Source organism: Sorghum bicolor, chromosome 2 (assembly GCF_000003195.3).
Source record: "Sorghum bicolor cultivar BTx623 chromosome 2, Sorghum_bicolor_NCBIv3, whole genome shotgun sequence".
NCBI lineage: Eukaryota > Viridiplantae > Streptophyta > Magnoliopsida > Poales > Poaceae > Sorghum > Sorghum bicolor.
Window position 1 is genome coordinate 52,160,845 of NC_012871.2, and position 72,089 is coordinate 52,232,933.

Below are 72,089 nucleotides of genomic sequence, written 5' to 3' on the forward strand. Positions count from 1 at the left end.
TATATTGCTCTTTGATATTCTATATACAAGAGAAATTTCTTTGAGAATATTCACCGACAAAATCTTATTTACCATCATGTCTTCTATGATATTTAATACAAAGCTTTGGGAAATTGTATTTGTTTGTAGAGCAGCATATATATCTCATAGGGTGGGACATATTCTAAAATTTTTCACGCATTGAGTCCCACAAGACCTTGGAGATTTATTATGGTCATATACTCATTCTTGAGAGTAGTACTACGAACTATAGTGCCTGAGTCTACTACACTTCGGTGGTAGTAGAATATCCTACTAGGATTTAAAAATGACCATTGTTATATAATTATGTCATTCAAAACAAATCCAGGATATTCCTTTTCATGAATGTATGCATATATATTATTATAATTAGAATCATTATGTGCATATAAGTTTACTGCATGTAAACAAGTAGCAAGGTGCAAAAAGATAGTGGATAGTTATACAAAATATTCTTAGAAGCATCCTATCATTTTTCAGGATTATGGTATAAATATAAATTTTCAGAATTAATATCAACCATTCATTCATCCCAAAATTCATTATGCTAGAAAAATAAATATGAGCCTCTTAAAGGTGATAAGTCTAAGGTGATAAAGAGACCTCATATATCTTATACCATGTTTTTAATGCAATCATTCAAGATTTTGTTCTTGCAATTACATGGTATATAATTCATAGTGTGTGATAATAACGCATCCAAAAGAGCATAAGCATATCAACACATCACATATATATAAGCAAGAAATAGATACTATATAAATTTATATCACAAATAATATTACCGCCAAAATACCCAAATACACTTTTCTCCAAGATTCTTTTTAATTCCCGAGAGTTTCTCTAGTTGCTTAAATTTTCATAATCGATAACCCAAATGTTCTTTAATTAGCCCACCTCCTTCTGTTGGTCTGCTAGTCCATGTCCCTATTCAGCCTGCTTGGCGTAGATTATATGTGACAGGGAGTGCCACTGCTCTTTGTGCAGCACTAGTAATAACAGATCCTAAAAGATCTTACATGCTACATGGATATGACCATGGGTGGAAGCAACAACATGGTTATGAGCCTCAAAATTTGATTCTATCAGCAACTGCAGGCCTCAATGAGCACAATATCAGTGTATGACACTGCTATATTTATCACATCATGCTGCTTTCAAATACGGCGGAAGAGCAACTACAGGTTGTGTTAGGGCTCTGTTGACACCGTTTTTAGGCACGTGTCCAGGATGGCAGGATAAGATGATAGTATGTGGTTTACGGGATGAGTTGCCGATGAGGATGGTTGCCGATAAAGGAGAGGTTGGACGTGACTAAGTTTACAGGTGATGATGTGTCTGTGCCGATGACTATGATGAGGAGGTCTGCCGATGACCGTGGCGAAAGAGTCTGCCGATGATACAGAGGGGGAGTCTGGAAGCTGCTGATCGGGTTGTGGAAGAGTTTCAGTTTGTCACGAGGGATAACTGAGTTATTTCCTTATTTGTTTAAATCGTTTTGTATGCGGATTCCGTGTAATTTAGAATTCGAATTCTGGTCGTGTTTAGTTATAGCTCTTTGAACAGGGTATAAATATGGACCCTAGGGCTTTGTAATGAGCTATCTATCAATCAATCAAACATACGTTTTTACTCATATTCCAGCATCTACTTTTCGACGACTTCGTCATACTTTTTCCTTTTGTTACGAGTTCTTAGGAATTCGTCGACTTAAGCTCGGCGTGTTCTCGAGTTCCGCGTGAGTACCTCTTAGCCGTGACATCCGGGCGCATCGCTGTTGTCAGGACTAAAGTATTTGAGTTATCACCTTTGCCGATAGTAAGGTCAAATCGGCTGGCACGCCTTAACGTTTGAATCGGGTATTAGCCCTTTGTGTTTGCAGATCAGCTTTGCATCAACACATCTTTTGGCACGCCTAGTGGGACCAAATTCAAGATCAAGATCAACATGTCGATCTCTGACCTCGATCAGGAGAACGTCATCCCCGTGACGGAGGCCAATCTCAAGGACGAGCAGAAGCAGAATATTGCCCAAGCCATGGAAGAGTTCAAGCTGCAATGCCTGAGGTCTTTCAGCATAAGCAGGAGCGGCGAGGTGATTCAGAAAGATGCACTGCCGGCACCACGGCAGGTCACCTTCGAAGCCAATCCTGGCAAGCTTCAAGATATGGTTGACAGTGCTATCAACCGAGCTTTGATCAACCAAGCCGGCGTACTGTCTAATACGGTTTTCAATGCCGTGGCAAGAACTTTCAAGGAAGGACAAATCCCACCAGATTATGTGGGCCCCTCTCATCATCAGCCAACAGCACCAGAGGTCACGGTTCCATCGGCTGCTTTGACGGCTGCAAGTGCACAATCTGCCGTCCCTCCAAGTACATCGGGAGCTACTGGTGCACTATCTGTGCCGATGACAACCAACCCACAAACTTCAAGTGGGCAGAATAAACTGACAACAGACATGTTGGCATCGGCAATGTCAGGGTTGACTCTTCCTCCTAACTGGTGGGGTTATGGTATGCCTCCAGAATTGACACCGGGAACATCACAAATAGCTGACATGAGGGGCAAGACTCCTATGACATCGGCACCTCCCAATGCGCCGGTGAACCAGAGTCCTCGGTATACCACAACTACTACTGCAAGGCCTCACACTGGAAATCCTCAAGATTCAATGTTCCAAATGCCTAATGCATCGGCAGATTCAATGCTGATGCAACAGAGGTCTATGGCACAGTCGGGGTATGTCAATTCAATGATGGTACCCAATTACCAATCATCGGCAGCACCTATGCCGATGAACGCCAATAATAGACGGCTTGGACAGCAAGTCTCTCCACAGTCACCCCAGCAGAGTTATCAGACTACAGGGTTCCAGCAAGGACAGGTCTATCCCGGGTTCCAAGGTCAGGGGATTCCCAACCAGCCAATGAATTTCGGACAACAACTCGGGGGACAACAACTCGGGGGGCAGCAGTTCGGTGGTCCGCAGATTGGTGGTCAAATAATCAACCCAGTGTTCCGTGCAGATCACGTCCCGAACAGACACGTGGAGGTTCGCCACCAAGTGCCAGATCCGCAGCCGCCTCATCGGCAGGATGCCGACGCGTATTGGGCCGATAAGATTGCTGAAGTAATGAGGGAACAATTTGGGATAAAACCCAAAGTCAACACGTACTCTTATCGGACACCGTATCCTCCCGCATATGATTTGATCCCGCTTCCACATCGGTATAAGGTACCGGATTTTACCAAGTTTTTCGGGCAGGATGATACGTCAACCATGGAGCATGTCAACAGGTTCATCATTCAATGTGGAGAGGCTGGTAACAGGGACGAATTGAGGGTTCGTCTATTTTCATCATCATTGTCTGGATCGGCCTTTACTTGGTTTGTATCATTACCTCCCAACTCAGTGATTACTTGAGCCGATCTGGAGAAACAATTCCACAAATACTTCTTCTCCGGGGTTCATGAGAAGAAGATCACCGACTTGGTCAAGTTGAGACAGCGCAATGATGAATCAGTTGAAGGTTTCGTGCAGAGGATACGGGAAGTTAAGAATAAATGCTACAGTCTGGTTCTAGATGATCGGCAGCTAGCCGATTTGGCTTTCCAGGGTTTATTGCCACACATCAGGGATAAGTATGCTTCTCAGGAGTTTGAAAGCTTAAGTCATTTGGTGCAGAGGATTTCTGATCAAGACATCAAGCCTTTCGAGCCCAAAACAGCATGGAACAAGAAAGTATCGTTTGTTGATGAAGCAACGAGCTCCGATTCTGATGAGGAACCAGTCATCGGCTTGGCAGAGTGGGTCAAAAACAAGAAGCCAATGTCTTGTCCTTTTGGGCAGAAAGAACCAGAAAAGTTCGCTTTCGACACCGCTAAGGCCGATAAGATATTTGATTTTCTACTCCAGGAAGGTCAGATCAAGCTGTCTCCTAATCATGTGATCCCATCAACTGAGGAGTTGAAGAGGATGAGATATTGCAAGTGGCATAATGCAACTTCTCATGACACTAATGAATGCAAAGTGTTCAGACAACAGCTGCAATCGGCAATAGAATCCGGGAGGATCAAGTTTGACAGTTCCAAGACCCAGAAGCCGATGAAGATAGACCAACATCCTTTCCCGACAAACATGTTGGATGCCAAGGGGAAGGCCAAGGTTTAACATCGGAAACAGCCGAGAAAAGTGCATCGGTAGATCCTCAGCATCAAGTTACTACTGCCGATGCAAAAAGTAAGGGCTTAGTCCAGGAAGGAACCAGTTCGGGTAGGCCCCCTCGGTCTGGTATTGTTATAACTCATAGAAGACCTCGAGAGAACTGGCAGCAACGGGAAAATCAGTATCGGCGCCAGCAAGAAGATTATCGCCAGCAAGAAGATTACCGACGGGAAGAAGAAAGACGCCGACAGGAGTGGAATCGACATAGAGATCATTGGAACTGCCCGTTCTTCATCCATTGTTGGGAAGAAAATATTAAGCTTCCCACTGTCAGAGATTGTCCTGAGTGCAATGGTTATGATCGGTACGACAGGACTGATCGGCGTTATCATGATGACAATCGGCGATTTAATGGGCCGATCAGAGGAAGAGCATCAGTTCATGATCGGCTGGGGGGCAGGCTCAGCGTGCACGATAGGCTTGGCAATCGTGTCCAATATTTTCCCAGAAACCAGGAAGAACTCGAGGAGATGGCTAATGCGCGGGTTCCCGATGAGTTCGTATTTTGCAGGGATGCTAACACACATCGTATGGAGTCAAGGGAGAATCGACGCCCGGCAGCAAGGCAAAAGCCACTTCCTCCATGGTGCCCTAAAGGATTAACCAAGACATAGAAAAGGAGATTGCAACGTGAAAGGCAAGAGGAGCTAAGCAATAGAGAGAACTCTGGAAGTCAGCAGCCATCCGACCCTAAGAGGGAAGGTCCATCGGCAGGAGTCAACATGGTCTGTATGTTGCCGATGGAGTTTCTTGCACCATCCAGTGATGATGAGTTAGAGTTTTCTGATCAGATAGCTCAGCTGGCTCTGGATCCCATGACAGCTATCTTTGAGAAACCTGCCGATGATGAAAGACAGCATCTCAAAGCTTTATTCGTCAAAGGCAGAGTTGATGGGCAGCCAATGACCAAAATCCTGGTTGATGGTGGGGCTGCTATTAATATTATGCCGTACGCAGTGTATCGGAAGCTTGGGAAAGGAGATCAGGATTTGACCAAGACCGATATGATGCTCAAGGATTTTTAAGGAAACGTGTCTCCAGTCAAGGGGGCGATATGTGTGGAGTTGACCATCGGCAGCAAAACCTTGCCGACAACATTCTTCGTGATCAGCGGAAAGGGTGCTTACAACTTATTGTTGGGAAGAGATTGGATTCATGCTAATTGTTGCATCCCATCCACAATGCACCAATGCTTGGTTCAGTGGATAGGTGACAAGATTGAGATTGTCCCGGGGGATTCTTCTTATGTCATTGCATCGGCGGAGGCGAATACCTATGAGAGGACCAAGTGCATTTCAGGAGAAGTTTGGGAGAAAGATTTTCTCAAAGTTGCCGATTACGAGATTCCACCGATCCAAGCAGTCGGTTCTGACGACGGTTTTTAATGGATAGATTCGCCGATGATGGAAAATTAGGCCAGGGATTCACATCGGTCGATGATTTGGTAGAAGTAGATATAGGTAGTGGTGATAAGCCTAGACCTACTTTTATTAGTGCTAAATTAAATCCTGAGTGTAAGCAACAATTAACCGATTTATTAAAGGAATATAAAGATTGCTTTGCTTGGGATTATACCGAGATGCCTGGTTTAGACCGATCAATTGTTGAACATCGGTTACCCATCAAGTCTGGATTTCGGCCACATCAGCAGCCAGCTCGCCGATGTAATCCTAATATTCTACCTGATATTAAGGCCAAAATTACCAGACTCATTGAAGCTAAGTTTATTCGACAGTGTTGGTATGCCGAATGGATTTCCAATGTTGTTCCGGTTTACAAGAAAAACGGGAAGCTTCGGGTGTGCATTGATTTCAGGAATCTCAATAAAGCTACGCCGATGGATGGATACCCAATGCCTGTTGCCGATCTGTTGGTTGATGCTGCGGCCGGTCATCGGGTCATTAGCTTTATGGACGGCAATGCAGGATACAATCAAATATTCATGGCAGAGGAAGATATTCCAAAAACTGCATTTAGGTGACCTGGTCATGTCGGTTTATTTGAATGGATAGTCATGACCTTTGGGTTGAAGAATGCTGGTGCTACTTATCAAAGGGCCATGAATTTTATATTTCATGAGTTCATCGGCAAGCTGGTGGAGATCTATATTGATGATGTGGTAGTTAAGTCTGGGGATTTCTCAAAGCATCTTGCCGACTTACAAAAGGTATTAGAGTGCACAAGGAAGCATGGGTTGAAGATGAATCCCAATAAGTGTGCATTTGGTGTATCGGCAGGGCAGTTTCTTGGTTTCATGGTACATCAAAGGGGGATTGAAATTAGTCGAAGATCTATTGATGCCATCAATAAAATAGTGGCCCCTACCAACAAGACTGAGCTCCAGTCCTTGATCGGCAAGGTAAATTTTATCAGGAGATTTATATTCAATCTGTCTGGTAAAATTCATGCTTTCAGTCCTCTTCTTAAATTGAAAGCCGATCAAGAATTTGTTTGGGGAAAAGAGCAGCAGTTGGCTTTGGATGAAATCAAGAAATATCTAGTGAATCCTCCAGTTCTAGTTCCACCTCAACAAGGAAAGCCCTTCAGATTGTATTTGTCTACCGATGGGACGGTTATCGGTTCAGCTTTGGTCCAAGAATTTGAAGGGAAGGAGAGGGTAATTTACTACTTGAGTAGGAGGTTGATTGATGCTGAAACCAGGTATTCGGCCATTGAGAAACTATGCCTATGCTTGTATTTTTCGTGTATCAAACTAAGGCATTACCTGCTATCGGCCGAATGCACTGTTGTTTGCAAAGATGATGTGGTCCGGTACATGCTATCTATGCCGATTATGAGTGGCAGGATCGGTAAATGGATTTTAGCGCTGTCAGAGTTCGATCTGCGTTACGAATCGGCCAAGGCAGTCAAAGGACAGATTATGACCGATTTTGTGACTCAGCATTGCGGTGTAGTGGAGGCCTTGGAAATTGTGCCATGGACACTTTTCTTTGATGGATCTACATGTGACCGGGGGGCAGGAATCGGCATTGTATTAGTTTCCCCTAAGGGGAAGAAGTATGAATTTTCCTTGCCGATTGTTGCTACATCGACAAATAATCAGGCTGAGTATCAGGCTCTGATCAAAGGATTGGAGTTGTTGAGAGAAGTTCGTGCTGATGCTGTTGAAATTTTTGGAGATTCTATGTTGGTTATAAATTAATTGGCCGGGAGCTATGAATGCCGAAGTGAAGCTCTCGTAACTCATTTCGAGAAAAGCATGCGACTGTTGAAAGAATTCAAAGATTTCCGATTAGAGCATATTCCTCAATTGCATAATGAAGAGGCCAATCGGTTGGCTCAGCATGCCTCGGGGTATCAGCCTATGATTAATGCAATATCGGCAATCGGTGCCGATGATTGGAGGAAGGAAATTATTGATTATCTAAAGGATCCATCCAAGAAAGATGAAAGACGAGTTCAATTTCAAGCAACCAAATATGTGCTCCTCGAAGATGAACTGTATTATCGAACTATTGATGGAATTCTTCTCCGATGTTTGGGTGATGATGAAGCTAGGAGTTTGATGGGAGAAATCCATGAAGGGGTATGTGGAGGACATCAGTCGGCTTTCAAAATGAAATGGATGATTAGAAGGAATGGATATTTTTGGCCGACTATACTTGAGGATTGCTTTAAGTATTTCAAGGGATGTCAAGGTTGTCAAAAGTTTGGTAACATTCAAAGAGCGCCCGCATCGGCTATGAATCCTATTATCAAGCCTTGGCCGTTTCGGGGTTGGGCTATCGATCTGATCGGCCAGATTTATCCACCATCTAGTAAGGGGCATAAATTTATTTTGGTTGCCACTGATTATTTCACTAAATGGGTTGAAGCTATTCCTTTGAAGAAGGTCACCTCGGCCAATATGATTGATTTTGTGAAGGAACACATTATTTACCGATTTGGGATTCCTCAGACAATTACTACCGATGAGGGCACTATGTTCACATCGGGGGAGTTTGATGAATTCGCAATCGGTATGGGGATTAAAGTATTGAATTCTTCTCCTTATTATGCTCAAGCCAATGGGCAGGCCGAAGCATCTAACAAAGGGATTATCAAGCTTATTAAACGAAAGATTGAAGAAAATCCTAAGCGGTGGCATACATTGTTAAATGAAGCACTGTGGTCTTATCGAATGGCTTGTCATGGATCAACCAAGGTGTCACCCTATCAATTGGTGTATGGACATGATGCAGTGTTGCCCTGGGAGATTAAGGCCGGATCCAGGCGATTATCTTTTCAAGATCGGTTAACCGCCGATAATTATGCTACTTTGATGACCGATGAGTTGGATGATCTAGCAGGGCATCGGTTAAAAGCTTTAATGAGTATAGAAGAAAATAAGAGGAGAGTTGCTAGATGGTATGATAAAAAAGTGAAGGCTAAGGAGTTTGTCGATGGGGATTTGGTATGGAAATTGATTTTGCCAGTCGGGACTAAAAGTGCGAAGTTTGGAAAGTGGTCTCCTAATTGGGAAGGTCCTTATCGGATAAGTCGATCGGCTCCTGGTAATGCCTATATTCTAGAAACTCTCGAAGGAGTTGAATTTCCTAGAGCATTAAATGGCAAATATTTAAAGAAGTACTACCCCAGCATATGGGTCGATGCATAAAAGTTTAAATGCCGATAACACTCCTATCGGCTGGATTCAAATGTTTTGGGGCTTAGTGTTTCAAAAGATGCCGATAACAGTCCTATCGGCTAGACTAAAAGCTGAGGAAGCAGGAAAGCACATATATGATGCCGATGAAAGCTTTATGTGTTAAGCAGTGCCTGGATTGCCGATATAGCGCGCAACCGGATTTGGTTGGCTGCTTCTATCTCCTTAATGTCATCATCGGCAGAACCTTCTATCGGCTTCAGCTTCTTCTTCAGTTGAAGTGCCTTGCGACCATGAACATTTCGCTCGTGCTCAAGAAGCCTGATGGTCTCTGGCAATTGGCTCTCTTCCTGTTGGGCTTGGGATAAGGCGTTCTCCACTTCCTTGAGTTCCGCCAACAGGGATTCTCTTCTTGCCGATAGATCGGATATCTTCTGCTTCAACGCATCTCCTGAAGATCTCAGGATACCGATGTTCTTGTGCTTCTCATCGGTCAGGAGTTTCTCTTTCCTCATTTCATCGTAGAGTTGAGTCTGAGCGGCTCTATCGGCAAGACGCCGAGAAGCTCTCTGGTACTGCAGCTGGCGACTCTCCAGATGAGCGGCTTGGAACAGGATTTCTTCGACGTCGGCTGGGATTTGGCCTCTGAGAGTTCTGAACAGGGTCTTGGTAGGGTCGGAGTCATCGACCAAATGCGCTGTATCCTGGTGAAGGAGAACTGACAATTCTTCCAGCCTGGCCCTGATCTCTGCCGATGTAATGCCAACTATCTGAGAAGAGCTTGCTTCTTCGCCTTCTTCTTCAGAGAGATCGATGGCGAAGGAAAACATGCTATCGGGAGAATTTTGTTCCTGGGAGGGAAAGCAAGGTTAGCTCATATTCGGAGAATCGGCAAATAATGCTGACGGTAAACAGTGACTTACTTGCTTCAAGGCGATCTCTTGCCTTGGACTGGGAGGTGCTGACGGAGCTGCGGGCTGATCGGCCAAAGATGCCGATGGAACTACAGGTTGATCGGCTAAGGTTGCCGATGGGACGATATCGACTGAAAGAAGACAAGAAAGGTTATGAGACTAAATGAGAATAAGTTCATCGGCAACGGTATTGTTAAAGTATGTTACCTGGAGGAGGAACAACGGTTGTCTGAATCGGGAGAACCGCCGATGATATAATTGGACCCACCGGACCAGTTGTTTGTTCACCCACATCAACTGATGTACCTTCTGTTTGGGGCTCTTCCTGCTGGGATTCTTCCATCTGTGGTGCTTCCTGCATTGGTTGGGGAGATGGTGCTTGCTGTGTCTGGACTTCTGGAGAAGAAGGAGAAGACTCCACTGGGATTGGAGATACCGGAGGAAGAGGGGGAGTTGCCACTTTTTGGCGTTTCGTTTTGGCCCTGGTGCTCTTGACACCCTTCCTCTTTGGCTGGCTGGACTGGGTGGCATCGGCACCTTGACGTGTGACCTTTGCCGATGCACTGGTTTGCTGCAATAACGAACAAGGGTTTATAAGTATAAATAAAGCCGATATAAAGATAGTCAGCGTAAAAGATAAAGATTTGACAAATTGCCTTGAAAGCCCGCACCAGAGTGGGAGCAGCTACCGTTGGTGATGTCTGGGTTCTCCTGGTGGTGACTTTCCTGAGGCGCACACCCCGATGCACGATGGAAGCCAGAGTGGGAGCATTGTGGCCGATTGAGGAAATCGGACCTGATGGAAACAAGTCGATCGGCTTGCCACTCCTGCTAACCGATGAGGGGATGTTATCAACCTGCAAAAGGAATACAAGGGTAAGCTACTGATGGAAATAATGTTGAAAAAATGAAACATCGGTTGGAGATACTTACAGTGTCATCGGGAATTTCGTATTCGGAGTCGATCATGCCGCGGTATGAAAGGGCCGATCTGCAGAATAGATGCTCTTTCCATTCTGCCCACCATAACTTGTATGCCTGAGTGATAAAAGCAGCCGGAACCCATTCTGATAGATCTACATCTGTATCGGCGTTTGGTGGTAGTTGGGCTACTCGACTCCACTCAAGGAAGTTATTGATAGTTTCTCTGGGTTTTATCACATCGGCATAAGGAAGTGCGATTGGCAACTGGCCGAAAGCTAACTGGCGAGCTAATGCCGATGGATTGTAAAATTCATAAGTCTGGGGAGAAGTTTTTGTGCTTCCGAAGAAATTCACTGGAATGGCTCTGGGAGTCACAATTGCCATCATCGCCTCATTGTCCCTGTCGAGAGCTTCATCAAATGGATTGAAGGTCAGAGGGAGCATGCTATCTGGGTCATCATAAGCCAACCATGGTCGTTCATCTCTGGCCAAACCCTCATACAGAGTCTGGAAGAATCGGCCGATCTGATCCGGATTACTCCCTGAACCAGGTAGAACTATGACGGCTTCGCCAAAGTTCAAGGGGGCACGCGTTGCCGATTCCTCTTCACCCAACACATGATTTTCGGCTATATCTCTTGGGAAGTGCTGTGAGAACAAGTTGAAATCAAGGCGCTTATGCAGGTGCAGATTGAGCCACATATTAATAAACCACCAGGGGCCTCCCAAGTTGCCGATGGACTGGCCAAGCATGAGTTTCTGGGCTACCTGATGGAGAAGGTGGTAAACAGCGCCAAGCAAGTATCGGCCGAGAGGAAATTGGCCACCGTTAGCCAGTCTCTCTGCTGCCGATAGATAGACGGAAGTCGGTCCTGCCGATCGACCACAGAATACAAACTTGTCCAGCCACATGTTCAGAAAGGTGGTTTGCTCCTTTATGGTGACAGGCCCTCTCCCGCGGTACTTCTGAATGTACCCTGACCAACCGCCGATAGCGCGAGTCTCCACTTTGGCACTGGGGGCGGTATCAAAAAAGTGGGTGCTATCGGCAGAAGATATATCTAGACCAGTGAGCATGGCTACATCGGCAAGGGTAGGAGAAGCAGGGCCGTGGCCAAAAACAAAAGCATTGAGGGTGTCTGACCAAAAGTAGGACGCAGCTATCAGCAGTGACTCGTTCCTGTGCATATCGGCAATGGATAGCCTAATGCATTGGGCTAGCTTCCTTTCGCCCCACTGGACTTCATAAGAATTGCTGACCCTCAAGAACCAGTCTTTCCACCCTACGGTAGGGCTGGGCCAAGAGCGAAAAGTGTCTTTCCACAGATCTAAAGAAAAGTTTTCAGCTCTAAAGGGGATCCTATTGGTTTATGCGTTGATAAGGTCGGTTGGATCTGAATCCCCTAGAGGGCCGAGACATTGAAGGTGTGGTTGATCGGTGGGGATGACAATTTTATTGGACAACTCCTAGTGATTTTGGGGGAATAAAAATACAAAGAAAAAGGAAAAGGAGAATATTCAGTAAGATGAATCGCGGATGAATAGGAATAAAAAAAATACAGAAGATGAGATGGAGATCTGACCTCAGGGACGACGAAGCCAATGGCCATCTTGTCGTGAAGAGGACGTTGGAGGGCACCGGAGTTGATGAAGAGGAGTGCTTGTCGGAGGTCTCGAAGGTTGTGAATGGCGCCGCCGCTGGAAAAGTAAAAGTAGGGATGGTGAAATGATGTGATGGAGAAGGAGTACCCGAGAAGGAACTATTTATAGGATAAAACGGGCAAGGGCAAATCTGACTTATCTCTTTGCCGCATCCGAGAGACCCGGGGATGCTCAGGTAGATATGGTAACTGTTCGCACGGTAATCAAGGGATTGTGCAGGTGATTTGACGGGGAACGGTCATTACTTGGAGATATTTTACTGTACATGATCTTCTGGTCGGTCCATCGGCAGCATACTGTAACGGTCATATTGCCGATGGGCGGATAAAGTAAAAGGTAGCCATTTATACGAACGTCCTGATTAGTCCATCGGTAGATCTTCGTAACGGTAATATTGCCGATGTGCGGGTGAGAAGGAAGTGCCCGTTCAGGAAGTTAAGGATTTCGAGGAACTTGCAGGAGAATAGGATCGGAGTTGTTTGGATTGAGGTTGTCGGTTACGAAATTAGGAGCATTAATTGCGGGAAAAGGCATTATTACTGCAGAAAATTTCGGAGCATTAATAGTTTCGTACTCCGAAATTGGGGGGCATGTGTTGACACCGTTTTTAGTCACGTGTCCAGGATGGCAGGATAAGATGATAGTATGTGGTTTACGGGATGAGTTGCCGATGAGGATGGTTGCGGATAAAGGAGAGGTTGGACGTGACTAAGTTTACAGGTGATGATGTGTCTGTGCCGATGACTATGATGAGGAGGTCTGCCGATGACCGTGGCGAAAGAGTCTGCCGATGATACAGAGGGGGAGTCTGGAAGCTGCTGATCGGGTTGTGGAAGAGTTTCAGTTTGTCACGAGGGATAACTGAGTTATTTCCTTATTTGTTTAAATCGTTTTGTATGCGGATTCCGTGTAATTTGGAATTCGAATTCTGGTCGTGTTTAGTTATAGCTCTTTGAACAGGGTATAAATATGGACCCTAGGGCTTTGTAATGAGCTATCTATCAATCAATCAAACATACGTTTTTACTCATATTCCAGCATCTACTTTTTGACGACTTCGTCATACTTTTTCCTTTTGTTACGAGTTCTTAGGAATTCGTCGACTTAAGCTCGGCGTGTTCTCGAGTTCCGCGTGAGTACCTCTTAGCCGTGACATCCGGGCGCATCGCTGTTGTCAGGACTAAAGTATTCGAGTTATCACCTTTGGCGATAGTAAGGTCAAATCGGCTGGCACGCCTTAACGTTTGAATCGGGTATTAGCCCTTTGTGTTTGCAGATCAGCTTTGCATCAACAGGCTCTCGCTATAAATAGTGGTGATCGATTAAAATCAAAACCAACCGCGTGCAATTATATTGGGCTTGTAAGCATGCAAGCTCATGGTTAAACTTATACATGCATGCGTACTTCGTGTACAGCCGATGAAGGTACCACCTGCTTATACATAGCAATTCACACGTAATATACTTCATGTACATTCCATCCATGCATGAGACTATAAGAATATGACGTTCAGGCCTTAACCACACAATCTGTAAGATTTGACCATCTATTCTTTTTTTAGTTACCCTAGCTGTTACTTAGGCTTCTTGGTAACAGTGTTCTGGCTGTGATAGAACATGCACGAGACAACGGTGCAGGCCGTGGTCGTGTGAATCGGGATGCAACTATGTTCTTGGCATCATTACATGTGTGTAGGTACTGCGTGTACGCTTTTTAGGACAAAAAGAAAATAATTGCCTAAGTCGATGGTCAAGATAAACGCAATCTGCGAGATAAGATTCTTTCATACCTTCTATAGAATACCAATTTGATCTACCTCACATACCGTGTAGGATAGTGGTTAGTAGATATATACCGTGTAGAGCGTTTGGCATTGTCGTAGAACTGTCTGCTTGACGATGACGATGCATGTCGATGTAGTATAGATTTAGTTGCAGGTAGAGGTAGCAGATCCGTTCCGCTAACAACAACGGGATGTTGACGTCGTCGAAGTAGTCCTGTCCGCGACGTCGGCGGCATGAACATCGGCGTCGAAGGTCGGCGGCGGCTTCAACGGCGATGCCGACGTAGAGCTTATCGTGCTAATAATGTGTTATAGAACATGCTGCCAGCGGTGGGGACCTTTCCCTCTTCGTCTCTCATAATCAACATAGTAGATAAAAGTAGAAGAACAAATAAACACAAGATAAGAAGACTATTCTTTATTTCTCTAAATGTTCATAATTACAACATAGAGCTCCCACTTATATATAGTCCTGCCAAAATCTAAGAGTTTTGGTAAAAGCCTATATATAAACAGACTAAGATTAGAATTTCTCCTCCTTTTAGGCAGGTATGAGTGCCTTGACCGAGCTCCTCTCCGTCATTCGCTTCCCCCTCTCCTCGGTCCCTTTTAGGAGAGGCACGACCTCATAGCATCACGCCTCAGCACCAGCTCCTCCTCACTCACCTGCAAAGCCGACCTGAGCACGCCGCGCCACCATGCCGAGCCTAGAGTTCATATCCGCCGCCTCCGTGCACATCTCCTACTCCCTCTCGGCCCGGTCCAAGGGCATAGGTGGATCCACAATCTCCTTCTCCGTCTCCCTGTATTTTTATCTTGATTTTTGGCGCTTGAAATCGTAAATTGGGCGAACTCTGGCGAGCTCCGCCGTCCGGCCATGGCGCTCCACCGTGGAAACGCACCGCCGGCCGTTTCCTTCTCCTTGGTTGAGTCTAGATCATCGGATCGAGATCCAACGGCCAAAGTCATAAGATACCGTTTCGCTTGGATTTTTTGTTAAAGAGCCCCTGCTCTTTCCATGAATCAACTCGAGGTCTATGGCGCCTCTGCGTGATTACGTTTTCCAATTTCAAAAAGTTATTTTTCATTGGTTTACTCAGAATACGCTTTCTAATAATTACAGTTTTGCCACTAATTTTATATTGCTTAGGCCCTGTTTAGATTGTTGATGAAAATTTTTTGGGTGTCACATCGGATGTGTCGGAAGAATGTCGAGAGGGTTTTTAGAAACTAATAAGAAAACAAATTACATAGCTTGTAAGAAAACTGCAAGACAAATCTATTAAGCATAATTAATCTCTTATTAGCACATGTGGGTTACTGTAGCACTTAAGGCTAATCATGAAGTAACTAGGCTTAAAAAATTCATCTCGCGATTTTTAACCAAACTGTGTAATTAGTTTAGTTTATTTTTTTATGTACATTTAATGTTCCATGCATGTGTCCAAAGATTCGATGGGATGGATTAAAAAATTTTGGATGTCAAACTAGCCTTATAAAATACTCGTTTAACGCTGATTTGATCCATTCAAATTGATTTAGATTTATCTTTGCGAGATCTACATGTTAGTATCACTGTTTCTTTAGTTTTTAACTTTTTTTATTTTCGTAGTACTTTTAATTAATTATTCTTTTATAGGAAATCTTAGAAAATCCATAAATTCTCCGTTTTAATTCCGGTTTTTATGATCTTTATGTTTATGTGACCGTAGCGCTGCGTAGAATGTTTTTATAAACTTTTATATTTATTTTATTACTATTAGTGTACTAAGGCTGGGCATTCGGGTTACCCGATTTTTTGGGTCGGATAATTCAAAATTCGGATAATGAAAATTGTTACCCGATATTAGTCTCGAAAAAACACTACCCGCAAGTTCGGGTACTCGATAATTTGGGTTCGGATTCGGGTATTCCCGATTTACCCGAATTTTTAAAAAACAACACAATACGCAAAAAAATTAATAGCAATTTATATATAATTTCAGCAACAATTTGTATATAATTTCAATAGCATTTTGTAGAGAATAATATATTACTAGCACTTGTTCAAATAAAGAGAATTATGTTCTATTAAATTGATAAGTTCTAATATTTAACTAACAACACATGATAAATACAAAGATATAGACAAATATTTGGGTAATTCGAGTAGTTTACGTACCGGGGGATATTACCCGAATTACCCAAACTAATTTCGGGTAATCAAAATAGCTATCCGAATTTAGAATCGGGTACCTCGGGTTCGGATAATTCGGGTACGAGTAACGAGTATCGAGTAATTTGCCTAGGCTTATGGTGTACTGTTCTAATTATAGCTTGTTTACTTCGTGCATGATTGTCTCGAATTGCTTGCATGTTGTTGATTAATGATCGAGTTGACAGTGAGCAGTACCTTGGTGATCAAGGCCAATCTTTTGATGATCAGTACCTTGGTGATCAAGGCCAATCTTTTGACGATCAGCAGGAACCACATGAAAGCTTTGATCAAGGCAGATACACATTTAAAACAATATATCATATGCATGTGTCCACCTTGACAACCCTAGTGAAATCATAGATGATTGTTATCCTGAATTTTCTTGGTACTTATTTGATATGCATTTGGGGAAGTATTTGCTAGTGCTTGATATAATCCATGATCTTGTAAGATAATTAATGACTATGCTTTGAGCATTAAAAGATGACTTATGACTATATCAGATCTTGTCTGTACGTGATCACCCGGGATAACAGTGCAACCATGAGAGCTATAATAGCTCTGGCTTTAACTCAGTATGAAGACCTCTTCTAGCTTGTCAGAGGTTACCCGCAAGGGCGCGAGAGGGCTTGCCGACACGGGTATAGTGTGGGCCTCTGTCCTTATGTGTATAGGCTGTGCGTCATTGTGCCATTTGGAGGGGGAGCTTTATATCTGCTCGCCAATTGAAAACTTTACGGTCCTAACTTGTTAGACGAACTTTTGAAAGGTTTCATAGTGATCTCTGTCTACCTCCCTTAGAAGGGGGTTAAGAGACTTGCAACCTCGGACTAAGGGGTAAATCATGACTCATGGGTAAAGATATACAACCTCTGCAAAGTGTTAAAAACTGGTATACTAGCCGTGCTCACGATCAAGAGCGGCCTTGGGGACATCTACATTAAAGATGATGACGCTTGTTATGTTATTATGATTATTTACTTATCATTTATTAGTATTAATTATACTTATATTTGATTATGTGGTCATGAGATTTACTATGCTACCTTGATATTTGCTAATTAAAGATAAACACACTATATACATTTAAAAGCTAAATGCAGTTAAACCAGTGTCAGCTTATTGAGCCTCACGACCTCCTGGTTATACTTGTTGAGTACGATATGTGCTCACTCTTGCTATAACACAACACCTCAGATTATGCAAATGAAGAGGACTGGAATGATGATTATCGTTATGAGTACTAGGTTTGGAGTCAACCAGTCAACGGTTATCCCTGTGTGGTGCTTCTATCGATGAGTTTCTATAGTAGAACTATCATTATTGTGTAAGACCATTTGTTGATTATTATTCCGTTATGTAATAAACATTGCAATGATACTATTTAAGATTTGTCTACTTGTGTGTGCGACTGTTTCTAAAGTGCATATGAGTCTTTTTATGTGTACTATTTCGTTCTTAAAATTTAGATGTGACAACGTAATTTCTCAAATAATTTTATGATTATTTGCTAAGACATAGACCCTGTTTGGATCCCTCTCTGCCAGTTTTTAAGAACTTGCTTTTGAAAACAGGCCAGGTTCTGCCGCCACTAGAAAGTTATTGATATCTAACTTTTGCTAATTTCTTGAGACCCATAGAATAGTAAATAAAGTCAGATTCTTGAAAACTGGGGGATGCAAACACCCTACTAGTTTTTGTTCGACTTTAGAATTAGAAACAAAAACTGGTTTTTAAGAATCCAAAACTCATCCAAACATGGCCTATGGAGTATAAAAGATCAATATACCATGGCAAAAAATAGAGAGGGAGGTTATAGACTTACAGTGCGTGTTAACTTTTGAACGATATTGCCATTGATCTCTCTCAGTGTGGCACAAAGAAAAAGAATCGCAATAGGAACTCCCGCCACCACCTTCTGTATTTTAATTAGCATCATCATGTGCTCTATCAGTCCATGGTGTGCATTAGGCCTTGTTCAGTTCTCAAATTTTTTTTGTTTTCGGATCCTATAGTACTTTCGTTTGTATTCGGCAAACATTGTCTAATCATGGAGTAACTAAACTTAAAAGATTTATCTTGTGATTTACGGTCAAACTGTGCAATTAATTTTTGTTTTTATCTATATTTAATGTTCTATGCATGTGCCACAAGATTTGATGTGACAGGAAATCTTGAAAATTTTTGAGTAGTTTTTGGAAACTAAACAAGGCCTATAAATCATGCCTTGCTTATTCCACTATTACATTAGGATTTGTAGAGACGACCAGTAAGCATTTTTGAGGTGGGCCGCAACCTCAAGCTTCGTGCGTACCTTCCCTTAGCCACTCTACCGTCAAAGTTACTTGTGACTAAAGAGTAAATACATTCTTTTTGTATTCACTTCACTGAAATTTGAAGTGAATATTTGGTACCCTAAATAAATTTGAATGAAAAGCTTTGAACTAGAAAGTTATACATATGGTTGAGTACTAATATTTTGGTTTTGATCGTTTCTCCATGCGAAGTTGTGTGAAAGATTTGAATTTCAAAATGTGAGAAATTTAAAAGAAATTTTCTTGAAAAAAATAATTTCAAATGAAATAGTCATCAACTATAAAGTTATATAAAGTTATATAGAACTGCAAGATCTATAACTTTTATTTTATCATTTCTCCATTCGGAGATGCTTGAAAATTTTGAATTTCAAAATGTGTCGACTTCAAACTGAATTTTGGGACCAAATTTTTTCAACTGCAATGTTTTAGATCTTTTCGAGATCTGTAACTTAATTTAGTTTTTCTCATTTCTTCACCTGAGGCCATTTAAAAAATACAAAAAGTTGAATTTCAAAATGTCAATCAAGATTTTGACATTTCAACCAAAAATCACCTTATTATTTAATTTAATAATAATTTGATGCTTCATATTGAATGACCCATCAAGATTAGTTTCTCGGTTTTAACACAAGTACTTGCTGCTTTAACCTAGCCTTGGTTTGTTGGTCACCAAGCTTTTGATTGCCCTTCACCTTTGCTCAATACCTCAAATCCATTTCCTTGCTTAACATTTCACTCTATCATGCCATCCTAAAGTCAAGCCTTGCTTCATATCAATAATAAGTCCATATTTTAAATCCATTTCTTCAATTTGAATGTCTCCTTTATCTTAAAGTTCATAATCAAATATTCTTCTAGAGATAGATCTTCACTATGCATGATTAATTAAATAAGACACTATATTTGACCATTATCTTCATACTAATAAATATTTCTTGAGATATATTCAACCAATCCATGAATGAGATCAACTTCAAAAGCATTTACTCATGTTGCTTGATCTCTTTATTTTGGAAGCCATGGTTATTCCCAATATCATATAGACATCCTTTCCAACAAATGAAAGACGATAGACATGCATGTGTTTATGTCTCCTTTGCACTATTGACCTAAGCACGCCATTTGATCATTATATCACATTTTGTAGGACTAATCTTTAGCTAATTCATTTGATCTCAATAACCCATACAAATAAATTTTCAAAGGACTAAACACATGTTCAAACACTTAGTCAGACTCATTAGTTTCTTACTTTGTTAACCTTGTTGTCACTCAAATCACCAAATTCACTTAGAACCTAGATGCACCTTCAGTAATGCATATCAATATTGCATTATATCATCCAACAGGCCATATAATGTTATGTTTACATATGAACTCATGTTCAAAACACAAAATCAACTGAAATCTAGTTATGACATATCTTTATGTAAGATATGATATTTGTGTATTAGTTGAGCTTGCTATTTATACATTACTACTCGTTTTATGATGTACTTCTTTCACTTCAAAAAGATAATCATTAACTTTGTCCTAAATCAAATGCTTTTATCAATGACAAGCAATTCCTAGAAATAAACAAAGTTTAAATTATAAGATCTATGTTTTTAGGTTCACCAAGACAAATACTTTAATTTGATAATATGAAACTTATATATATTGTTAAACTAAATTAATTTCTAGAAATTCATGGTCAAATATAGAATATTCAACTTAGAACAAAACTAAAACACCAATCTTTTTTAAAGGGGGTATAAGAACCATGCCTAAGTGACATGTAACATACTCGGAGGGTGAAGGTCAACACTCAAGTGATAGGCAAGTAGTGGTGCAAGATGCTATGGCCGTTTGGTTGATTGATGAATGTTGCCATGCCATATGTTAGGGTGCCATGGTATCTTAGAAAGCTATTTGGTTCATTGCCACATAATTACCACTAGACATAGTTTTTTTGCCTCATGAAACATGTGTCATTTACATTTTTTGTGCCAAACTTTATCACTATTGCACCTTCAATTTTGCTAGCCATTCTTTCTATGACAACCATAATTTACATAGAGTTTAGTGTAGTAGGGTTAGGTGCCAACCAAATGGCCCTAAGCCTATGAGCAAGACAACCGATGTTTTTTTTTTGAATGAGATGTTTATAAAGTAAATTCCACTTTTCATTCTATCGCAAGTTTTGCAAGAACTCTTGATTGTTGCTATCAATAACATGTATGGATCTCATATATCATGCACACATCTATTAAAGATTCATCGTAAATCTTTTCAATTATTGTTTTGCAAGAGGATATTTTTGGCTGACTTTAGACAATTGGTTCATGTAGCCAATTGTGTGTAAATGATCGATTATACACCATGTTTCTAGGCATTAACATCAATTATATTATCCTTTCGTTACTTGAGACTATGGAACACCTTATTGAAACAATAGTTGCAATAGTCTACGTAACCACCTCAACTATATACGGTGGACTACTTCACCTCATGAATTATAAAATCGGATTTCTACCCCCTAAACTTTCTAAAACTGGTCAAATAACCCCCTCAAGTGGTTTTAGATGGTGGTTTTGCTATAGTGACGGTGGTTTTGTCTTTTTCTTTTTTATTTATTTTTGTTGAATCTTTGAAAAATCATAGTAAATCACAGAAAAATCATAAAATGGAGAATATAATTTTGTTGGACTCCACATTAGTAGATCTACACAGTGAACATATAATATAGTATGTTTTAGGACAAAGTTTTTGTTATAGATGAAAGGATCAAGATGCCCAAGAGGGGGGTGAATTGGGCTTCTCTAAAAATTTAAGCAACCTATAAGCTCCAATTCAACCCTTGTGCTTAATAGTGTTCTAGAGAGCTACCGGATAAAGGTTTTGCAATCTAGTTCCAATCCTATTCTAGCATGACAATTCTAGGAATGTAAAGTACTCAAAGTAGATGCTAGAAAGTAAAGGATGAGAGCAAGAAGAATGCGGTGATATTTTGCCGAGGTATCGGAGAGTCGCCACTCTCCACTAGTCCTCGTTGGAGCACCCGTGCAAGGACCTTGCTCGCCCTTGGTCCGTGCAAGGACCAAGTGCTCTCTATGGGCTGATTCTTCGACACTCTGTCGTGGTGAATCACCCAAAACCGCTCACAAGCTTGACACAAGCCACCCATAAGAACTCCGAGTGGTCTTCGTGCCTCTAATCACCACCGAACCGTCTAGGTGATGACGATCACCAAGACTAACAAGCAAAGAACTCTCACTTGACCCAAAACAAGGCTCTAGAGAGTGGTGGATGCACATTTGAACTCTTGGAACTCACTAGAGAAGGATTCACTCATGAAATCTCTCAATTCTCAATCCTCTCTAGGCTCTTGCTTCTCTCTTGCACCACAAGGTGTTTCTCAGCTAAACAAATGGGTAAGAGATCTCCCATGGACGAGGTGGAGTATAAATACTCCCCATCAAGTCCAAGGGCCGGCCACTCGAATTCCATAGAAAAGGAGTGCACCGGACACGCTCAATGTTGCACTGGACACGCTCCGTAGAGCGTCCGGTGCCCCATTAACGGCTAGTTGTACTTGCAAACCGCCAAGCACCGGACGCACAACTCAGGGTCCGGTGCCCCACTCAGACAGCGTCCGGTGAGAGGGCAAATTGCAGACCTCTCTAGGTAAGGGACCGGATGCACCCCGACAGGTTCGGTGCATGCGTCCGGTACCTAACCCTAGGCACTTTGACGCGCTGACTCAAGTCAGCGTGCACCAGACACGCCAATAGTGGCACTGCTACTTCCGATGCCTGCGTCTGGTGCTCTCTTAGCACCAAAACTTCGTCGAATCACGAACTTTCCAAAATAAAGTTTGGTTCTCTCGATTTAAGGACTTTCTTAGAGCTACCTAGTGCTAGAGTGTGCACCACACCTAAACCTAAAGCCTTACCTAGGTCAATCTACCCGCTCAATGCCCCCCTTAATAGTATGGTCAAAGGAAAAACAAAGTCCTAAACTACTCTAAGTGCCCTTCAACACCATATGGCACCTAGACCTAGTCTAGTCTTGACAATGTCCAACAATCCTTTAAAAACCGAAACGATTTCCACCATTAAGTCACCATGAATGTCCTAGTCCATAGATCATCATTACCATGACCTAACTCAAATAACTTTGCCTCTGCAAAACACAAGTTAGTCATAGTAATCAACATTGTTATTATTCACCGAAACTCATTAGGGGCCTAGATGCTTTCAATCTCCCCCTTTTTGGTCATTGATGACAACAACCTCTATGTTTGAAGTGAGGTTTTCAAATGACTTGGTTTATATAAGCATGTGACAATAAGAACAAAAAGGATTAAACATGCTTATATCAATCAAGCCTAACATCCTGCATCCAAATATGTGAGATGTGTACAACATGATACAAAGATATATGGCTCATAAGATATCGGAGTAAGAATGCGGAAGTAAAACAATATGAGCTAAAACACATGACATAGATAAATTATCATGAAGCACAAACGACATGTCTCACACTCAATAAGCAAAGTATCTCACAAGTGCATAAAGTAAACATGATTCATGAAAGAGTAGCACACAAAAAATCAAAACCCAACTCACTAACTCCCCCTAAGTCTAACATACTCTCCCTCTCCCCCTTTGGCATCAAACATCAAAAACCTAAGAGTTTGTAGGCAGAGGTGGAGCGGAGGAGTCATGTGGTACAGCCTCAAACTAATTTGCATCATCATCTTCGATGAATCAAAAGAAGCTGCCTAACCCTCAAAAAGTGCATGTGCTGGTGAAGCGGTCTAGGTCAGCTCTGTGGGCTTTGTAGCTATTTGTGTCTCGACCTGAGTCTCAACCCTTGTAGAAGTGGCTAGCACAAACTCTGTGGTTGTCGCTGATGTCTCTAGCACTGTAGAAGAAGGAACAAGCTTCTCAGACGAAGCCACAGATGAGGACAGATGCTCGGTGGTGGTGACTGGAAACATGAAGGCTACATGAGCCTACTGAGGTGGTGGTGTTGGCATGCTAGTCAGAGCACTATACAAGAAAGAGAAGTCCTGCCCAGCTAAAGAATCCTGAACCAGATGCAGAGCTGAAGCGGACTGTGGCGTGAAACCAGTGTGTAGAGGTGTGAACTGGGGCGTATGCTCAAAGCCAAAAGAGATAGCACCCTGAGATAACTGGTGTTGTGGAGTAGTGAACGACTGACTCTAAGCAGGAAGCTGGAGCGGCTGCTGAGACTGACTTTGAAGCCGCTGGGCTGTACTGCTGGAGTCGGAGGCCTGACTAGGGAGGTGCCTGGAAGCTACACCTGTGGAAGCATAATCCCTGTCGCGGCCATCAGTGCTACCATCAACGCTGTCTGCTAGGCCTAGAATGCAAGCTGCTGCTCCTAGAAAGCAAGAAGCTGCCTCTGAAGCTCATCCTATCTAGCCTGCATTGCTGCATTGGTGGCAGGCTGCTCCCTGTCATGTCGTGCCTGCTCCTCTACTACCCTCTGTTGATCAGCTCTCATGCCCTCAAGTATGGAAGTAGGGCAGGGTCAGTGGTAGTAGAGCTGCCAGCCTCACGATCATACTGCCTAGGAGGGAGATCTAGGATAGGTAGCTGATAGAGTCAAACTCCCCCTCCACCTCTACATCTACAACTGATCCAATCGCAATGTCCTGCTCCTTCTCAGTCTCAGGTACAACACATGAACTGCATGTAACTCTAGGAGAAGCTGGTGGAGCTCAGTCTCATGGTGCCTGTGGGGGTGCTGGAGCTCGTAGGTCCACGTGTGTCCTCATCATCTGTTTGGGGTCATAGTGAGGAAATACGATCACTGTATCTATCAGCTCACTCTAAAGATGAGGTGGGAGAGGATCTGCACGAGCCCAAGAATCAAGAAAGTCAACCAATATGCATAGGGCAACTAATGCCAGCCCTTGAATCCCTCAGCGATCGTGTCCTCAATCTCTGACACTATGAGATCTAGATATCAAACTCTCTCTAAGCCACTAGGTGAGATATGAGCCACTACTAAATCCTGGTGAATCCCTCATGATAGCCAGGCCTAGGTAGCATGGTCTTTCTCATCACAAAGTCCAAGATCCGTGCAGGATGAGTAAGACCACCCACAGCACGGCTCGAGCCCTCAGAGAAAGGAGGGCAGTAGAAGGGTGAGATAAAGTCAACAGGAGGCAGCTCACCATCGTGATTACGACAAGGGGGCTCTATCCCTGCATAGCACAGCTCGTGAATCTTGATCTCTGAAGCAGTAAGACCCCAAGTCTCTCTGGAATGCTGAGCTGTGACCTTATAGTCTGTGCCTACCAGTGCGTAGTGGATATAGTTGTGGTCTAGCGCAACCCACACTGAGGCAAAGAACTCACGGACCCACTTCTTGACATAGGTGTCTAGCAAAGCAAGTAGGCCAACAAGCCCTAGAAGATAAGTCAGGTAGGGCCAATATCCTGTCCAACAATGTTGGCTAGCACCTCAAGATCCACAACCCTCTGCTCTCTGAAATGAGCTTCACTGTGGACATATGCCATGTACATGTCCCTCTAAACGACAGTGTAGAATCTGGCATGTGCTCTCTGATCTCTGGTGGGAGGGAGCCAGGTGGGAAAGGGTGCGAACCTCAGCTCCTGAACCTCATGAGTAGGCACCCTGGTATGAATATGAGCTGGTGTTGGAGCTAGTGTGGAGCGAGCTGGTGTAGAGGAGCTAGTCAGAGGACATGACTAACACTGTGTAGCAGGCCTAGAGGCAGCCTATGTATGAGCGTGAGTCAACCTCTTGAGGGGCTGCTCCTTAGGTTGTGCCTCTGTCTCCTCCTGTCCCTCTGGCTCCTCCTAAACTGACTCTCTGACATCAATCCAGACCTGACGGCCACCAATCATGACTGTGCCAGGAGGAGATCGATGCTGCTGCTCAACGTGAAGGACTACACATCTCTAGGCAGTCATGAGCTCGGATCCTATCCGAAGTGAGCCCCTACGACCACCCGCCTCTACGGCCTCAGCTGCTGCTACCACTGCTTGGGCTACCTCTACCTCTCGGTCACTAGCTTTCCTCTTCTTGGCTAGCACCTTCTTTCCCTTCTCTACTGTTGTGAATCAACAGGGTCTATCATCTCCCCCGTCACCTCCAGGATTGCCTCCACTCCCACCAGTGGGACCACTAACATTCTTGCAACGTGCCATTGCAAGAATCCTCAATCACAAACTGCAACACTGCTCAAGAAGATGGTGAACTGGCACTCAAGAGGCTTGGCCTCAATCCGTACTCACGGGCTTGGCCCCGAGTTTGACTGACACTGACAAATGGCAAAACTGTGACTCACACGCTGCAAGAGATAGAATAGGTAGGGTATACATAAGCAAACATAATATCTAGAGGAGAGAAACCCTAATGGAAGCAAGCAAAGATAAGAAACTAGATGAAAACGGCTTCCTACCTGAGATGAGACGTGTTGCCGATGAAAAGATGAGATCCGAAGTCCACGGGACGCTAGGATATGCATGACAAGGGCCTACAAGGATGAAACAAACGAAACCGTCGTAAAAAACGGTGTTCCGATCCGTTCGGGCATTGAGTCAAACACCTTGCATGCAAGGGTAAGGACAGCTTACCCCAAACCCTAAATCTTCGTAGGGAGAAGATCCTAGATGTGCAAGCAAGGGAGGAACACTGGGAGAAGATCTCATGCGGTCCTGAAGGAGATTTCTGACGGAATCGATCACGGCGGCATGGTGATGGGGCGAGGGCAGAGTACGGTGGTGCGGTTGTCCTCGGCGACATTGGGATGAAGGTGAAAATGATTGAGAAAGAAACACGCATGGGGCCAAACATTATATCACAATCATGGGAGCACCAGACGCGCTTAAGTTGACACCAGACGCGTCTGGTGCCCATCGGACACATACGCAAAGAGCTCCAGAAAATCCCCCGACCACCGGACGCAGGCCACTGGACGCTCAACTAGCGTTCGATGTTGCGGACTTGCACTGAGGGCACACCGGACGCACCACATTAGACGCGCTCAGGACACTGTGCGCGAGTCTAATGCTTGCTCAACAGCAGAGACAGTACACCGGATGCACAGGAGTGAGTCCGGTGCAGCGTCCGGTGCCCTACAGGACTTGAAAATTCACCGAGTTTTCGTGCGACTTTCACCCAACCAAGTTCTAACTTCAAGAAGACACAAATAAGCACCAATTAGAACTGGTATGAGTGACCTCTCTCAAACCCTTGAAATTTTCACAAATATTTTGCCATAGGCTAAGTAGTTTTTATGAAAATAGTCAAATGAAAGCACCAAGGAGACATCATGTGGCCATTTAGCTAGGGGTCTAAATCACGATGAGCTTTGAATGCTCCCCCTATCAATGGATGAACACAACGGATGCTCAAAGCACAACTGAAAAGAAACGATAAAGCAACACACATGCATATGATATGCAATGCAATGCAATTCTTGAAAGTAAACTAATGCTTGTCAAGTTTGATCCAAGGTTAAGCTTTTTCACACACAAGGGGGTTATCTTAACCATGTTAGACAAGCCCTACACACAATCTTTTTGGATTTTTATTTTCATATGCATGAAATGCAAAGCAAAAACTATTTACAAGAACAACACACAACTTCATTTTTTAGTGAAGTTAGAGAGATCAAGCACATTAAGTTCATTTCTCAACATACAAAACCTAGCTTCATCTAAGGGTTTTGTGAAGATATCCGCCAATTGATTTTCTATTCCCACATTCTCTAGAGATATATCACCTTTGGCAACATGATCTCTAAGGAAGTGATGATGGCTGTCAATGTGCTTAGTGCGGGTGTGTTGAACCGGATTATTAGCAAGTTTTATGACACTTGCATTGTCACACAACAAAGGTACTTTATCTAGAACTACTTCATAGTCTAGCAAAGTTTGTTTCATGTAAAGTATTTGTGCACAACAAGCACCGGCGGCAATGTACTCCGCCTCAGCCATTGACAAAGCGACACTATTTTGTTTCTTTGACATCTAAGAGACAAGTGATCCACCTAGGAAGTGGCACCCTCCGGATGTGCTTTTTCTATCAATGCGGCACCCGGCATAATCTGAATCAGAATAGCCTACAAGTTGGAATCTTGCACCTTTGGGATACCACAAACCTAACTAGGTAGGGTGTGTATTTTAGATACCTAAGAATTCTCTTAACGGCAATCAAGTGAGATTCCATAGGCATAGCTTGATATCTAGCACACATTCACACACTAAACATGATATTGGGCCTAGTTGCAGTGAGGTAAAGTAAACTTCCTATTATGGAGCGATAGAGAGATTTGTCAACCGGGTTACCTCCCTTATCCAAGTTGAGATGCCCATTTGATGTCATGGGAGTCTTGATTGGCTTACAATCCATCTTCTTGAACCTCTTGAGAAGATCTTGAGTGTACTTATCTTGAGAGATGAAGACCCCTTCCTTCAATTGCTTGACTTGAAACCTGAGGAAGAAGGATAACTCGCCAATCATGGACATCTCAAACTTCTTGGACATCAAATCACCAAGTTCCTTGCAAAAATCTACATTAGTGGAGCCAAAAATAATATCATCAACATAAACTTGGCAAATGAAGATTTCCTCATTCATTTTCTTGGCGAAGAGTATTGTGTCAACTTTCCCAATCTTGAAGCCCTTCTCAATGAGGAAGTCCCTTAGCCTCTCATACCAAGCTCTAGGAGCATGTTTGAGACTATAGAGCGCCTTGGACAACCGGTAGACATGATTGGGGTACCTAGGGTCTTCAAAACCGGGGGGTTACTCAACATAGACAAGCTCATTAATGTAGCCATTTAAAAAGGCACTTTTCACATCCATTTGGAACAATTTAATGTCATGGCTAGAAGCATATGCAAGTAGGATATGGATAGCTTCAAGTCTTGCTACCGGTGCAAAGGTTTCACCGAAGTCAAGACCCTCCACTTGTGAAAAGCCTTTTGCCACAAGCCTTGCCTTGTTGCGCACCACCTTGCCTTGATCATCTTTCTTGTTTCGGAAGACCCGCTTTGTTCCAATCACTCTTGCATCTTTGGGTCGCTCTTCAAGTGTCCACACTTGATTGTGAGAGAAGTTGTTCAACTCCTCTTGCATGGTAATGATCCAATCCGTATCCCAAAGAGCTTCCTCTATAGGTTTGGGTTCATCTTCAAGAGACACAAAAGCGTGATGTTCAATAAATAAAGCATATTTAGAATGTGTAGTAACATCACGTGATGGACTCTCGATGATGAGATCTTGAGAGTGATCTTGGAGGAGATGTGATGTTCTTCTTGGCGCCACTTGAGGGGTTGCTTGGGGAGCATCAACATCTTGAGCTTGTGCCATGGCTTGATCATGAGTGACTTGAGTGTCTTCATGAGCATCTCTCACATCCTTATCATCATCTTGTGGCACATGAGAGTAGGATGGTGGATCAATGACTTGCACATCATCATCATCCTCTTGTGGCTTGATGTCTCCCACCGGCATGTTTTTCAAGGCATCCCTTAATGGTTCACCACCTACACCATCAAGATTATCACTTGCTCCTTGGGAGCCATCAGTTTCATCAAATTCAACATCAAGTGTTTCTTCAACCATGTTTGTGGCATGGTTAAAGACTCTATATGCCTTTGACTTTGAGAATAGCCAACCAAGTAGCTAATGTCACATATTCTTTGGAACTTTCCCAAGTGTTGGCGCTTCTTGTAGATGTAGCATTTCCACCCAAACACTCTAAAGAATGAGACATCAGGCTTCTTCCCATTGAGCAACACATATGGTGTCTTCTCTAGGAACTTGTGAGGAAAGAGCCGGTTTGATGCATGGCATGTGGTGTTGATTGCCTCATCCCACATCTTCTCGGAAGTGTCGTACTCATCAAGCATTGTTCTTGCCAAGGTGATCAACATCCGGTTCTTTCTTTCTACTACCCCATTTTGTTGTGGTGTGTATGTTGAGGAGAACTCATGTTTGATCCCAACTTCATCACAATACTCTTCAATGTTGGTGTTGTCAAACTCTTTGCCATTGTCATTCATAATATTCTTTATCTTGACATCAAATTGATTTTGGGCATTATTTGCAAACTTCTTAAATATCGATACAACTTCGGCCTTGTCTTGCAAGAAGAATGTCCAAGTGTACCGGGAGTAGTCATCAACTATGACCAAGCAATATTTGTTGCCACCAAGATTGGCATATGTGGTCGGTCCAAATAGATCCATGTGCAATAGCTCAAGCACTCTTGAAGTAGAGAGATAGGCTTTGGTTGGATGAGTGTTTGCCACTTGCTTGCCGACTTAACATGCACTACACAATTTGTCCTTCTCAAATGTCACATCCTTCAAGCCTCTAATCAATTCTTTCTTCATCAACATCTTGAGTGTGCCCATTCCAACATGTGCTAACCTTCTATGCCATAACCACCCAAGTGATATCTTGGTGAATAAGCATGTCTTGATGTCTACTTCATCAGAGGAGAAATCAACAAGATACAAGTTGTTGTGTTGGAAGCCTTTGAATACCATCTCATTGCCATCCTCCTTGGTCACTATCACTTATTTCTTGTTGAATAGGCATTGGAAGCCAAGATCACAAAGTTGTCCAACCGAAAGCAAGTTGAAGCTTAGTGAAGACATATAGAGCACACTGGTGATGGAGTTGTCATTTGATATTGCAATCTTTCCTAAACCCTTGACCTTGCCTTTTGAATTGTCACCAAATATGATCTTCTCTTGATTGTCCACATCTTCATCAAGTGAGGTGAACATCTGAGGATCTCCAGTCATATGTTGAGTGCAACCACTATCAATTACCCAATGTGATCCACTGGTCTTGTAGTTCACCTACACACAAGAGATCAAGCTTGAGTTTTGGGGACCCACATTTGATTAGGGCCCTTAACCTTCTCAGCTAGTTACTTTGGCACCCAAATCTTCTTTGGCCTTTGCTTGTTGGGTGGTCCCATGAAGCTAACATTGACCTTGCCACTTTTGTCTTGCCTTACAATGTAGTGAGCATTGAAAGAAAATGGTCTTGCATGCTTGGGCAAAGGAGGTGGTAGTGTGGCTTCACACTCATGAGCAAAGTGACCCTCTTGTCCACACTCAAAGCATCTCTTCGGCTTGGGCTTGCTTGGTTGATCATGAATGGCTTATGACTTGATAAGCTTGCTTTGTTGAGCCTTGTAGTCAATTCCACTCTTGTCCATCTTCATGTCAGTGTTCATGAAGAGCTCACTTTGTAGGTCCTTCCCTCTAGTAAACTTAGCTAACCCCTTGGTGAGATGCTCCTTCTCTAGCTTAAGCTTGTTGTTCTCTTGAGTTAGGGTCTTCATGATTGGGTCATTCTTGCTATCTAGCTCTTCCAAGATAAAAGACTCATCTTCTTCTTGCTTGTCATACAACAAACCGAGCTTGCGATATTGATTTTCTTCTTTGAGCTTCTTATTCTCATAAGCAAGGTTCTTGTCATGATCAATTGACTCAATCACCACGATGTTGTGCTTGGCTTGCTCTTGCAACTCTTTCTTGAGCTTCTCATTCTCACACTTGATCTTTGCATTTTCATCCTTAATCTTGATAGTGTCCTCATAGCTCTCGGCCGCTACCACATTCTTGCATTTGCAACCAACACATTTGCTAATGCTCTCCACAAATAAGTCATCACAAGAAGTGGCTACATCAAGCTTAGCAACATAGTTAGTAGCAACATGTGTTTCTTTGATAGCAAGATCATAAGCAAGCTCAAGGTTGTCATTGTTTGCTTTTAGAGTGGTGAATTCTTCCTTTAATGCTCTATGTCTAGTAATGAGCTCATCATGCACACTCTCAAGTTTATCATGTTTATCTTTGAGCTCTTTTAGAGAAAGTTTGAGCTCCTTAAGTTTAGTGGTCATGATCTCATTTTGGTCTCTAAGCTCATCACTAGATTTAAGCTTTGCAAGAAGATATTCATTTTCATTCTCTAGCTTATCATTTTCACCTCTTGTCTTTCTTATGATTTTAGTGTATTTGTTAAGCAAGTGCACAAGTTCATCATAAGAAGGTGATTCAAATTCATTGTCACTCTCACTACTCTCATCCTCACTTTGTACCTTCCGGTCACCCTTGGCCATGAGGCATAGGTGTGTAGAGGATGAAGATGGTGGAGAGGATGGTGGTGATGAAGCATCAATAGTAATGGCGGCGGCCTTCTCATCATCGCTCTCATTGCTGGAGGAGTCACCACTTGAGCTCTCAATGTCGGTGAGCCAATCACCAACAATATAAGCCTTGCCATTCTTCTTCTTATGGTACTCCTTGTTCTTACCACATTTCTTCTTGAATGCTCTCTTGTCATTCTTCTCATCATCACTTGAATCATCTTGGTCTTTATTCTTCTTCTTGAACTTGTCCTTCTTGGGTTTAGGACATTGATGAGCAAGATGACCAAGATCACCACAATTGTAGCAATCCATCGGAGATAGGCTTTCTCTTGCTACTTGTGAAGAACTTCTTCTTAGAGTCGAAGTTGACTCCATTCTTGCTGAGCTTCTTTAGCATCTTTGTTGTTCTTCTCACCATGAGGGCAATGGAAGCATCACCATCACTTGAAATTGATGATTCCACTTCAATCTTTTTTGACTTGCCCTTGTGAGAAGCCTTGAGGGCCAAGTCCTTCTCTTTCTTTGTTGATGAGGAGCTATCTTGGGGGTTGATGTGCATGTACATCTCATGAGCATTGATCTTCCCCAAGATGGATGTCGGTGTGGCGGTTGAGAGATTGCCTTGGTGAAGCACAGTGACTATGTGCCCATATTTCTCAATGGGAAGGACACATAGTATCTTCCTCACCACATCCGCCGGACTCATTTGGTTGAGTCCAAGCCCATTTAGCTCCTCTACAATCACATTCAAGTGAGATTACATTTCATTAGCATTTTCTTTAGGAAGCATCTCAAATGTATTAAGCTTGTTCATGACAAGGTGAAAGCGCTCCTCACTCACTCTGCCAGTGGTTTGGGCTGGAATGGCTTTAATGGTTTGGAATGTGCATCAGATGGCTATGGATTGGGAGCAATAATTTTCAAGTTCGTCATGGGCTGGATAGATTTGGGGCTATAGATCTAATGGACTGGGCTAGTTTGGTTCCATATGGTATTCAATCTATGGATGCACACGAGTTATAGCCCAGTAGCCCACAACCTAACCATTGCCCTCAGCCTACGAGTTACGCTCAGACTCTCCCTCTTCGCAGTTCGCACACGCACGGCCGCCGCCGCCGTTTCTTTGCACACCCCATGCCGTGAGGACGAGGAGGTCGAGGGAGTGGTCGGGAAGGAGGGAGAGTAGTGGGTTGAGCGCTGTCTTCGTACTCCGCGTCCGCATCCACCGCATCAGATCCATCGCCACGTAAGACTCTCAGCTCGCACGTTCCACACCTCCAGAGGCTCAGGCACGAGGATTTCACTGGATTGCTGCTCGAGGAGGTCGAGGAAGGACAGTCTGGGGTGGAGACCGTGCTCAGAGAGCACCTCGACATCCGCAAGCATTTTAAGGTCATCAGCCATTGCTTCAGCAAGTTCATCGTATGTATAACTACTCGTATCTCCTTCCTCCCCTTACTAACAAAGGATTTAATATAGCCTGGATCCGACAAGAGATAGCGTTGCCAATCCAAGATTATTCAAAAGGATGGTATGCGGTGTATTCCTTGTCATCCATAATCATGGATATTAGAGTTGTGCAGCTAATGAATTTTCTAGACATTATTACACATCAGCTAGTCATGTTATGGATAAGGATAAATTTTCTCTAGCGTAGAAACTAACTAGAAACCGAGGCGCGGCGTTGCCGCGCCGTGGCCATGATCCTGGCAGCCTGAGCTGAACCATTTGCGCTTCGTTCTATATGTATTATAGTTGCATCTTTCCATATTCCTTTTGTGTTTAGCAGAAAAAGATTGCTGTCATAGCTTACACTTTGTATTGAGGTGAAGTACAAAAGAAGAGGAAACACGCATGTTGTCTATGACAATTCCTCAAAATTTGTCTTATTAGTGTTATTTGACATTACGATGTATAGTTATGTAATCAAAGCACAAGCACTATGTCGACATTTAGGCTATCACAAGTTTAAAATAGTCTTATGATCTAGAGCTTGCTTTGTTTTTTCTGTGTATGATAAAGATAAAGAGCCTATACAACTTGTTTAACCTGCAAGAGCCTCATACTGATTGTAATATAAATGTTGAAGTCATGAATAAAGTATATAAATTATAAAACCACTCATTCTTATTGTAACCAAGAAAGAAAATAGCTGCAAAGGCTTAGGAAGTACTTACACAATACTTCATGGGCTTTCATGGCCGTGACTGCATACCACGCCGCTGCCATAGCCGCTGCCTGTTGGGCCATCCCTTGCGTACGTTGCCGGCGCCACTGCCTGTTTCGCCGCAGCGGAGCTCTACACCGCGCAGCTCGGCTTCCTGCCTTGCCGTTGCTTTAGTGCTGTCGGGTGTGTGCGTTTGTTGGCCGAGATAAATTTCAGAAGCCCCAACCCATCCGGCTTGTTGTAGATTTGTGTGTTTGTTGTCTGGAGCACCAGTAGTAGTTTGTTTTCCAGAAATTTTGAGTTTGTACCTAGTTTGAGTGCCATTAGATAGCATTTCAACACTGGTCTGCTAGTAAATGTTTTGCCATGTTATACTGCTTCTAGCTTGTGTAAGGGTAATGTTTGGATGAGATTTGACCTAAAATTCAGATTATTGATAAAATATTTTTTTGGATTAATTTACTGATGTGCTAAATATTTGCATTTCGTGTATCACATCCAGCAAATTCAGTGATTGGAGGCCACAGCTTGTCCCTAGTCTAAAAAGTATCAGTGTAATCCAAGTAGCATGTGGTGTATATCATTCTTCAGCTTTGAATGGTAAGTTATTAGAACTGCATAGTCTGATCTTTCACCAACTTTTCTTAGAACCTACATGAACGAATAGAAAGCCACTGCATTTGTAAAGAGGGATGTTTGTTTCAGTCTTATAACTGTCCACTAGCTAATAGCTATATTTTTCTGCCTATGTGCACCTTTTGCTGCTTCTTGACACATTAAATTTATACGTGTTCTAAAGACTAATTTGTAAATTCTCTTGTTGCACATAGCTCTTCTCGGTTCTCCTAAATGCAATGCAGCTTTGCATTTAGCTCATTGATCATGTTCGCCATTCAATGCACCTCATTTGAATTTTGACTGTAGCTGATCTTATGTTAATAATTTTGTGAAGGTGATCTTCTTGAAGCTAAGGTCTGCTAAAACAAACTGTCATCTTAGACACATCAACTATGTCCGCACATACCTCAGAAAGTTCGGGAACTCAGGGTTTATCTCTTGCATCTCATTCACACGTAAACTGAAGGTCAAAGGTATGGCAATACTTCGAGCCAAATCTAGTGGCAGTAGATGATAACTTAAAGGTTGTGTGCAAGTATTGTGGAGTTCACTTAAGTACTAAATCTGGTACAAGTATCCTTAGAACTCATATCTCAGAGTATTGTCCTGCCATAGATGATGCTTCTAGAAAGGAATTCATATCAACCATGAAGAAACAGCCCTCGGAAAACTTTGTCTTTGATCCTCAGTTGTCTCGTGAGCGTATGATTGAGTATGTAGTACATGCTGAAATCCCATTTAACAAATTTGAGTACCCATACTTTGAAAGATGGATAAAAATCGTTAATCCAAATTACGATTGTGCGAAGCGTCAAACTATTCGCAATGATAGTTTTAAGAAGTATGAGAAAATGAAAATGGATCTTCTGATTGAGCTTGTTAGCCTGAACTCTCGTGTGTGCCTCACATCTAACTTATGGACGTCAGTTCAAAACTTAGATTACATGGTTGTAACAGCACACTACATAAATGTTGACTTCAAACTGAAGAAAAAGATTATAAGTTTCAAGGAATTAAAGTACCCACATACGATTGAAGAAGCCCTTGTGAGCTGCCTAACAAAATGGGGAATAAGAGAGAAGGTCTTTACTCTGACAGTGGACAATGCAAGTAACAACAATAGAGCATGTGAGGTTTTTGTAGAATATCAAAAGCGTGAGTTGATGCTAGAGGGTGCACATTTTCATGTCAGATGTTGTGCACACATCTTGAATATCTTGGTTCAAGATGGTATGAGCATAATTCATGATGTATAATAAAGCTTCGTGAGCTCTTGAAACACAGTTTCCTCACCATCAAGAATTCAAGCCTTCAATCAGATTGCAATTGGAGTTGGTCTTCCTACAAAATGTGGGATTGCTCTAGATATTCCAAATTGATGGGATTCGATATTTAAGATGGTTAGAGAAACATTAAAATACAAGGTGGTCCTCAATAGTTATGCACATAAGTATGCTGAAAGTTCTCCAAATGAGCAAGTATTGTCACAAGCTAATGCAATATGTGAGTTCCTAAAAGCTTTTGAAGAGGCTACATATTTGGTGTCGGCTGATAGGACTCCTACTGCACAAATGTTCTTGCCTTTGGTTCTTTCTATCCGCCATTGCTTAAATGATCCAGCTTGGCAAACAAGTGTAGTGCTAAATGATGTAGCTGCTGCCATGAAGATTAAATTTGAGAAGTATTGGGGTGCTGATGTTGATGAGTCTAATCCATTTAGTCTTCGCAAAAAAGACTATGATTTTAACCTTGCAATTGCCATTGCCACATTATTAGATCCAAGAAGGAAAAGTGAATATGTAGAGTTCTTTTATCGCAAGGTCTGTAGGAATGTGGATCAAGCGAACACATGTCTCGCAGCTGCCCTTGAGTGGATGAGGAAATATTTTTCAGTGTATGAGAGGCGTGTGATGCAAGATTGTTCATACTACATGACACATTCACCCGTGGCTAGCAGCAGCCTTGTGGGCTCACCGGTTCTTGGGAAAAGACAAATCGAAGAAGAGTTTGAAAACTTCAGGTCAAGTCGGAGAAGGGCTAGTGCACCAAAATCTAAAATTGACACCTACTTTGAAGAAGAATATGTGGCGGACAACAACAGTTTTGATATTTTGGTATGGTGGAAGACACATGCTAAAAAGTATCCCGTGCTTTCAACTATGGCACGAAATTTTCTTGCAATTCCTCTTAGCACTGTATCCTCTGAATCCGCCTTTAGTCTTGGAGGTAGGATACTTGGAGAGACAAGGAGTCACTAACCCCTCAAATGTTGGAAGCTCTTGTTTGCGGAAAAGATTGGTTGTTCCTAGAAAAAGATGTGGGTATGGATAATCAAGTACAATATTGGTCTTTCTTTGTATTTATTTGTAGCATATAGGTCTGTTCTATTTTTATTAGAAGCCTCTTGAATAGGTGGAACCAGCTGAGCCGACGGGGCCTTAACCTCGAAGGTGTTGGCACAAATCTATAGCCAAGAATGGTAAAATGTTCTCTTCTGAAATTTTATACATGCCTCTTTGTTTCCGGCATGGAGAGTTTTTGTTTCTAGAACACTTGGCTACAACCCTATTTACTGCAGCTTATGTACTATTATCTATTTATTCATGTCTCTGCAGCTTATGTCTGACCTATGTACTGCAGCTTAGTTGGAGTAGCCTAACAAGAATCACGAGCCTTGTCTGTTTTATTCATGTCTCTCTGTTTTTTTCGTTGTTGTAGTTGTGGACAACTAGCTGTGGTTCCATTGCCACCTTGGAAGTAGAAGTTTTTGAATGATAGTCTTATCCTTAGGTCTGTAGTATTTGACATATGACTTATCAGTCCTTGACAGATTTTAGCTCCATCCGAATTGTTGGATTGCATTTCATATCATGGTGGTCAGTTCAAAAATTCAGTTGTTCCAATAATCTGATCTCTAGTTTAGATAATTCAATTGTACACTCTTGATTAGTTGTCACTACTGTACAGATCTTGGAGCTGAGTACCATGATATCTGACATCTATTTTGTTGTTATTCATTATGCAGAAAGTCTACGGTTCATGATGCCAACTCTCACAATGCATTCAAGCTAGGTGTTTGGTAGATGATGCTAGATTCTACAAAGTTCATGCTCCCTAGAGATGCTTCTAGAACAAAATTTGAGCTAGATGACAAAACATGTTTGTGATATTAAATTTATAGTAAATTATTGTCGAACAACAGAGTTTATGTTGATTTTGATGCCACACTTGGATGTTAAAAATTATATATTAAATTTGTTGCTTTTGATCCCACGGATGGCTTTTGATCCCACATCAAACCATGCATGTATTGGTTCACATGTGTTTTAAAAACACAGGTAGTCAAATGCGGCTCTCAGTGGATTGAAACCATGGTTTGGTCACTGTTTTGTACAGTACAGACACTATTGCGATCATTGTTTTGTAAAGTACACACACTGTTGCGTCGTTTGCTAGCTAGTGCAGATGTGGGCAGCCCATATACAAGTTTGGGTTTAAATAGCATAGCAAGCTGGGTTGGTGTGGTTGGAATAATCCAAATGGTGGGCTGGGTGGGTTTTGTAATTGAGCTCATCATGAATGGTTTGGGGTGGATTCAAATTGGATTCCAGCCCACTAGCAGATTGACCCTCACGCTCACTCTTGTATCCCTCATGGAGCGCACAAAGTTTCGTCCATAGTTCATGGGCGGTTCTGTGGTTCCGCACATGGTTGAACACCTCTTTGCAAAGACCTCTAAAGATGTGGTTTTTTGCCTTTGCATTTCACTTCTTGTTTTCTTGCTCTAATGGAGTAAGAGCGATGTTCTTAGCTGGAGGGGTGAACCCTTTGGTCGTGGCTTTTATACACTTGACATCGCAAGCTTTGAGGTATGACTCCATACATTTTTTTATTGTGCAACATAATTTTTCGTTTGTTGCATTAGATGTTTTTCGATGTTGAAATAGTTTTTTTTGTTGTTGCAGCTGCTGGTCGGGCCGCGGGCTATGGGGGACGAGCTAGTGGTGGACGGAGGTGCTGGAGGTTGGCGAGGTTTGAGGGTGGGCAGATCTGTGCGCGTGGGGGGCAGGGGCGTGTCCCTGGCGTGGCGAGTGGGGAAAGAACTGGATTCCTTTCTTCGTACAGGGTGGCGAAGGTGCTTGGGGTTGTCGAGGTTGAGGACGGGAGGATCTGTGCGCGTGTGGGGGGGTGTCCTCGGCATGACGAGCGGGGGAAAAGGTCTGCTTCCTTTCTTCTTCGTACAGAGGCGGACGAGATCGGGTTCATATCTCTATTTTTTTCCTATCCATGCGGAGGATGGGCGGTGGTGTATATAAAAGGTCAGCGTCCGGACACTAGCGCCCGGATCGGACGTCCGGGCGCTAGCAGTACCGATATTCAATTTCCAATGCTAGTAATATAATTATGGTATATGTGTATTTTATAAAAATAAGTATATATGACAATATTCTTCCCATCGGGAGTTATTAAAAGTCCCTCCAGATTGGAGGCACCACAGCGATCCAAGCCTTGGTGGCTCATTCGTGGGTCGACATCTGTCTTTGTACGTTTTTTGAAAAAAACCCTCTGGCTTTCTAGGAACTAACCCGTAGTCCAATTTGTCCACTAAGAACAGTAAACACGTTCTAATATTTTTCGTATGGAACCCTAAATTATATTTTATTATAACATGAAGAAGGAAAAATTCTGAATGAGGTCGGTATTTAAAAAAATCATCGTAGTTTTTCAGAAAACCCCTCCCGCCTCTCAGCCCTCGGCCCTCGCCTAATCGTGTCATTCCTCTCCTTTCTCTCCTCTCCTCACCCCGCCGCCGCCACCGCCGCCCCTCCGTGCCCTCTCCTTCGTGCTCAGCCTCCACACCGCCATCGCTCAAAAATGGAAGCTCGCCTCCAAACCCTAGCTCCCCGTCGTTCCTTCATCTCCCACCCGAACTCACGCTGTCATTCCTCTCTCTTCTTTCTTTTTCTTCTCAGATCTAAGTTCGAGCGAACACTGGAGGTGGCGCGAGCTTGAGCGGTGGCGGTCGGCTCGTAGGTCTCAACATGCCGCCCATGGTGACATCCGAGCGTAACAAGGATCCGGCGAGCGAGCAGCGGCAGCGGGTGGCAGATGGTGCATCGACCTCCTCCGTGCGCTGGTGGTATCCAGGCGGTATGACACAGATCCGGTAGATGGGCGGCGAGTCGGTACCCAATCAATGTTCCCTCTGCTTCGCTTCATGGCTTACTGCGCTCCCAAATCGTACCCCAGATCCTCATTCCTAGCGTGATTATGGCAACCTACGTAAACAAGCACCGCCTGTTTGCTCTCTCGTCCACAGCCACATCCTTCCCACTCACTCTGTTCGTTCTATTGCCCGCTCATGGTGTCTGCCGGCAAGCGAGGTCGTTGTATTCAGTTCAATGTTCAGCAAGGTACACACGATCACTGCTAATATTGCATATGACTTGCATTGGATCCAGTGGTTCGTTATTGATTTGTTCTGTATATGAAATCCGATAGATTAATTAATGATTTGGTTGTTTATGTGAAAGGACAGGCGTCTGGTTCTCCCCGAAGTCGTATTTAGGACTAACGTTTGTACAAACCAATTAGAAATTGTCCTTTTAATTATAGATATAGAGGTCGTGGAGCTATTAGTAGTTGATTGGATCTAAGAAGATTTAGTCAACATGTAGAGTTGATCTCCTTCTCTATATATGCCACTATGCGCCCAATGTTTAATTTTCCAGATTTAAATATTAATAATCAGCTAGAACTGCCATAGTTTTTAGTCTATTCATTTGCGACTCACGTTTGTTTGTAAGACTTCCAAATCCGATACATTTTACTATTGTTACTGTCTAACCATAGACTGCTTAAGAGTGACCTCACTGTTGGGTATTCTTAACATCATTACCAAAAGTAGACTAAGTTCTCTAAATCTAGTAACGGTGCCAAAAATGCCAAACCTATCCCTCACACCACTTAAGCCAAGTTGTCATCCCCAGCATGACATGAGAGATGCGGTATTGAAATATGCAATTGCTCTTCTAAATAAATAATGAATGAGATCTGCAAGCGCACAGATTAATACCGATGTAGCATTTTAACCGGGAAGTATTCCAGGTATCGTTATTTATATTTTTACCACTGGGAAGGGATTAGCAATCATCAATATTGATTACAGAATAGAATATAAGATTGAGTATCTATCATTGCATATGTAATTGAGAACATTTATCTAACTCTTTCATACAGGGGTAAGTGTCACATAAAAGATATATGAAATAATGAATAGTGACAAAGATAATTGATCTGATCAGCCACATATAAATATGATAAGCACCTCAATTAGATACTCTAGAAAGTCATTAGCATGGTATTAGAACGAACTACAAGAATATTCCCTAAGTTATTCTCAACTATATAGACTAGCATTATCATAGTTAGTGCAAGCATACTTAGCAATCATTGTGAGACAAGACTACGCCCATGCATAGTGATATTAGCAAGGAATATGAGAAACATAGCAATCACTCCCCTGTAATAATGTTGCTCTGTGTCGACGAAAGCTGGTCGGCAGTCTACCTTGGGGTATGCCCACGGTAGTAGTTTATTGGCAGACGGTGCGCAAACTACGAACTCGATGGTGACGCAAGACACGGACAAGCTTTTTATCCAGGTTCGGCCGCCGAGTTGGCGTAATCCCTACGTCCTGCGTCTGATTGTATTGGATTGAGAGAATCATGTGTCCTAGGGGGGTCTCTTGCCCCTCCTTATATAGTCCGGAGCGTAGGGTTACAGATCTGGAAACTAATCCTAGTCGGTTACAATTGCCATACATAGTTCAATATCAATTCCTATTCTAACCGACTAGAATCCTGCTTGATCTCCACGTCTTGTTTCCTTGCGCGAAACTCCGGGCTGTCGGATCAAGCCTTTGAATTTGTCTCGTAATGGGCCAAGCCTCTTGGCCCAAGTCTGGCCGTAAGGGTATAGGGGTTTATACCCCCACAACTAGTCCCCGAGCACCATGTATTGTGAAGTAACACGCCGTCTTGAGCTTCTTCGACCAATGAAACTTGACGTCTTCAATCAACATGAAAATTGCCCAGACAGTTGCAACGGTATTTTGATTAAATCTAAATATATTTGATCAACATCATCATCGAAGAAGCCAATTGTTCGAAGAATGCATGGTGCTCTTGAGAAAAAATATTTCTTTTCTGGTGAAGTGTGCCCACTTTACTTTTCTGAAAAGTACAGATCTTCAAAAAAGCAAGCATGTTCACCGCAAGGTGAAGTGTGCCCACTTAGTCCCCGAGCCTGGTAGTAGGTGACGTAGGCACGTGGTGCCAGGGTCAAAAGAAAAATCCTTAAAGTAATTTTGAATCTGAGATGCATCGCCAGATGCATCGTACCGATGTAGTCCCCGAGCTTGCTGGAAGGCGAAGTATGAACCTTGTAGCAAGGTCTAAAAAATTAAAATTGTCCAGTCCCCGAGCGTCTCATGTCCATTTACTATCAGATAGACTTATCAGTTTGACGAGCTGGTCAACCAGTCCCCGAGTGTACAATGCTCGGAGCTCGATACAGCCCACAGATTCCCGAACTAACAGACTGGACGACCAGTCCTCGAGCATCAAGTGATCGGTGGTCGGTGCGGTCCCTGAATTCCCGAACCAACAGACTTGGCGACCAGTCCCCGAGCATCAAGTGCTCGGTGGTCGGTGCATTTCTTGAATTTCTGAATTGATAGACTGGGCGACCAGTCCCCGAGCATAAAGTGCTCGGTGGTCGATGCAGTCCTTGAATTACCGAGTTGATAGACTGGGCGACCAGTCCCCGGGCATATAGTGCTCGGTGGTCGGTGCAGTCCTTGAGTTGTTGACCTTTCTTCCAATTTTTGTCTGTTTTATTTTGAAAAAATCTTTTCCCGTAATTAATTGACGTGACGAGACCTCCTGACATAATGTCAAATGGTTGCGTGAAAAGTTGTGCCTGGCAACTGTGCAGCCGCCCTTTGCGGGGTTTGAGAAAAAGAAACCATCAATTTGCACGAAAACCCCGCCGCATTAATTGCCGATAATCCTTGAAAACCGAAGCGCCGTGTCCGCCATTGGGCCCGCCCACTTCCCAAGAATGCGGGAAGTGGAAGGGGTGGAGTTGTGGTTTATAAAATCCCGACAGTTACCCCCACATTGCTCACCCTGCCATTGCCTTTAAGCCTTCCGCTCTTGCCTTCTACAAGCGCCTGCACCCTCCTAGCTCGAAACCACTCCCGCACCTCTAATGGCGAAGAGCGACTCCAAAAAGAGGGCCGAGCTGATGGCCAAGGAATGGAAGAAATCCCGCAGCACTGCAAAGTCTCTCGGTGACCTCGTCGATATGGGGCTACTGCACAGCCCAGAGCTTGGCGGCTGGAGGGCGCCAGAGGGGGAGAGCTACCCCAACCCCCGCGCCGGTGAGATCGTAGTGTTCGAGGATTTTCTTAAGAGGGGTTTTGGGGTTCCTGTCCATCCTTTTCTTCAGGGTCTTCTCTTGTACTATGAGATCGGGATTTGCAATCTGCACCCGAACTCAATCCTTCTCATTTCCACCTTCATTCATCTGTGCGAGGCCTATGTTGGCATAGAGCCGCACTTCGATCTTTTTCGCTATCTTTTCTATTTAAGGAAGAAGTGAGCAGTTGGAGGCTCCAAGATTGCAGGTGGAGTATACCTCAATCTTCGTGACGGGATGAAGAACCGTTATCTGAGCTGTCCATGGAACACTTCCGTAACCGAATGGTACAGGAAGTGGTTCTACGTCAGGGAAGAACCGGGCAGCTCCACGTTCTGCGACGTGGGGTACATCCCCGAGAAGAGGGTCAGTTGGACCGACCGCCCAGAGTTCACCGGCCAGGTAACAGATCTGATGAAGCTGATCGAGTGGTTGCGCTTGGACGGGCTAGCAGTGGTCGACAACTTCATTTGTCATCGGGTGATGCCCTGCCAGAAGAGGGTGCACTCGGCGTACGAGTATGCTGGAAGCCAAGACCCGACCAGGATGACACCTGAGATCTTGGAGAAGGCGGAGGTGCAGCAATTGTTGAACGAGCTGTTCAACTTTGCAGACGGGAGCTTCATCCCAGGTAGTGATCGGGTGTAAGCTTTCAAGCTGGGACGACCAGCTCCTTAGGTATCGCTAATTCCTGATTGTGCCTCCTTAGCGTTTGTTATTGTCAGCTGCTGACTTGTCTGTGTTAGTTTTGCAGATCGGAGATGTTGACCGGTGCACAGTGTATGTGTCACTGGCGCCTGGGATGGAGAATCCCGCAGGGGAGGATCCCCCGGAGGAGGACGCTGCTCGGTGTGCTCGGTACACCAGCAGTGAAGAGGAGCAAGCCCGTCCCGCCCCGACCACCGAGGGCAGGGTGACTGTGAAGAGGCCATTGGCAGTAGATCCTTCACCTGCGCCGACGCTGCCGGCAGAGAGCAGCCAGGCGCCAAAGCGCCGTCGGCTCGTCCGGATCGCCGACGACGACGATGAGGAGGAGGAGGCCGCACCGTCGCTGGTCCGAAGGCCTCGTAGCTGTTCGGACAATGCGCCGGCCACCACTGATCGGGTGGCCAGTGACCCTCCTGCACCACGCGTCGCAGAAACGGGTGCACCGGCGCCGACCGGCAGGGCCAGGAGGAGGTTCACCGCAACCCACCGTCGATCAGACCTGTAAGTGTTCAACTTACGTATGTTGGCATTTTTTTACTGTCGTTGAAAATGTCGCTTCGTTGCTTAGCGCGGCGTCGGACGTCAACCCCGACCAAGTCACGGAGCAGAGGACGGCCGAGCCTGCTGCCGCCATTGAGGACGCCGCGCCACAGGCCACAGAGCGGCCTGCGGCGGCGGCCGCTGCTACAGGCGCTGACGGACAATCCGCCCCGGCGAGTGCCGCGGCGAGCACTCCGCCGAGGGATGAGGAGGCGACAAGGACCCCTCCCCCGAGTACTGTTGCGGAGGAGGAAGGCAGAGTCCCGACTCCTCCAGCCGAAGAAGCGAGGGTCCCGACACCGCCCCGAGCAGGGGCCTTTTCGCCCGTAGGTTCCCCTGGCCTAGACCAGGGACCCGTGATGCCCTCGACCACAGCCGGGGGCAGTGCGGCACACGAGGAGCCCCAGGAGGCCTCTGTCGACGACGTGGAGGAGGTCCAGGGTCGTCCCCGTGATGGTCGCCAGCACGTCTACGTGTGGCGCCAACGCGGGGACCACTTTATTGGACACGAGGAGCTCGCAGAGACGGAGGAGGCCGCGAGGGTGGAACGCGCGGCTAAGCGTCTCGTGGACGAGGTTAAGCTAGGTGGTCCTATGTGCTGCTCGACAACTATGTGCAGTGTTCCTGTGTTCGACATATACTCTTTCTTGCAGGGCGCAATGAAAACGGCGAAGTACCGGAAGAGGTGCTTCGACCAAATAGAAGGCATTGTTGCTGAGAACAAGGCCCTGACCGCGGAGGTGGACCGGCTTCGGTCAGAAGTTGGAGAGAAGGTGGCCGAGATGAACGCTCAGGAAGAGCACGGTCTCGAGCTTACCCGACGCTTGGCCGACTAGTATCGGCAGCGAGAAGGTCAGTCTCGTACTCCGAGGCAGCTGTATGTAGCCGCGTTGGTTGACTTTGCTGACCAGAGGATTATTCATGTAGACTTGGAGGAGGAGGTGGCGCGCCTTCGGCAGGAGAAGGAGCAGCTCGGTCAAGAGCTTGCCGGGGCGCTGGAAACCGGGCGCCGAGCAGGCGAGGAGCTAGGCCCGAGGAACCGGGAGTTGTCTGGTAAGTAGCCGTGCCGCCGCCATTTTATATAGCTGTTCAACGTTCTTTTCATTGTGCTGACCTGTTCCTTGATTTGCAGTGCTCAAGGTGAATACCAAGAAGCACTTAGACGAGCTGGTCAAGGATCGGGACTCCTGGAAGACTAATTGTATTAGGCTTTGGAAAGGAGTAGCCCCGGTCCTAGACTTGATCAGCCCCGAGCTTCCAGAAAGCCAGCCCCGCGCGCCAAAACTGGCGCCTATCGAAAAGGCGCAACGGGCATGGGATTGGCTCCAGCAGTTCGTGAAGGACGCCGAGGAGTTCGCTGGCGCGCATATTCTTAGCTTGGTGCGCACCCACTACCCCCTGGTCGACTTGTCCAGGCTGGAGAAGGGGTATCCCAAGGAGGTCGGCCCGCAGGAGGCGGACAAGCTTCGGGCCGGTCTGCTGGACTTGTCGTCGACGGTGATCGGCGACATCAATCTATGCGGGACGGCCACTCCCCCCGACCAGCCGGGTTCAGACAGGTCGGCCAGGGAGTTGTCGGGGGCGTCTATTGCTGGAGATGGGCGGTCGACGCCTGCGGTCTCGACCAGCCAGGCGCCGGTGGCCCCGACCCCTTCGTCCGGGCAGCAAGGCCAGGCGGGTGATCAGCCCGAGCAGTAGGCCAGTAGGGTAGTCTGTAGGAGTAGACTAGTGACCGCCCGTCAGGGTATTTATTGTAAACTTTGTATGTAAAGTTTGTAATAAAGTTTGCTTTTGTCATGACAGTTATTTTGAGCGCTGTAAAGTTATCTGAGTGACGTGTCACTGTGTTTGATTCATAGTCGTTAAGAGTTTCCGTCGCAGAGGACATTGTTGCTCTTCGCCGAAAGCTCTACGTGTAAACAAAGTATAGCCAAAAAGAAAAACTTTTATTATCACCAACTATAAGAGACTTACAAGCAAAAAGTTACTAGAACTTATGGATAAAATCGGCGCAGTATGTCTATGTGCCAAGAGTTAGGCACGCGTGTTCCGTCTGGATATGCCAATCTGTAGGATGTGGGTCGTGTGACTTCGGCGACCACAAAGGGTCCTTCCCAGGGAGTGGATAGCTTGTGCATTCCTTCCTGGCTTGTTTTCCACCTGAGTACCAGATCGCCGACCACGAAAGAACGGTCCTTGACGTTCCTGTTGTGGTACCGTCTGATTGCTGCAAGATACTTTGCTGTTCGGAGGCATGAATTTAGACGCTTTTCCTCCATGCAGTTAATTTTGAGCTCCCTGGCGTTGTCGGCTGTTGACTGGTCGAAGTTTTCAATTCTAGGAGAACCGAAGGTTATATCAGACGGCAGAACTGCCTCGGTGCCGTAAACCATGAAGTAGGGTGACACCCCCGTGTTCCGACTAGTCTGAGTTCGGAGACCCTAGACCACAGCCGGTAACTCTTTCATCCATCGACCAGGTGCTCTGTCGTTCTTGGTGTACAACCTTTTCTTTAGGGCGTCAATGATCATTCCGTTCACACGTTCAACTTGGCCATTTGCCCGTGGGTGAGCTACTGACACGTATTTTATGACTATGCCTCTGTCATCGCAGAAGTCCCAAAATGTGGTGCCAGTGAACTGAGTACCCAGGTCGGTGATTATACTGTTTGGGATCCCAAATCTGTGTATGATTTGATTGAGGAACTCCACGGCCTTCTCGGAGGTTGCTTTGACCAGTGGCATGTATTCAATCCACTTTGAGAACTTGTCGATTAATACGAAGACGAACTTGAAGTTGCTAGGGGCTGGTTTAAATGGCCCGATCATGTCGAGCCCCCAGCAGGCGAAAGGCCAGGACGACGGGATAGTTTGAATCTCATGAGCAGGTACGTGGGTCCTTTTAGCGAAGAACTGACATCCCTCACAGTGTCAGACCAGTTTTTCTGCGTCGTTGACCGCGGTTGGCCAATAAAAACCTGCTCGAAAAGCTTTCCCGACCAGCGTTCTGGAGGCAGCATGATTGCCGCAGGATCCGGCATGTATGTCGTCTAGGAGCTTGATGCCATCATCCTGGGATATGCATTTGAGCAGCACTTCAGAACTCGCATTTTTTCGCATAAGTTTGCCGTCCACCAATATGTAATTCTTTGATCGTCGAATGAGGCGCTCGTTCTCTGTTTTATCCTGAAAGTCTGACTCGTCCGATATATATCTGATGAACGGGGTGCGCCAATCACGGCTACTGGTTGTCGGAGTAACGTCGTCTATGAGCATTGCCTCAATAGGTTGCTTTTCGGCCGGGTCTTTGCCCACACTTGGCTCATGGATGTCCTGGACAAAAACACCTCGCGGGATCTGGGCCCGAGATGACCCTAACTTTGACAACGCATCTGCTGCCTGGTTCTTATCCTGGACCACGTGGATGTACTCTATGCCGTAGAAGTTGGTTTCCCACTTGCAAATTTCTTTGCAGTAGAGATCCATCTTCTCGTGGGTTGCGTCCCATTCCTTGTTGAGCTGGTTGATAACTAAAGCGGAGTCGCCATAGACATAAAGGCGTTTGACTCCCAACTCAACGGCTAATCGTATGCCATGAAGGCATGCTTCGTACTCGGCGACGTTGTTTGATGCCGGAAAAAGGATCCTAAGGACGTAACGCAGTTTGTCCTTGTTGGGCGACACGAAAAGTATCCCAGCGCCGGCGCCGTTGATGTTTAAGGACCCGTCGAAGAACATCGACTAGTGGTCGGAGACGTCGGGAACGGGAGGCTCGTTGAGATCCGTCCACTCTGCAATGAAATCGACCAGGGCCTGAGACTTGACTGTGGTGCGGCTCTGGAACTCCAGGGAGAATGGGCATAATTCCATTGCCCATTTTACAATTCTGCCATTGGCGTCTTTGTTGCGTAGTATATCCCCAAGAGAGAAACTGGTGGTTACCAAGACTCGATGGCCGTCGAAGTAGTGCTTTAGCTTTCTCGACGTTATTAGAATGGTGTATATGAGCTTCTGTATTTGCGGATATCTGGCCTTGGACTCGTTTAGGACTTCGCTTATGAAGTAAACGGGTCTCTGGACCTTGTAGACATGACCTGGCTCGTCTCGCTCGACCACTATTGCCGTGGAAACAAACCTGTCGGTTGCAACAATGTAAAGGAGTAGGTCTTCATTGGGCTGAGGCGCTGTAAGAACAGGCGGTGAAGTGAGGAAAGTATTAAGCTGGGTGAACGCAGCGTCAGCCTCTTCTGTCCAGGAGAATTTTTCTGACGCCTTCAAGAGTTTGAAGAAAGGGAGGCCTTTTTCTCCTAGTCTTGAGATGAAGCGGCTGAGAGCGGCCATACATCCGGTGAGTTTCTAAATATCCTTAACATTCTTAGGTGGTCGCATGTCAAGTACTGCTTTTACTTTTGAAGGATTTGGCCGTATGCTGTCATGGCTGACGACGTTGCCGAGTAGTAGACCGGAAGGGACACCGAATATGCACTTTTTGGGGTTAAGCTTCCACTTGTACCTGTTTAGCGCCTTAAAGGTTCGGTCTAAGTTGTCAATTAGGGTGCTTGCATCCCTTGTTTTGACGACGACGTCATCTACATAGGCCTCGACGAGGTCATCACGAATCTCGTCGTGGAGGCATTGCTGGATGGCCCGTTGATAAGTGGCTCCGGCGTTTTTGAGCCCAAATGACATGGTCGTGTAGCAGTATGCACCGAAAGGAGTAATGAAAGACGTTTTGATCTGATCGTCTTTCTTTAGCGAGATCTGGTGATAACCAGAGTAGCAGTCTAGAAAAGAGAGGAGCTCGCATCCGGCCGTTGAGTCGACCACCTCGTCGATGCGAGGGAGACCAAAAGGATCTTTAGGACAATGTTTATTGAGATCAGTGTAATCAACGCACATTCTCCATTTATTATTCTTTTTGCGTACAAGAACCGGATTGGCGAGCCAATCGAGATGATACACTTCTTTTATGAATCCGGCTGCTAGAAGCCGTGTTATTTCTGTCCTAATAGCCTTCTTTTTGTCACGAGTGAACCGTTGCAGCTTTTGCTTGATGGGTCTTGCGGTCTTCGAGACGTTTAAGGAGTGCTCGATCAGATTTCGTGGGACACCGGGCATGTCTGCGGGTTTCCATGCGAAAACGCTCACGTTGTCCCTTACAAACCTGATGAGCGCGTCTTCCTATTTGGGATCCAAGTTGGCCCCGATCAGGGCCGTCTTCTTGGGGCTGCCTTCGACCAGCTGTACTTCCTTGTATTCTTTGGATTTTGAGTTCTTCCTGGCGGTCTCCTGCTCGGGCAGTCGAAGCTGGTCATGAGGGAGCTGTGCAGCTTGGGCTGCTGTTTCTGCCATGCGAATCGAAAGATGGATTGCTTCAGTGATCTTGAAGCTCTCCTCCTCGCAAGTATACGCAGTGTAGACATTGCCCCTCACGGTTAGGACGCCCTTCTCTGTAGGCATTTTGAGGACTAGGTATGAGTAATGTGGGACTGCCATGAACTTTGTCAGTGACGGTCGGCCCAGTATAGCGTGGTAAGTCCCATCAAAGTCGGCGACCACAAAGTTGACGAACTCTGTTCGAAAGTGGTCGGACGTGCCGAATTGGACAGGCAGTGTTATCTGTCCGAGGGGCACTGAACTTTGGCCTGGCAAGACTCCCCAAAATTGAGCGTCGTGGGTTTTAGCTGTGCCGGAGATATCTTGAGGGCGGGCAGGCTGTTGCGGAAGAGGATGTCAATGGAACTTCCTCCGTCCACGAGCACGCGCTCGAATCTGATGCTGTTGATGCAAGGGTCCAAGATTAGAGGGAAGCGACCCGGCTCCGGGATAGCGGCCCACTGATCCTTCCTGCTAAAGGAGATTTCCCTGTGCGACCAGGGAGGAAATTTCGGATCGGCGATCAGGCCATCAGTGCTGTCTATGTTGAGGCAGGCTCTCTTTAAGAGCTTTCTTTCTCGTTTAGACTCGATGGAGACCTTGCCTCCGAAGATGGAATGGACCACGTCAGTAGGACTGGCATACTGGTGTCGTGGGTCCCTATCCTGGTCTTCGTCCTCGTCTTCGTGATCGTGCTCGTCTTGTTTCCTGTTTTGCTTGGAGGGATCGTCTTGAGCAGCCCGCCGCGTATAGATGCTTTTGAGGACGCGGCATTCTTCCATGGTGTGGTTGGATTTTGGATGCAGTTGGCATGGTCCCTTCAACATCTTGTTGTAGTCTTCTTGGTAATCCCGCCGTCCGTTGGGGCGCTTGACCGTATTCACCTCGTGGTCGTGATCGCGAGGGTGCTTGCCTCTGAAATCGTCGCGATTGTCGCGGCGCTTGTCCCAGCCTTCTCTGTGGTCCCGGTTGTCGGGGCGGCGATGGTTCCTGTTGTCGAAGCGGCCGCGACTGTCGTCACGCCGAGAAGGCTGGTCGGGACCTCTGGTGTCATCTCGGATGAGTTTTTCTGCGTCATCGGCGTCGGCATAATTTTTGGCCGTGGCGAGGAGTTCTGTCATCGTTGTTGGCCTTTTGCGCAGTAGCTTGTTCCTCAGTGCTTCGTGGAAACGCAACCCCTTGATGAAAGAAGATATAGCCTCGTCGTGGGAAATCTTCGGGATCTTAAGGCGCATATCCGAGAATCGTCAGATGTAGTCGCGCAGAGGCTCGTTTTTCCTATCCCTTATCCTTTCAAGGTCGTACTTGTTCCCAGGCTGCTCGCAGGTGGCGATAAAGTTGTCGATGAAGGCTTGGTGTAGTTCTTCCTAGGAGTCGAAAGAGTCCTCGGGCAGGCCTAGGAGCCACTGGTGACCAGCCTGGTCGAGGACTACTGGAAAGTAGTTGGCCATGACGTGCTCATCTCCTGCTGCTGATCGGACGGCGATCTCGTAAAGAGTGATCGAGTTCTCTGGGTTTTCCTTGCCGTCGTATTTTTTGAGTTTCTCAAGCTTGAAATTTCGCGGCCACATGACCTGGCGGAGGTGTGAAGAGAACTGCTTCAGGCCCGGGGGGCCGTGCGTTGCATCGTACTCAATACAACGCAAGTTTTCATGAACTGCTCTCTCCGTGGCGCGCCTGTTGATACGGTCCCAGGCGTCTTTGGGAGGGATGTTGTATCGAAGATCCCTGTACTGGTTTACTTCTTGACCACGCCTGCGATTCTGCTCGCGGTGACCGCCAGCATCCCGACCGCCGTCGTCACGCCGTGAATCTCTTCGTTGATTGTCGGGGGAACGGCTGCGGTGGTGCCTGCTGGGCTGCGGTGAGGTCCGGCTACGGTGAGTCTGGTCAGAGGTGGCCTCCGTATAGGAGACGGCTTGGACTCTTTTGAGCAGAGTGGCTGTCTGTCCCATCACGGCGATCAGATGTGCTCGAACGCTGGTTCGGACGCCCTGGCATTCAGGAGTATCAGGGAGCCGATCTAAATTGGCCATGGCGACAGCCACATTGGCGCTTGGCATTTTATAAACTGGTTGATCCCCGACCATGTCAAAAGCGTCACTGAGATTATGCGGCGGGATTTGACGTTCCTTGTCCACGCGTCGTCGGGCGCGATCGGCGTTACGCTGCTCACAGAGCTGCCTCTGCTCGTCTGTTTCTCCATCAACGACCGGCTCGTCGGCGCTAATGTTGAAAACGATGTCTCCTCGCCGGGGGGGAAAGACCGGGAAACGAGAGAAGCCTGAAGGATACGAAGGCAAATCCAGGTCATAGTCCTCGTCTTCGGAATTTATGACTTCAGTGGGAACGGAACCAGTGCTTGAATTTGTGCTGGAAGCCTGGCCGTCCCGTAGTTCTCGGATCGTCACCATGTTGACGTAGTGACGAGCTGATCGACCGTTCCACTTTGGCAGCCAACCCGCCTTGTTGAAAAGGGGTTGGATGTGCCGTGAGTAGAGAGAGACCGAGTTGGTCAGACCGCAAGGATATCCTTCCTCCGGATCAGCCTTGATCTTGACGGACCGTCCCGAGGGGGTGGAGGTTACTGTCAGAGACGTCCCCAGCTGTTCGTGCGTGATGACACGAGTTGGCCGGTAGGAGTTGGGAAAATCCGTTGGTGCGGCTTGATCAGGTTGACGTAAGATCCCATCTATTAGTTGGGAGGCTTCAAGAAGCTTGGAATCAGCGCAATCAAGTGCTCGGAGAAGATCTGAGCCGTCGATCTTCTTTCCCTTGTAGCGCGGGAGTGGTGGTCGGGTGCTCGGTGCCAGCGTCCGTGTGGTCGGAGCCGACACCGCCGTCATCCCAGATTGGATCTGGGTTCCTTCCGCAACCGTGGTCGCGAGGCCGCCGCCGTGCGTCGTCCACGTGATCTGGCCGACGGTGAACGTGAGGCCTTCAGGCACGGCCGCAGAAGCTGGAACGATGACCATCTTGTTCGCCGGAGAAGTTGTACGCACACCCCCTACCTGGCGCGCCACTGTCGACGAAAGCTGGTCGGCAGTCTACCTTGGGGTATGCCCACGGTAGTAGTTTATCGGCAGACGGTGCGCAAACTACGAACTCGATGGTGACGCAAGACACGGACAAGCTTTTTATCCAGGTTCGGCTGCCGAGTTGGCGTAATACCTATGTCCTGCGTCTAATTGTATTGGATTGAGAGAATCATGTGTCCTAGGGGGGTCCCTTGCCCCTCCTTATATAGTTCGGAGGGCAGGGTTATAGATCTGGAAACTAATCCTAGTCGGTTACAATTGCCATAGATAGTTCGATATCAATTCCTATTCTAACCGACTAGAATCCTGCTTGATCTCCACGTCTTGTTTCCTTGCGCGAAACTCCGAGCTGTCGGATCAAGCCTTTGAATTTGTCTCGTAATGGGCCAAGCCTCCTGGCCCAAGTCTGGCCGTAAGGGTATAGGGGTTTATACCCCCACACTCTGCCAGTCCAATACACGAGAGGGGGACTATATAAGAATCAATGAAGCTGTCACTATCACGAACCACCCCACGATCTGGCATATTGCGTACAATCGCAGATAAATACGGTATAAGCACCACGCCTACACAATATCTATCATTTACCCATGGATCCGATGGATAAACGCTATACGATCCTAAGCATGTATATAGATCCAATCTAACTAAGCTAAGTACATAACTATGATAAACTAAGAACAATATAATCTTGAATATAAGCAAGTAGAGCAAAGTCATAAGCAATATATTGAAGTAGAACAAAGTCATATTCATAATATTGAAGAACAAAGATAATTAGAAGAACAATTAGAAGCACAATTAGAGAATTACCAAGAATCCTCTTGACAGATCCGGAAACCAATCGAAGATTGACTCCTTCTAGTTCTAATCCTATGTAGCTATGCTAATCTAGATATCTAATTGATGTGGTGGCTCTAATCTTGATCATGGGCTTCTTCTCCCTTGAGGAATAATGAATTAGGGTTGAGAGGCTCTCTCCTCCAGGGGTCTGGTTTTATAGTCCCTTCAAGTGAATATGGGCCGTTGGATCAAACCGACATAGATTGTATGGTTTAGATTCATCCTTTAGGTCGGTGGAGATCTCCCACGAAGCAGAGTCCTGATTGGACTCAGGTAGGGGGCGGGCGCCCAGGGGAACAGGGCGGGCGCCCTGCCTCTGGCCCTGTTTCGTCTCTGCTTCGGTCTCGTGGCTTCTGGAGTCTTCTAGATGTAAGATAATTGTGCGGTACGTTAATATCTCTAAGTAATCCCGACGTGTGGGCCTTTCTTCCGTATTTCCTGATAACCCCCTGCAGAAATAGACAAACACCAAAACTCGTGGAATTCTGTCAGATAAAACCCTAAGTCTGGATGTAGCTTTCATTTGGATCCTTTTCTTTATTTATTTGATAATTAAATTTGATACTTAAGGACCGTCAACAAACTCCCCCAAGCTTACCTCTTGCTCGTCCCTGAGCAAGGATAGACTCAGCAATGGATCAGAAGTTGTTGCAATATCTTTTAAAAATTGACGGTACACATGCTTTTAAATAAGATCTCATCTCTGAGTTAGAGTAAACTGTGAAGACTTAAAACTTACTTACTTTACCTTTCACCATGGAACTTGTAACCGTCACTTCTGTCTTGAGTAGTTAAAAGATAGAACAGTCTAGCCAAGTGCCATGTCTCTTATTCTTGATCAGCTATAGCTCTAGAGTTTTTTTTTGCAGATTTTCAAATAAAACTCAGAGATTCTTTGTATGATTCTCTCATATCTCTCTTTTGTGGTATTTCTGGATCCTTACCAAGGCAGTGATGGTATATGCCTTCTCTCAAGATATGTGGTATTTATGGTATAAAGCATAATGGCATTGCCTTCTCTCTCACCCTACTCTAATAAGGCTTTAATATCTAGAGCTCATAGGTGGGAGATAAAGTATACATACTTACAAGACATGTATTGCATAGTCAAACCATGGATCCAAAGAAACAAGTTAATAAGTTTAATCAAGATGTGCATGTGTGGCGAATGAATGGTATATGGTGATGATGGTGATAACAATGGTGAAAGTCTAATTCTACTTTTGCTCTTTTGAGGGGATACATACCTTTCTTGCTTTTTGAAATTTTATGAGGAGAATGAGATGCTCTTCTTTTTTTCTTTTCTCTCAGGTGGGTATCTTGTACCCCTAATTCTACTGTCGGACACTTATCTATTTTTACCTCTCGTCTCACTCTTTTTTTTCTTTCGAGGTTCCGGGCACTTGCCCCTTTTTATTTCCTCGTATCTCTTTTTTTTCAGAGCACTCATCTCTTGAGATAATATAGCAAGTGGTAGTAACAAGATAACTTGAGCATTTATTTTATAGGGGAAAACAGAAATATTTTTGGTTATTCTCTCCCGGGTTAGGAGTAGAATATTTTTAGGTGGCTCTGGAGATGAAAATGGGTGGATATATGTGGATGGTACTTCCGGAGTAGAAGTAGCATGTATGAGTGAACGTGCAAGTGAAATCTTGATTTAACCACATGACAAGCTCCTAAGGGTCTACACAGCTTGACCACACTCAATGCTCATAAGCAGTAAATAGTAAATGTGTGGCTCAAAGTCTAGCAAGTATGTATATATGGTTGTGGTAGGAATTTAAACTCTCATCATACAGGAACTCATCATGCAATATTTTAAAGATTTTCAAAGATAAAATTCTCCAGAATTCTAGCATCTCTAGGAACAGATAAACAGCAGCTCAACCTTCCTATATCATATCCGTTAACAATTTAAACTTCAAATCAAGTTTTTATCCCACAAGTTTAGGTCTAGAGCAAGCTTTAAATTATAACAGTTATATCTAAACTTGAGAGAGAGAACTTAAAATTTTAAAATTAGGCAGAGCAACTATTCATCATATCCATGCTAGAGCTTTATTTAGATACAGATTAGCATAGCCACTTTATTTATTTATTAAACACACTAAACAAAAGATAAAATCTTTATTTGGTTTTTCCTGGTTTATGTATATTTATATTCTAAAATAGTATAAGTATAAAGATAGATAGATAGAAATACTTATCGGGATAAATGGGGGTGCTCTCCCCCAAGCTGAATTTTGACGTAATTTCTCTTGATGTAGCTAGCAGGTGGCAGAGGTGTATTTGAAAGTCGGCAGTATCCTGACGGCGATTAGAATGTCCTCCGTCTGCTAGTCTTCTTGATTCTTAAATTCTGTGGAGCTCAAATAGACAACAAAGCTTGTGGAACTGATTAAGTGTTAGCATAAATATCTAGCCTTTATCATGTTGAGACTCCTCAATAACTATTACTCTCTATTTTTATATTTTCATTTTTATAAAGCAGAAAAAATATTTATTTTATTTTTATGCCACCACAGTGAATGTACTTATGGGTTTTATGCCACTCGTATACTCACATGGGGCTTACTGTTTTTCACATTTTTATTTTCTTTTTAAGATAGCGTGAACATGATTAACTAAGCAAACTATTTTAAATAATTGAAAGGGAAATGAAAACTACCAAGTTTACCTCTTGGCAAGGCGTTCGGTGTTTTTAAGTCCTTCGAACGGGACTCTCCTCTTTCTTAATTGTCCTAGGATTCCTTGGGTGGCATAGTCGGTACTTCCGGCGGCGCCTCCTCTTCATGTATAGTTGTCTTCTCTTTCCGTACCTGACTTGGTGCTACGGTCTCCTCAGGATAGTTCTGTTTAAACTCTACGTCTTCTGATCTTACAACTTCTCCTTCATAGTCTGCCCATCCGTCCTTGATGATCTGCCTCCTCTGGTTGCGGTTGCGTCGTTTCCTCACCTGCTTAGATTCTTCAACGATATAGTTAGGGTCAGTAAAATAACGGCGTACCTTTTTTGAGGGGAAGTGCATATGGACTTCTCCGGTTCCAATGTAGATGATTGCTTTAACGGTGCTGAGGAACGGTCTTCCAAGGATGATGGGTGGATCGTATTCATCTTCTCCGATGTCAATAACTTGAAAGTCTGTGTAGACAAAATGATCGTCTATTTTGACTGGGACATCAGTTACTATTCCTTTAACTTCTCGAAACGTCTAATCTGCCATCTGGAGCTAAGTGTATGTTGGTCTTAGGGGCATGGTCCCGAACAAGAGCCGATAGGTGACTGCGGCCATTATGTTGACGCCCGATCCGGTGTCGCAAAATGTCTTGTAGAAGTTGTATCTATTTATGGAGCAGTAGATGCTTGGCATTCCTGGGTCGTCCTTCTTGGTTAAAAACGGTGACTTAAGTTGATGATCTTGGCCTCCATGAACTGCAGTGACCATCTTAGCTGATTCGGTCCACACTTGCTTGTTCCTGTTCCTCCTGTTGGTCCTCTTTCTTGATTCACGTCTGGATTGATCTGGGATTTGTGTAGTCTTGTTCTTGAAGCAAAACGTCTCCTTCCTTCCTTTGATGTAGAAACTGATCTTGGCAGCACTAGCGTAGATGATAGCTCCCGTGGTGTTTAAGAATGGCCTCCCTAAGATGATGGGTGCCCTCTCATCATTTCTGGTCTCTACCACTACGAAGTCTGCTGGGGCATATAAGGTACCAACTCGGACACAAAGGTTCTTCACTGTTCCCTTTGGAAAAGTTATCGTCTGATCTGCAAACTGCAAACACATGGTTGTTTCTAATAAAGGATATGTAAAGAATTTTTCATAGAGTACCCTGGGTATAATGTTGACGCTAGAGCCAAAGTCACAGAGTGCTTCTGGGACGTCCACCATGCCGATGGAGATCGGGATGACGGGGCGTCCTGGATCGCCTTTCTTGACCGGCAGAAGGTCAGTAGTGAATTCAGTGACGGGGTTACTCCAATTTACTGCATCAAATATGTCTACAAGATTTGCAGATTCTAATCCTTCCCAGCAGCTATTTGATTTAACTGAGATTCAATCATTTTATTAAAGCTAATTTGATTCTTGTTGACACCGTTTTTGGGCACGTGTCTAGGATGGCAGGATAGGGTGGCAGTACGATGCGGGTTGCCGATGAGGATGGTTGCCGATGAGGGAGAGGTTGAATGTGACTAAGTCCACAGGCAGTAATATGGTGCCGATGGCTGGATAAAAAGGTCTGCCGATGACTATGGCAAAGGGATTGCCGATGATGCAAAGGAGGAGTCCGGAAGCTGCCAGTTGTCATGTGGAGGAGTTTCGGTTTGTCACGAAGGATAGTTTTGTTATTTCCTTAATTATTTGCATCGTTTTGTATACGGATTCCGTGTAATTTGGAATTCGAATTCTAATCGTGTCTGGTTGTAGCTCTTTGAGCAGGGTATAAATATAAACCCTAGGGCCTTGTAATAATCAATCAAGAAATCAATCAAATACACGTTTTTACTCATATTCCAGCATCTACTTTTCGACGACTTCGTCATACTTTTTTTCTTTTTATTACGAGTTCTTAGGAATTCGTCGACTTAAGCTCGGCGTGTTCTCAAGTTCCGCGTGAGTACCTCTTAGCCGTGACATCCAGGCGCATCGCTGTTGTCAGGACTAAAGTATTCGAGTTATCACCTTTGCCGATAGTAAGGTCAAATCGGCTGGCACGCCTTAACGTTTGAATCGGGTATTAGCCCTTTGTGTTTGCAGATCAGTTTTGCATCAACACATCTTTTGGCATGCCCGGTGGGACAGATTCAAGATCAAGATCAACATGTCGATCTCTGACCTCGATCAAGAGAACGTCATCCCCGTGACGGAGGCCAACCTCAAGGATGAGCAGAAGCAAGCTATTGCCCAAGCCATGGAAGAGTTCAAGCAGCAATGCCTGAGGTCTTTCAGCATAAACAGGAGCGGCGAAGTGGTCCAGAAAGATGCACTGCCGGCACCACGGCAGGTCACCTTTGACGCCAATCCTGGCAAGCTTCAAGATATGGTTGACAATGCCATCAATCGAGCGTTGATTAACCAAGCTGGTGTACTGTCTAATACGGTTTTCAATGCCATGGCAAGAACTTTCAAGGAAGGACAAATCCCGCCAGATTATGTGGGGCCCTCCCATCATCAGCCAACGGCACCAGAGGTCACGGCTCCATCGGCTGCCTTGACGAATGCAAGTGCACAACCTGCCGTCCCTCCAAGTACATCGGGGACTACTGGTGCACTATCTATGCCGATGGCAACCAACCCACAAATTTCAGTTGGGCAGCATAAACTGACAACAGATATGTTGGCATCGGCAATGTTAGGGTTGACTCTTCCTCCCAACTGGTGGGGTTATGGTATGCCTCCAGAGTTGACGCCGGGAACATCACAAATAACCGACATGAGGGGCAAAACGCCTATGACATCGGCACCTCCCAATGCGCCGGTGAACCAGAGTCCTCGGTATACCACAACTACTACTGCAAGGCCTCACACTGGGAATCCTCAAGATTCAATGTTCCAGATGCCCAACGCATCGGCAGAGTCAATGCTGATGCAACAGAGGCCTATGGCCCAGTCGGGGTATGTCAATTCAACGACGGTACCCAATTACCAATCATCGGCAGCACCTATGCCGATGAACGCTAATAATGGATGGCTTGGACAGCAAGCCTTTCCACAATCGCCCCAGCAGGGTTATCAGACTACAGGGTTCCAGCAAGGGCAGGTCTATCCCGGGTTCCAAGGTCAGGGGATTCCCAACCAGCCAATGAATTTTGGACAGCAACTCGGAGGACAGCCAATCGGTGGACAGCAGTTTGGTGGTCCGCAGATTGGAGGACAGGTGATCAATACAATGTTCCATGCAGATCACGTCCCGAACAGACACGTGGAGGTTCGCCACCAAGTGCCAGATCCGCAGCCGCCTCATCGGCAAGATGCCGATGCGTATTGGGCCGATAAGATTGCTGAAGTAATGAGGGAACAATTTGGGATAAAACCCAAAGTCAACACTTATTCTTATCGGACACCATATCCTCCCGCGTATGATTTGATCCCGCTTCCACATCGGTACAAGGTACCGGATTTTACAAAGTTTTCCGGACAGGATGACACGTCAACCATGGAGCATGTCAACAGGTTCATTATTCAATGTGGAGAGGCTGGTAACAGGGACGAATTGAGGGTTCGTCTATTTTCGTCATCATTGTCTGGATCGGCCTTTACTTGGTTCATATCATTACCTCCCAACTCAGTAATTACTTGGGCCGATCTGGAGACGCAATTCCACAAATACTTCTTCTCGGGGGTTCATGAGAAGAAGATCACCGACTTGGTCAAGTTGAGGCAACGTAATGATGAGTCGGTTGAAGGATTTGTGCAGAGGATACGAGAGGTCAAGAATAAATGCTATAGCCTGGTTCTGGATGATCGGCAGCTAGCCGATTTGGCTTTCCAGGGTTTGTTGCCACATATCAGGGATAAGTATGCCTCTCAGGAGTTCGAAAGTTTAAGTCATTTGGTGCAGAGGATTTCTGATCAAGACATCAAGCCTTTCGAGCCTAAGAGAGCATGGAATAAGAAAGTGTCGTTTGTTGATGAAGCCACAAGCTCAGATTCTGATGAAGAACCAGTAATCGGTTTGGCAGAGTGGGTAAAAAACAAGAAGCCGATGTCTTGTCCTTTTGGGCAGAAGGAACCAGAGAAGTTTGCTTTTGACACCGCTAAGGCTGATAGGATATTTGACTTTCTACTTCAGGAAGGTCAGATCAAACTGTCACCTAACCATGTGATCCCATCGGCAGAAGAGTTGAAGAGGATGAGATATTGCAAGTGGCATAATGCAACGTCCCATGACACCAACGAGTGCAAAGTATTCAGACAGCAGCTGCAATCGGCTATAGAGTCAGGGAGAATCAAGTTTGACAATTCCAAAGCCCAGAAGCCGATGAAGATAGACCAACATCCTTTCCCGACAAACATGTTGGATGCTAAGGGGAAGGCTAAGGTCTTAACATCGGAGACAGCTGAGAAGAGTGCATCGGTAGATCCTCAGCATCAAGTTACTACTGCCGATGCAAGAAGTAAGGGCTTGGTCCAGGAAGGAACTAGCTCAGGAAGGCTTCCTCGATCTGGTATCGTCATAACTCATAGAAGGCCTCGAGAAAAATGGCAACAACGGGAAGATCGGTATCGGCGCCAGCAGGAAGATTATCGATGGGAAGAAGAAAGACGCCGACAGGAGTGGAATCGGCACAGGGATCATTGGAATTGTCCATTCTTCATCCATTGTTGGGAGGAAAATATCAAGCTTCCTACTGTCAGAGACTGCCCTGAGTGCAACGGTTATGATCGGTACGATAGGATCGATCGGCATTATCATGATGATGAACGGCGATTTAATGGGCCGATCAGAGGAAGGGTGTCAGTTCATGACCGGCTGGGGGGCAGATTTAGTGGGCACAACAGACTTAGTGACCGTGTCCAGTATTTTCCCAGGAACCAAGAGGAGCTCGAGGGAATGGCTGATGCGCGGGTTCCCGATGAATTCATATTTTGCAGGGATGCTAACACGCATCGTATGGAGTCAAGGGAGAACCGACTCCCGACGGCAAGGCAAAGGCCACTTCCTCCATGGTGCCCTGGAGGATTAACCAAAACACAGAAAAGGAGATTGCAACGTGAAAGGCAAGAAGAGCTAAACAAGGGAGAGAACTCTGGAAGTCGGCAGCCGTCAGACACTAAGAGGGAAGGTCCATCGGCAGGCGTCAACATGGTCTTCATGTTGCCGATGGAGTTTCTTGCACCAGCCAGTGATGATGAGTTGGAATTTTCTGATCAGATAGCTCAGTTGGCTCTGGATCCGATGACGGCTATCTTTGAGAAACCTGCCGATGACGAGAGGCAGCATCTTAAAGCTCTGTTCCTCAAAGGAAGGGTTGATGGGCAGCCAATGACCAAGATCCTAGTTGATGGTGGAGCTGCTATTAATATTATGCCGTATGCAGTATATCGGAAGCTTGGGAAAGGGGATCAAGATTTGACCAAGACCGATATGATGCTCAAAGACTTTGAAGGAAATGTGTCTCCAGTCAAGGGGGCGATATGTGCAGAGTTGACCATCGGCAGCAAGACCTTGCCGACAACTTTTTTCGTGATCGGCGGAAAAGGTGCCTACAACTTATTATTGGGAAGAGATTGGATTCATGCCAATTGTTGTGTCCCATCTACAATGCATCAGTGCTTGGTTCAGTGGGTAGGTGACAAGATTGAGATTGTCCCAGGAGATTCTTCTTATGTTATCGCATCGGCAGAAGCGGATACTTACGAAAGGACCAGGTGCATTTCAGGAGAAGTTTGGGAGAAAGATTTTCTCAAAGTTGCCGATTATGAGATTCCACCGATCCAAGCAGTCGGTTCTGACGACGGTTTTTAATGGATAGATTCGCCGATGATGGAAAATTAGGCCAGGGATTCACATCGGCCGACGATTTGGCAGAAGTAGATATAGGTAGTGGTGATAAGCCTAGGCCTACTTTTATTAGTGCTAAATTAGATCCTGAGTGTAAGCAACAATTGACTAGTTTGTTAAAGGAATATAAAGATTGCTTTGCTAGGGATTATACAGAGATGCCTGGTTTAGACCGATCAATTGTTGAACATCGGTTACCCATCAAGTCTGGATTTCGGCCACAATCAGCAACCAGCCCGCCGATGTAATCCTAACATTCTACCTGATATTAAGGCCGAAATCACTAAACTTATTGAAGCTAAGTTTATTCGGCAGTGTCGGTATGCCGAATGGATTTCCAATGTTGTTCCGGTTTACAAGAAGAACGGGAAGCTTCGGGTGTGCATTGATTTCAGGAATCTCAATAAAGCTACGCCGATGAATGGATACCCAATGCCTGTCGCCGATCTACTGGTTGATGCTGCGGCTGGCCATCGGGTCATCAGCTTCATGGATGGTAATGCAGGTTACACTCAAATATTCATGGCAGAGGAGCATATTATTTACCGATTTGGGATTCCCCAAACGATTACTACCGATCAGGGCACCATGTTCACATCGGGGGAGTTCGATGAATTCGCAATCGGTATGGGAATTAAAGTGTTGAATTCTTCTCCTTATTATGCTCAAGCCAATGGGCAGGCCGAAGCGTCTAACAAAGGAATTATCAAGCTTATTAAACGGAAGATTGAAGAAAATCCTAAGCGGTGGCATACATTATTAAATGAAGCATTGTGGTCTTATCGGATGGCTTGTCATGGATCGACCAAGGTATCACCCTATCAATTGGTGTATGGACATGATGCAGTGTTGCCTTGGGAAATTAAGGCTGGATTTAGGCGATTATCTTTTCAAGATCAATTAACTTCCGATGGTTATGCCACTTTGATGACCGATGAATTGGACGATCTAGCAGGGCATCGGTTAAAAGCTTTAATGAGTATAAAAGAGAATAAGAAAAGAGTTGCTAGATGGTACGATAAGAAGGTGAAGGCTAAAGAGTTTGCCGATGGGGATTTGGTATGGAAATTAATTTTACCAGTTGGGACCAAAAGCTCGAAGTTTGGAAAGTGGTCTCCTAATTGGGAGGGTCCTTATCGGATAAGTCGATCGGCTCCTGGTAATGCCTACATTCTAGAAACCCTCGAAGGAATTGAATTTCCCAGAGCATTAAACGGCAAATATTTAAAGAAGTACTACCCCAGTATATGGGTCGATGCATAGAAGTTTAGGTGCCGATAACACTCCTATCGGCTGGATCCAAATGCTTGGGGACAAGACTTGGTGTTTCAAAAGTTTAGGCGCCGATAACAGTCCTATCGGCTAGACTAAAAGCTGAGGAAGCAGGAAAGCGCAGATACAATGCCGATGGAAACTCTATGTGTTAAGCAGCGTCTGGATTGCCGATATAGCGCGTAGCCGAATTTGGTTGGCTGCTTCTATCTCCTTGATGTCATCATCAGCAGAACCTTCTATCGGCTTCAGCTTCTTCTTCAGTTGGAGTGCTTTGCGACCATGAGCATTTCGCTCGCGCTCAAGAAGCCTGATGGTCTCTGGCAATTGGCTCTCTTCCTGTTGGGCTTGGGACAGAGCGTTCTCTACTTCCTTAAGCTCCGCCAATAGGGACTCTTTTCTTGCCGATAGATCGGATATCTTCTGCTTCAGCGCGTCTCCAGAAGATCTCAGGATGCCGATGTTCTTGTGCTTCTCATCGGTCAAAAGCTTTACTTTCCTCATTTCATCGGAGAGTTGAGTCTGAGCGGCTCTATCGGCAAGCCGCCGAGAAGCTCTTTGGTACTGCAGCTGGCGACTCTCCAGATGAGCGGCTTGGAACAGGATTTCTTCAACGTCGGCTGGGACTTGGCCTCTGAGAGTTCTGAACAGGGTCTTGGTAGGGTCGGAATCATCAACCAATTGCGCTGTGTCCTGGTGAAGGAGAGCTGACAATTCTTCCAGCCTGACCCTGACCTCTGCCGATGTGATGCCGACCGACTGAGAAGTGCTTGCTTCTTCACCTTCTTCTTCAGAGAAATCGATGGCGAAGGAGAACAGGCTATCGGAAGAATCTTGTTCCTGGGAGGGAAAGCAAAATTAGCCCATACTTAGAGAATCGGCAAATAATGCTGGCGGTAAACAGTGACTTACTTGCTTCAAGGCGATCTCTTGCCTTGGACTGGGAGGTGCTGACGGAGCTGCGGGCTGACCGGCCAAAGATGCCGATGGAACTACAGGTTGATCGGCTAAGGTTGCCGATGGGACGATATCGACTGAAAGAAGACAAGAAAGGTTATGAGACTAAATAAGAATAAGTTCATCGGTAGCGATATTGTTAAAGTATGTTACCTGGAGGAGGGATAACAATTGTCTGAATCGGGAGAACTGCCGATGGTATAATTGGGCCCACCGGGCCAGTTGTTTGTTCACCCGTGTCAGCTGATGTACCTTCTGTTTGAGATCCTTCCTGTTGGGGTTCTTCTATCTGTGGTGCTTCCTGCATAGGTGGGGGAGATGGTGCTTGCTGTGGCTGGGCTTCTGGAGAAGAAGGAGAAGACTCCACCGGAATTGGAGATACCGGAGGAGGAGGGGGAGTTGCTACCTTCTGGCGCTTTGTTCCAGTCTTAGCACCCGTGGTACCCTTCCTCTTTGGCTGGCTGGACTGGGTGGCATCGGCACCTTGACGTGTGACCTTTGTCGATGCACTGGTTTGCTGCAATAACGAACAAGGGTTTATAAGTATAAATAAAACCGATATAAAGATAGTCAGCGTAAAAGATAAAGATTTGACAAATTGCCTTGAAAGCCCGCGCCAGAGTGGGAGCAGCTACCGTTGGTGATGTCTGGGTTCTCCTGGTTGTAACTTTCCTGAGGCACACACCCCGATGCACGATGGAAGCCAGAGTGGGAGCATTGTGGCCGATTGAGGAAATCGGGCCTGATGGAAACAAGTCGATCGGCTTGCCACTCCTGCTAACCGATGGAGGAATATTGTCAGCCTGCAAAAGGAATACAAGGGTAAGCTGCCGATGGAAGTAATAGTGAGAAAATGAAACGTTGGTTTGAGTTACTTACAGTGTCATCGGGAACTTCGTATTCGGGGTCAATCATGCTGCGGTATGAAAGTGCTGATCTACAGAATAGATGCTCTTTCCATTCTGCCCACCATAACTTGTATGCCTGAGTGATAAAAGCAGCCGGAACCCATTCTGACAGATCTACATCTACATCGGCGTTTGGTGGTAGTTGGGCTACTCGAGTCCACTCAAGAAGGTTGTTGATGGTTTCTCTGGGTTTTATCACATCGGCATAAGGAAGTGCAATCGGCAACTGGCCGAAAGCTAACTGGCGAGCTAATGCCGATGGATTGTAAAATTCGTAAGTCTGGGGAGAAGTTTTTGTGCTACCGAAAAAATTCACTGTAATGGCTCTGGGAGTCACAATTGCCATCATCGCCTCATTATCCCTGTCGAGAGCTGCATCAAATGGATTGAAGGTCAGAGGGAGCATGCTATCTGGGTCATCATAAGCCAACCATGGTCGTTCATCCCTGGCCAAACCCTCATACAGAGTCTCGAAGAATCGGCCAATTTGATCCGGATTACTCCCTGAACCAGGTAGGACTATGACGGCTTCGCCAAAGTTCAAGGGGGCACGCGTTGCCGATTCCTCTTCACCCAACACATGATTTTCGGCTATATCTCTTGGGAAGTGCTGTGAGAACAAGTTGAAATCAAGGCGCTTATGCAGGTGCAGATTGAGCCACATATTAATAAACCACCAGGGGCCTCCCAAGTTGCCGATGGATTGGCCAAGCAGGAGTTTCTGGGCTACCTGATGGAGAAGGTGGTAAACAGCGCCTAGCAAGTATCGGCCGAGAGGAAATTGGCCACCGTTAGCCAGTCTCTCTGCTGCCAATAGATAGACGGAAGTCGGTCCTGCCGATCGACCACAGAATACAAACTTGTCCAGCCACATGTTCAGAAAGGTGGTTTGCTCCTTTATGGTGACAGGCCCTCTCCCGCGGTACTTCTGAATGTACCCTGACCAACCGCCGATAGCGCGAGTCTCCACTTTGGCACTGGGGGCAGTATCAAAAAAGTGGGTGCTATCGGCAGAAGATATATCTAGCCCAGTGAGCATGGCTACATCGGCAAGGGTAGGAGAAGCAGGGCCGTGGCCAAAAACAAAAGCATTGAGGGTGTCTGACCAAAAGTAGGACGCAGCTATCAGCAGTGACTCGTTCCTGTGCATATCGGCAATGGATAGCCTAATGCATTGGGCTAGCTTCCTTTCACCCCACTGGACTTCATAAGAATTGCTGACCCTCAAGAACCAGTCTTTCCACCCTACGGTAGGGCTGGGCCAAGAGCGAAAAGTGTCTTTCCACAGATCTAAAGAAAAGTTTTCAGCTCTAAAGGGGATCCTATTGGTTTCTGCGTTAATAAGGTTGGTTGGATCTGAATCCCCTAGAGGGCCGAGACATTGAAGGTGTGGTTGATCGGTGGGGATGACAATTTTATTGGACAACTCCTAGTGATTTTGGGGGAATAAAAATACAAAGAAAAAGGAAAAGGAGAATATTCAGTAAGATGAATCGCGGATGAACAGGAATAAAAAATACAGAAGATGAGATGGAGATCTGACCTCAGGGACGACGAAGCCAATGGCCATCTTGTCGTGAAGAGGACGTTGGAGGGCACCGGAGTTGATGAAGAGAAGTGCTTGTCGGAGGTCTTGAAGGTTGTAAATGGCGCCGCCGCTGGAAAAGTAAAGTTGGGTAGTAGAATGGTGTGATGGGGAAGGAGTACCCAAGAAGGAACTATTTATAGGACAAGATGGGCAAGGGCAAATCCGACTTATCTCTTTGCCGCATCCGAGAAACCCGAGGGTACTCAGGTGGATATGGTAACTGTTCGCACGGTAATCCAGGGATTCTGCAGGTGATTTGATGGGAAGCGGTCATTATCTGAAGATATTTTACTGTGCGAGATCTCCTGGTCGGTCCATCGGCGATATTCTATAACGGTCATCTTGCCGATGGGCGGATAGGGGGGAAGTAACCATTTTTGCGAATATCCTGGTCAGAGCATCGGCAGATCTTTGTAACGGTATTGTTACCGATGTACGACTGAGAAAAATGCCCGTTTAGGAAGTTGGGGATTTCGAGGAATCTGCGGAGGATTAGGATCAGAGTTGTCCAGATTGAGGTTGTCGGTTACCAGATTAGGAGCATTAATTGCGGAGAAGGCATCATTACTGCAGAGAATTTCGGAGCATTAATAGTTTTATACTCCGAAACTGGGGGGCATGTGTTGACACCGTTTTTGGGCACGTGTCTAGGATGGCAGGATAGGGTGGCAGTACGATGCGGGTTGCCGATGAGGATGGTTGCCGATGAGGGAGAGGTTGAATGTGACTAAGTCCACAGGCAGTAATATGGTGCCGATGGCTGGATAAAAAGGTCTACCGATGACTATGGCAAAGGGATTGCCGATGATGCAAAGGAGGAGTCCGGAAGCTGCCAGTTGTCATGTGGAGGAGTTTCGGTTTGTCACGAAGGATAGTTTTGTTATTTCCTTAATTATTTGCATCGTTTTGTATACGGATTCCGTGTAATTTGGAATTCGAATTCTAATCGTGTCTGGTTGTAGCTCTTTGAGCAGGGTATAAATATAAACCCTAGGGCCTTGTAATAATCAATCAAGAAATCAATCAAATACACGTTTTTACTCATATTCCAGCATCTACTTTTCGACGACTTCGTCATACTTTTTTTCTTTTTATTACGAGTTCTTAGGAATTCGTCGACTTAAGCTCGGCGTGTTCTCAAGTTCCGCGTGAGTACCTCTTAGCCGTGACATCCGGGCGCATCGCTGTTGTCAGGACTAAAGTATTCGAGTTATCACCTTTGCCGATAGTAAGGTCAAATCGGCTGGCACGCCTTAACGTTTGAATCGGGTATTAGCCCTTTGTGTTTGCAGATCAGTTTTGCATCAACAATTCTTGATGGCATTAGAGAAATTATCCATTCTATTATTTATATTTTCTAGCATTTTATCATTTGATGCCAATTTTTTAGATAGGTTATCCATTAGCTTTCCTTGATTAGACACTAACTCTCTCAGAGGTGGAAAATTATTATTATTATTGTTGTAAGAATTATTACCTTGATAATTACCTGAGTAGTTATGCCTCTGTTGATTCCAACCTTGATTTTGTTGAGGACGGTTGTAGTAGTTGTTGTTGTTATTGTTGATGTAGTTCACATCCTCAAGCATCTCAGGGCAGTGATTGCCTGAGTGTCCAGTATCTCCACACTCCTCACAAGTCATGTGAGAGTTGTAGATGTGCATCACTTCCTTCTTATCTCTATCTTTATCATCGAGCTTCTTCATGAGCAGGTCTAGCTTTGCAGACAACATGTCTACCTCCTTGAGCTGATGCATACCTCCACCTCTCTTGCGTGTCTAGGTCCTCTCTTTATTCCAGCTTTGATTGGACGCCATCTTCTCCACAAGAGCTGTGGCTTGTGGTATAGTAAGTGATAAGAATGCTCCTCCAGCTGCAGCATCCATGGTTTCTCGAGCACTATTGCCGAGCCCATGATAAAATGTCTGCATTAGTAGCCAACTCTCCATTCCATGATGGGGACATTCTAGGATGTAGTCCTGAAAGCGCTCCCATGCTTCTGGAACAGATTCATCATTTTGTTGCTGAAAACTTGTAATCTTCCCACGGAGAGCATTGGTCTTGCCCATGGGAAAGAACTTAGCCAGGAAGTTAGTTGAGCAGAGTGCCCACGTAGTATTCTTTTCCTTTGTAGCGTAGAACCACTGCTTCGCTCTTCCTAACAGTGAGAATGGGAAGAGGCGAAGTAGTATAGCATCTTTGGAAACTCCTGATATGGTGAATGTGTTGCAAATCTCTAGGAAATGTTGGAGATGAGCACTAGCATCTTCGTGTGCCTTCCCACAGAACTGGATGGATTGCACCATGTTGATAAGTCCAGGCTTGAGCTCAAAGTTGCCATCGATCTCTGCAGCAGGTCCAGTGCGGATGTTGTCCGTAGTGGGAGCTGAGAACTCGCGGATTGATTTGTTCGCCATGGCTTCGAACTCTAAAGACAAGTTCCGGTGATCTTCTTGATTGGATGAAGCTTCTTGTCGAAGTGTTGATGATCTCTTCTTGAGCTTGGCTCTTGTCTTCTTGAATAACGCTTCGGGATTGTCAACAAAATTTCCTGGAAGATGTCTTCTATTCATACATTCCCCTGCATAAGATAAAATAGAAAAATATCGGGGTAAAACTGTATGAGAGAATAGATAAGCTCAATCAAATTAGTGATGCGAATGATAACTCAAAATCTTTTATTCCATTCCTGATTAGTAATCAACCTTCCCCGGCAACGGCGCCAAAAATGCTTGTTGGGTATTCTTAACATCATTACCAAAAGTAGACTAAGTTCTCTAAATCTAGTAACGGTGCCAAAAATGCCAAACCTATCCCTCACACCATTTAAGCCAAGTTGTCATCCCCAGCATGACATGAGAGACGCGGTATTGAAATATGCAATTGCTCTTCTAAATAAATAATAAATGGGATCTGCAAGCGCACAGATTAATACCGATGTAGCATTTTAACCGGGAAGTATTCCAGGTATCGTTATTTATATTTTTACCACTTGGAAGGGATTAGCAATCATCAATATTGATTACAGAATAGAATATGAGATTGAGTATCTATCATTGCATATGTAATTGAGAACATTTATCTAACTCTTTCATACAGGGGTAAGTGTCACATAAAAGATATATGAAATAATAAATAGTGACAAAGATAATTGATCTGATCAGCCACATATAAATATGATAAGCACCTCAATTAGATACTCTAGAAAGTCATTAGCATGGTATTAGAACGAACTACAAGAATATTCCCAAAGTTATTCTCAACTATATAGACTAGCATTATCATAGTTAGTGCAAGCATACTTAGCAATCATTGTGAGACAAGACTACACCCATGCATAGTGATATTAGCAAGGAATATGAGAAACATAGCAATCACTCCCCTGTAATAATGTTGCTCTGCCAGCCCAATACACGAGAGGGGGACTATATAAGAATCAATGAAGCTGTCACTATCACGAACCACCCCACGATCTGGCATATTGGGTACAATCGCAGATAAATACAGTATAAGCACCACGCCTACACAATATCTATTATTTACCCATGGATCCGATGGATAAACGCTATACGATCCTAAGCATGTATATAGATCCAATCTAATTAAGCTAAGTACATAACTATGATAAACTAAGAACAATATAATCTTGAATATAAGCAAGTAGAGCAAAGTCATAAGCAATATATTGAAGTAGAACAAAGTCATATTCATAATATTGAAGAACAAAGATAATTAGAAGAACAATTAGAAGCACAATTAGAGAATTACCAAGAATCCTCTTGACAGATCCGGAAACCAATCGAAGATTGACTCCTTCTAGTTCTAATCCTATGTAGCTATGCTAATCTAGATATCTAATTGATGTGGTGGCTCTAATCTTGATCAGGGGCTTCTTCTCCCTTGAGGAATAATGAATTAGGGTTGAGAGGCTCTCTCCTCCAGGGGCCAGGGGGTCTGGTTTTATGGTCCCTTCAAGTGAATATGGGCCGTTGGATCAAATCGACATAGATTGTATGGTTTAGATTCATCCTTTAGGTCGGTGGAGATCTCCCACGAAGCAGAGTCCTGATTGGACTCAGGGAGGGGGCGGGCGCCCAGGGGAACAGGGCGGGCACCCTGCCTCTGGCCCCGTTTCGTCTCCGCTTCGGTCTCGTGGCTTCTGGAGTCTTCTTGATGTAAGATAATTGCACGGTACGTTAATATCTCTAAGTAATCCCGACGTGTGGGCCTTTCTTCCGTATTTCCTGATAACCCCCTGCAGAAATAGACAAACACCAAAACTCGTGGAATTCTGTCAGATAAAACCCTAAGTCTGGATGTTGCTTTCATTTGGATCCTTTTCTTTATTTATTTGATAATTAAATTTGATACATAAGGACCGTCAACACTCACCTGCTTATATTCGGTAATGAGCAGGAAACAGTACGTTGGTCACCTATGTTTTGATTGACCTATCTCAAGAGCTCCCTCTTAATGTCCTTCTCATGCATTTCTATGGATTCTTGCAAGGATGTTGACATTCTCTCTTCAAGGGAAGGACGTGTGGCGTCTTGTGTTTAGTTTTTAAAATGATGGAAATTGATTTTACTCAACATTTTTATTAATCTGTGGAATGTTTATGGATTAGTAATGAGAAATATGCTACAACAGTACTTATAGAACTATCAAAACCCTATGCGTTTTCAGGGAAAGAAGGCTTATCATTGGCATGTAATGAAGATGAACTGCACACAGCTTCTTATCCAGGTAATATGCAGACATAGATATGCAGACAAGAGGTAGCTTTACATCTAGAATTTATAGTGTCTGTGCCTGTAGGGGCTGAGATAGTAAGAGCCTCTTTTCAGTTCTTTGTAATTTTGCTTATCTGTACCCACTCTTTAACTATGAGTTCCTAATTTTGTCTCTCCCTATAACAGAAGTATAAAAAGATCATATTGCTAGCACAAATGTAAATATCTCTTTCCAATGTTTTATCTCCTTTTGAATCTTATCATACTCAGTACACTGAATCTTAATTCACGTTTTTACATACTGGCCCTACTTGAAAGCTTTCATGATGAAACAACCAAAGCATGGTGATTGGTAATGGCCTTCTCATCATTTTGCTTTGGTACTTCTCAAATGATGTTTAGCTAGCATACGCCACTTTCTTATGTAAATTTGTTTATTTGCTCAGAATTTATGTTTTAGCATTCCATTGATTGAGACTTTGTCAGCACATACTTATTTTTTAATCAATCGTTGTCACTTTGATTGGGCC